The 71,209-nt window shown below is 42.0% G+C and overlaps 2 protein-coding genes across 2 annotated transcripts; one reads left to right on the forward strand and one right to left on the reverse strand.

Annotated features, from left to right (window-relative positions):
* Positions 1-10,399: 10,399 nt before the first annotated feature.
* On the reverse strand, positions 10,400-20,287 carry rasl11a (RAS-like, family 11, member A). The gene is made up of 8 exons (XM_015946380.3): positions 19,901-20,287; positions 16,344-16,400; positions 16,168-16,250; positions 13,519-13,559; positions 13,306-13,435; positions 13,045-13,120; positions 11,848-11,924; positions 10,400-10,778 (listed from the first exon to the last, which is right to left on the reverse strand). The coding sequence occupies exons 1-8, from the start codon at positions 20,055-20,057 to the stop codon at positions 10,632-10,634; spliced, it is 768 nt and encodes a 255-aa protein (XP_015801866.1). The 5' UTR covers positions 20,058-20,287; the 3' UTR covers positions 10,400-10,631.
* A 5,053-nt stretch (positions 20,288-25,340) lies between these two features.
* Positions 25,341-55,885, forward strand: usp12b (ubiquitin specific peptidase 12b). Its single transcript, XM_015946379.3, has 10 exons — positions 25,341-25,509; positions 36,324-36,404; positions 36,555-36,638; positions 39,823-39,952; positions 40,345-40,601; positions 41,898-41,974; positions 42,073-42,156; positions 50,637-50,834; positions 52,002-52,080; positions 55,557-55,885. The coding sequence occupies exons 1-10, from the start codon at positions 25,462-25,464 to the stop codon at positions 55,656-55,658; spliced, it is 1,140 nt and encodes a 379-aa protein (XP_015801865.1). The 5' UTR covers positions 25,341-25,461; the 3' UTR covers positions 55,659-55,885.
* The last annotated feature ends 15,324 nt before the right edge of the window (positions 55,886-71,209 follow it).

A 71,209-nucleotide genomic window follows, 5' to 3' on the forward strand; every position in this document is an offset into this window, starting at 1 on the left:
TAGAAAGTGAAAAATACCCCTCTCCATAAAGCTTAGTTTATCGTACAGTTATGAAATTTGGTATACTTGTAGTACTCAACAGTCCGCACAGAAAAGTCTCTTGCAACCATGGTCAATATCAAACAGGAAGTCGGCCATTTTGGAGTAAATTGGCCATTTTGACCCCGTTTTGGCGATTTCTAGGGTCTATATTTGGTTGAACAGTTTGGTCATTTTTCGCACCATCGTCTCAAAAATTGTGCGAGATCGAACAGAAGCGATGGACGATTCAAATGAGACAATAAAATTGAATTTTCGTAAATACTGAAGGGGCGGGGCCAGGCCTCAAAGTTCGAGCACTCGCCAAAAAAATTCAAATTGCTATAATTTCATAAATGAAAGAATTACAGTTAAAGTAACTTTCTATGGACAATCGGAATCTCCCCCCGAAGACAAATGAATGGTCGATTGATGATGTCACATAAGCCCCGCCCCCTCAGGACTTAAAAGGTCAAGTTTTACTGGGAAATTTTCAAAAATTGGCCCTTTCAAATAATCATCCCAAATTTGTAGCAGGTAACTGAAGACAAGTTGGGGTTGCTTGGCGTCACTTTATGGGAGTTTTCTGCAGAAGGCGGGGCTGTGGCGGCGCGGCGAAGTCAGGCGTACCGACGTGGCCTTACGTTTGCCTTCCATTTCGTCATTTCTAGAGATATCGCCACGACACTTCTTGGGAGTGATCCTAGTCCGGCCCCCAAAAGAATCTGATGTGAACATCTGGTGGGCGTGGCCTATTTTCTGAAATAGCGCCCCCTAGGACCATTAAAACTGTCAGCCCCAAGCCATGCTTTGACTGAGGAGTACGAGAATTGGTACACTAATGTGGTGTCTCAGGACCTACAAAAAAGTCTCTTGGAGCCAAGTGCAAAGTCGCACAGGAAGTCGGCCATTTTGGTCCAAGTACTCGATTTAGTGGTTTTCGCACACGTTGTTTGGAGAGTGATGCTCCATCACCCTTTTCACCAATCACCTTCAAACATCTGCTATACATTCTTAAGACATAGAAGAAAAAATTCAACCGTCGGATTTTAAATAAGTATAAAGGTGTGGGCGTGGCTATGCCTCAAACTTTGACTTGTCGCCACGCCACTCTTTTTTTCACAGCTCCCTATTGGACTCCTTTTACTCAATCACCAGCAATCACTGGCAAATAGCAGCAGACAAGTTGAGGTCACTTGGTCTATAGTACTGGCAGGTTTCGAATAAAGGCGGGGCTTTGGGAGCATGGCGAAATTTGCCATCATGCTATGGAAATACGTTTGTCTCTCATTTCTTCAATCATTGTGACATCGCCACACAATTTCTGATGAGTGATCCTACTCTGACCCATAATAGAAATGGACAGCTGAAGTTTGTGGGCGTGGCCTATTTTCTGAAATAACGCCCCCTAGGACCATTAAAACTGTCAGCCCCAAGCCATGCTTTCACTGAGGAACACGAAATTTGGCACACTAATGTGGTGTCTCAGGACCTACAAAAAAGTCTCTTGGAGCTAAGTGCAAAGTCGCACAGGAAGTCGGCCATTTTGGTCCAAGTACTCGATTTAGTGGTTTTCGCACACGTTGTTTGGAGAGTGTTGCACCATCGCCCTTTTCACCAATCACCTTCAAACTTCTGCTACATACTCTTAAGACAAAGGGGGAAAAATTCAACCATCGGATTTCAAATAAGTATAAAGGTGTGGGCGTGGCTAAGCCTCAAACTTTGACCTTTCGCCATTACATTCCTTGACTTAACAACTCCCATGTGCATGATCAGATCTATATCAAACTGTGTCTGTGTGATCATTGACCACATCTCAAGACAATGACAATGTGGACAGCTGACATCACCTAAGCCCCGCCCCCTGACTACAGGAAGTCGATTTTTTCATGGTGAAATGCCCATATTTGTCCCCTCTAATTTAGTGAACATGACACTAAGGTCATGCACTGTCTTCATGATGTTGTAATGACCATTCAGATCTGCTAGCTTTTCAGAAAGGGAGGGGATTTGATGCCATGGCGAATTCTGGCGTGACGCTGTGACCTTACATTTGACTGTAACTTCCACAAACAGCCTCCGATTTGCCCGAGACTGAACATCACATCACCAGTGTGGTAAAGATAGAGTATCTCCTAGTGGTGAGACGTGTAATGGTGGGCTCAGAGGGGATGCTGCGTCAGGGTGAGGTGTGGACGAGGAGGCCGTTCACGGTTTCTGGTGTCGGGGTGGTTGACTTTCTGCTCTGCCAGACGTGCCCTGGTGCCCCCGGCTGCCGGACAGGATGGAGAAGCGCGGAGCTGGGTTTGGAGAGGGTCGGGGATGGAGCGGAGGGGGTGCGGAAGGAGGGCGAGCAGCTTCGCTGCGAGGGCCGAACGACGCTGCTTGCAGCTTTAATTATTCTTTCTTTTTTTGTTATTCCGTGCCCCCTTTGAATGGCTTTTTGGGGACCTTAACATACCCCAAAACTCACAATATTTTGCAAACTTGTCAGGCCTGGTGAAAAATTTGATATTTTAAAGGTCCCAAAAAAATCGCAAAGAAAATGGCTGAACAGCGCCCCCTACAATGTGAAAAAAAACCCTCTCCATTAAGCTTAGTTTATCGTACAGTTATGAAATTTGGTACACTTGTAGTACTCAACAGTCCGCACAGAAACGTCTCTTGCAAGCATGGTCAATATCAAACAGGAAGTCGGCCATTTTGGGTTGAAATGGCGATTTTTAGCGGTTTTTGCAGTTTTTAGGGTCCGTTTCTGATTGGATTGCTCGATCATTTTTCGCACGATCGTCTCAAAAATTGTGTAAAAATGCTCAGAAGGGATGGGCAAACAAAATGAGATGAGGATTCTGAGTTTTCGTATATGTTGAAGGGGCGGGGCCAGGCCTTGAAGTTTGACTACTCGCCAATTTTTTTTTAATTGCTATAACTTCATAACTGAATAGAATAAAGTTACCAAACTTTCTGTGGTCATTCATCATCCACCCACAAAGTAATATGAATGGTTGGATGATGACATCACACAAGCCCCGCCCGCTCAGGACCAAAAAGGTCAAGTTTTACTGTGAAAGGTCCCAAATTGCCCCATTTCACTTAATCACCACAAATTTGTAGCTGGTAACTCAAGACAAGTGGGGGTTGCTTGGCGTCACTTTATGGGAGTTTTCGGCAGAGGGCGGGGCTGTGGCGGCGCGGCGAAGTCAGACGTACCGCCGTGGCCTTACGTTTGCCTCCCATTTCGTCATTTCTAAAGATATCGTCACGAAACTTTTTGTGTGTAATCCTAGTCCGGCCCCTCAAACAATCTGATGTCAACATCCGGTGGGCGTGGCCTATTTTCTGAAATAGCGCCCCCTAGGACCATTAAAACTGTCAGCCCCAAGCCATGCTTTGACTGAGGATTACGAAATTTGGTACACTAATGTGGTGTCTCAGGACCTACAAAAAAGTCTCTTGGAGCCTAGTGCAAAGTCGCACAGGAAGTCGGCCATTTTGGTCCAAGTACGCGATTTAGTGGTTTTCGCACACGTTGTTTGGAGAGTGATGCTCCGTCGCCCTTTTCACCATTCTCCTTCAAACTTCTGCTATGTACTCGTAAGACATAGGGAAAAAAATTCAAACGTCGGATTTTTCAAAAGTTGAAAGGTGTGGGCGTGGCTAAGCCTCAAACTTTGACCTGCCGCCACGCCACTCTTTTTTTCACAGCTCCCTACTGGACTCCTTTTACCCAATCACCAGGATTCTGTGGGAAACAGCAGTAGACAACTTGAGGTTACTTGGTCTCCAGTACTGGCAGGTTTTGAAAAAAGGCGGGGCTTTGGGAGCATGGCGAAAATCGCCATCACGCCATGGAAATACGTTTGCCTCTCATTTCTTCAGTTATCGTGATATCGCTCCGACACTTCTGGTGAGTGATCCTAGTCTGACCCCCAAGAGAAATAGACAGCTGAAGTTTGTGGGCGTGGCCTATTCTCTTAAATAGCGCCCCCTAGGACCATTTAAACTAATAGCCCCAAGCCAAGCTTTGACTGAGGATTGCGAAATTTGGTACACTAATGTGGTGTCTCAGGACCTACAAAAAAGTCTCTTGGAGCCAAGTGCAAAGTCGCACAGGAAGTCGGCCATTTTGGTCCAAGTACGCGATTTAGTGGTTTTCGCACACGTTGTTTGGAGAGTGATGCTCCGTCGCCCTTTTCACCAATCTCCTTCAAACTTCTGCTATATACTCTTAAGACATAGGGGAAAAAAATCAACCGTCGGATTTTTCAAAAGTTGAAAGGTGTGGGCGTGGCTAAGCCTCAAACTTTGACCTGTCGCCACGCCACTCTTTTTTTCACAGCTCCCTACTGGACTCCTTTTACCCAATCACCAGGATTCTGTGGGAAACAGCAGTAGACAACTTGAGGTTACTTAGTCTCCAGTACTGGCAGGTTTTGAAAAAAGGCGGGGCTTTGGGAGCATGGCGAAAATTGCCATCACGCCATGGAAATACGTTTGCCTCTCATTTCTTTAGTTATCGTGATATCGCTACGAAACTTCTGGTGAGTGATCCTAGTCTGACCCCCAAGAGAAATAGACAGCTGAAGTTTGTGGGCGTGGCCTATTCTCTTAAATAGCGCCCCCTAGGACCATTTAAACTAATAGCCCCAAGCCATGCTTTGACTGAGGATTACGAAATTTGGTACACTAATGTGGTGTCTCAGGACCTACAAAAAAGTCTCTTGGAGCCAAGGACAAAGTCGCACAGGAAGTCGGCCATTTTGGTCCAAGTACGCGATTTAGTGGTTTTCGCACACGTTGTTTGGAGAGTGATGCTCCGTCGCCCTTTTCACCAATCACTTTCAAACTTCTGCTGTATACTCTTACGACGTAGGGGAAAAAATTCAACCGTCGGATTTTTCAAAAGTTGAAAGGTGTGGGCGTGGCTAAGCCTCAAACTTTGACCTTTCGCCATTACTTTACTTGACTTAATAACTCCCATGTGCATGATCAGATCTTTTTCAAACTTTGTCTGTGTGATCATTGACCATATCTGTAAAAAATGACAATGTGGACAGCTGACATCACCTAAGCCCCGCCCCCTGACTACAGGAAGTCTATTTTTTATGCTGAAATACCCATATTTGTCCCCTCTAATTTAGTGAACATGACACTAAGGTCATACACTGTCTTCATGATGTTGTAATGACCATTCAGATCTGATAGCTTTCCAGAAAGGGAGGGGCTTTTATGCCATGGCGAATTCTGGCGTAACGCCGTAACCTTACAATTCAATTTAATGGTGAGCTCAGAGGGGATGCTGAGTCAGGGTGAGGTGCGGACTAGGAGGCCATTTGCGGATTCTGGCGTCGGGGTGGTTGACGATTCTGTTCTGCCAGACGTGCCCTGGTGCCCCGGGCTGCTGGCCAGGCCGGAGCGGCGCAGAGCTGCGAGGGCCGAACGACGCTGCTTGCAGCTTTAATTTACTTTATCTTTCTTTTTGCTTCCTCTGTGGAATTATTTTGTTAGTCCTCTCTTTGTGAATTGTAAAAATCCACTATACGATCACAATGACTGCTATTGAAGATAGAATAATTTGGTAATTCTCAGAGGTGCGAGGATCACTGCTGAGACTAAGAGCATGTTATGTCTCAGAGACCACTGATAACCCTTTGTTGTCTTCCATGATTGCAGATGGATGAATAAATTGACTGGTGCCACAGCTGAGCAGTCTCCAGCTTGATTCCTTTACGATTAAAATAAGTCACCAAAAACATAGGTCACATAAACCTAAAATGTTACTGAAATTTAGGTCAAAATTTTTAAAATATTTTTACTATAAATATCTGAGGGAAAAAGGGAACTAAACACAAATCTAATGCATATCATTGAGCCTTTTATAATATTTTGCCTTTAAAAAAGTGAGGCAGTTGAATGCACAGAGTATGCATGTGCTGGCGCATGGTCAGCTTGGTACCACCTCTGCCTCAATTTGAGCCAGGAAAAACCCTGTAGATTATATTTTTAAAGTGTCAGAGTAGCCATAGTCCTGAACTGGAACTTAGCACAAGGGCAATGTAGTAAGAAAACCGTCTGGATGAGCCTGAAGCGAAACACTCACAAATCCCAACATGTTGGAGCATAAAGTGTTTTGTGGACGGTAATGAGCAGACATTCCTTCAAACTGATGTGTTGGATGGATCAGCTGTTACAGGAAATATTATTTCAGTGCTTGGTGCTCAGGGAGGGTCAGACCTGATACTAAAAGCACACATTATGTTGGGTTGATTCTCCTTTCTTAAGTTTATGGATTTAAACTGAAGTGAAAATCTCACATTTCAAACACAATTGAAACTTCTGAATTCTTAAGGTTTCTGTGGTTTTGAGAACTGCTTGTAGATTTAAATCAGTGCACTCTTTACTTTAATCAGAAATAAGAACAACAACGCTGAATCTGGACTCTAATCATTCTCCTCTAATTCAGTGTTTTTATGTCTTGCTCTTTTTGGTGTTCAAGGGTCATAATACCATCCCAGACGTGACCTCAGCTTCCTGTCGCCTCCAGTGGATAACACAGAAACACACACCCACATGTATGTACACACAGCTGGTTTAAGTCATCCAGCTGTTGATGAAGTGCTTTCCCAAAGTGGCCAATGGAACCAAGAACACCCACATTTATCTTCACTTGGTGGTGCGTAAGCTGTTGATAAGCTAATCTCATTAATCTTAGCTGCCACGCCTGCTTTCTACTATAATAGCAATCTGCATCACATTAAAGCTGTGGATCAGTTCTTTTGAAGCAGGTTTCTGCTGAAAAGTTACAAGCAATTCGTTTTACCTGTAGATAGCACTGTCATGAGCCTTACCCCTTCTTTCCACGGGAGCCGTCAGCAGCACGTTACTGCAGCAGCACGTCACAGCTGCTGATAGGAACCGCTGTGGTCAACAGAACCTTTTCCACCGGAGCCGTCAGCAGCGCGAGTCGGCCGCGTCTCAGGAGCAGCATGTCGCGGCCTTTACGCGCCGGTTCTATTTTCTACGCGCGACGCCTCTGAAACGGGTCAAGTTCGACATTTTTGGGGAAGGAAAGACAGGAAATCGGATGCGAAACGGAACGAAGCTCCCGAGATTTTCAGAATAAAGAAACACACTGCCTTCCGGTTGCTTTACTTTTAAAAGAAGTTACTAACTGTGCGGCCCCGTGAGAAGTTATCACCTAGCTAGCGGTCTCCTTTGTTTTTCAGGTCCGTATTAGCGATTATAAAACGGACAAAACATAAAACACAAACCTTTTGGAGCCATGTTGTAATTTTCTCCTGCTTGTTGTTGTGTTTACTGACGAAGTCACTCGTGTGACTTCGTGCTCTGTCGGTGACAGCTGCTCCCCTGCTGCTTCGCGTCTCGTGGGAAGAGCCAAGCAGCAGTTTACGCGAGCCAGACGTGCTGCTGCAGTAACGTGCTGCTGACGGCTGCGGTGAAAAGAAGGGGTTAATCTGGACCAATGGAGATTAGTTCTGAGCAAATGGCTAGCCCTAACAAGGCCAAGAACAAAGTTCTTTAAAACATCTTCAATGTCCAAAATGTCATGGCAGTTTTATAAATATTTACACTACTGTTAATTTTACAGTGAATGCTTATGTAAAGATTTCTTTGAGTTTTTGCAGATGACATTGGCGAAGGAGCTAGCACTTTAGGGTTATCCTCAGTAGGGTTGCATCGTCGTGTTGCAGAGGACACCCTGAACGGGTTACCAGTTCATCACAGGGACACATAGAGACAAACAATCATTTATTCTCTCACCTGTAGCCTAGCATGCATGTTTTTGGTCTGTTGGATGAAACTGTGTAGCCAGAGAAAACCCACACCTGCACTGAAACATGCTAACTCTGCACAGAAAACCCAGAATCTGAACTTGCATCCTTCTTGCTACCAAGCTACAGCTGAGCCACCATACAGGTCTCCATTTTGTTCAATGGTAAACATTTCGTTCTCTCAATATACCACAGGCTCCTCAGAGAAAAGTCCTCCATGGTATTAACTAGCATGTAGCATGTGGCTATTCTCTTTGTTATGGCATGTGTTTACTTTTCCTGCTTTTGTTAATCTCCCACACGTTGCCCGTCGAAGCCTCTGCTGATGTTTTGAGGCAGTGGCTGGCGTTCATCAACGGTGTGTTTGCATTTAGGCGATATTTTAATCTCAGAGGTGTCAGACATAAAACTCCTCCATCTGGAAGACATTCAATAAGAACATGTCTTTTGTAAAAGGTCAGTCACACTCTCCGGTTCTTATAAAGTACCAGCCTTAGTTTATCTCATTGGTTAAAACATGAGAATATTTTCAGCCCGACCATTATTGATAAGGATCTCAGCCCTGCTGTGACCCAGGGGTTGCCTGTGCATTCAGAGCCAACAAGCAACATCTTTTTAAAACAAATATAATCAAGTATTTGTTAAGTGATTAATTGGTTAAAACACGTAAACCTTTTCAGCCCTAGACATCTGTTTATATGAAAATCACAAAAGGAATTGTAGCATCAATGTGTGTGAGCTCATCTGAGATCCCATTTGATATCAGCTCCACGCCACGCTTCCCACTGGCCTTCACCAAAAAAGGCAACACTTAGATGAGGTGAACTTTTATAAACGTGACCTCATGAATGTCATGTTAAGTCTTCATCTGTCATGTAAATGCCATCTGCAGTATCAGATAAATGGCTTTGAGGTAAAAGGGCAGACCTTTTTTTCTTTGTTCATCTGAGAACGTAGAGAACACAAAAGCCCATTGGCCCACAGGAAGTCAGGAACGCAAACTCCAGAGAAAAGACGAGAAACTTTGAGAACCCCCATATAACTACGCAAAACATGCTTGTACTATTTTATTATTTATTTATCTTGTGTTTCACCTAAAATTCTGAATAAAAGTAATAATAAAATGTAAAAAGTTCCCTTTTATGTGCAAGAAGTGGGCTTGATTCTCACAATAATGTAAACATGTTCTGTTGGCATTCGTCAGACTGTGACTTGGGCTCTGACATCGGCTGCTTCTTCCTGTGATGGAGCCCCACTGCTTTCAAAGGTCAAAGGTCAACAGGTTACGGGTTGGGGTCAGTGCACATTTATTTGTGTGTGCGTGCGTGTGTGTGTGTGTGTGTGTGTGTGTGTCTGTCAGTGACTCAAAATAGTGGTTCAGTGACCCAGAGAGAAACTCCAGATGCTGAGGAATTTGTCTTTAACTGGGAATTTTGTGTGTTTGAGTGAGTGCAGAGGTCATGAGAACAGCAGGAAACGCACACACACACACACACACACACACCACAAAACAAAACACACATAAACTCTTTTTAAATTCTCTCAGCAACTATCACAGAGAACACACTGTATTCGGTTAATTCCCACAGGTTTCTGAATCATTACATGGATAATTAACACGCAGCTACTTCCTAATCTTCCACATTGTGCGAAACATTTGCTTTTTAATAGCCGTTGAACAGAAATTGTAGCTATTGAGGAACTTTTATACATCTTCCAGACATTTTCTCAATATGTGTACTTGTACACGCGTACGTAATTAACAGTGGCCTAAGTACTGCTCTGATCCTAAGTATGCATCATGGCAAATACACTCTAAGTTCCTGGATGTGTTCTTGTTCCAAACATTGTATTGAGGATGCATCAGTGCATCCCTCTGTGAACTTGGGCTCGCTAGATATCCGATGATGCTTTGCATCACAGATTATTTTGCCTCAAACAGAAGGTGGCAGAGGACAAAGCTCATAAAAACACAAATTATTAGGTCTAAAAATGCTAATTAGCAAACCCGCTGTCAAAATAAAGCCAATGTTATCTTTTACATTTATTTCAGCTTTTTTTTTTTACCATATTATAAAGCAGCGCTTGTTGCCATGACGCAATAGCATTTCTTGTTCATTTCCAAACCTGTTTGTCTGTATTCATCGGATCATCTATAAATACCAGGAAGTTGTGCTCGGGTTATATTAGTGACAGGATTTCCTTCCTGGGGTCAAATGTTAGCTTGCTTTTTGGGGTCATTTCCTGTTTTTGGTTTAAAACACTTTGTCACCAGAAAGAACTGAAAAACAAATTCTTTATTTGGTTTTTGAAAAAAAAAAAAAAAAAAAAAAAACGAAATTCCCGAGTGCAGAATATTGTAAATTGTATAAAATCAAACATCTTTCAAGTTTATTTTGAAAAGCAAACAGAAAATGAGATGAGAAGCATATGGTTAAAGATGGAACTCATGAAACTACCGAGTTTAATTATAATTTTTGATGATTTATTTTAAAAAATGAGTAATTATCATGCTCTAAAAGCCAGACATGAACTGTTTTTGGCATGTGCATGTTGAGTTCTGTGCTGATAGGAGCTCCAGCTGACCGTGAGTCCTGCTCAGTTCAGGCTCCTCCTTTAGTCACACGTCCATCTGAGGACTCTTTGATCTCCTCAGAAAGCCTCGGCTGGCTTCATGAACAGCTCCAGAACCGAGAGGTCACTGCTCCTTGTTACCTCCTGCTGAGATTTCTCCTTCAACCCTTTCATTTCTGCAGAAGACTGCTCCTCTCTCGTCTCTGTCTCTTGAATGTGGACGTGTTTTGTCCCTAGTTGCAGTCAGATAGTCGTGGCGGACTTCCCTTTGGAGGAGAGGACTTGCCTGAACCTCCTCTTCAGCTCTTGCATGTTAGGAGATTTGGGTCTGGCCAGGTGGAGACCCCCTCTTCTTTTCTCTCCGTTTCCTCCTCCTAACGCCCGTATCACCTGGTGGACGGAGAGTTTTTAAATATGTATCAAAATATTTAAGTACATTCCTAAGAAACGGTTGCAATCTCACCCATTGTACTTTGCTTTTTGAATAGCCTCAGTTTGGAGAAATAGTGATTGGTTCTGTACAGATTGACAAGCTAATGGCTAGTCAAATTGAGACCAGTTACAAAGTGGATTTCTGTCATTTTGAAACAACTCACAGTGGTTCAGTCAAACTGAAGTGTTGTAAAAGCTAATAAATGAGTAACTAGTTACAGTTAATAGTTAACATATTCAAAAAGTATCTCAGTTACCTTAAGGTTACTTATACCAAAAAGTAATGCATTACTGTTAAAAGTAACCTTTTGGTTACATTTTTAAAAGAACATTCTTGAAAATGCTCCCGTGTATTCCACATCAACTAATTTCACTGCTGAATGAAATATAATATAAACTCAAACACAAAGTTACTTTTCAGCACTATTTCACTTGAGTCAGACCACCAAATGGTCCGATTGGAAATATTATCTGTGATCCTCTTTTGCAAACAAACTTGGGAACGTGCAAGACACGGGGACATGGCTGCCATGAAGCAGCCAGCAAAGTCAGGATCCTGTAAAACCATCTTCACATTGCCCTCTCCCAAATAAAAAATATTTCCAGGGTTAATATTTTTATGCTTTAAAACTGATGGTTGCTTTATTATGCATTCATATTGATAATATAAAACTAATATTTATCAGTGCAGGTGTTAAAATATGCTTGTGTTGACAAACCAGCTGCTGGGTTGGTGGGCTGAAAACAAGTTATCCAGATGTTCAGCACAGCTGTAGATTATGAAACTATTCTCCGTCTGGGCCAAAACTCTGACTTCATTAGAGAAAGAGTGGATGCTGGTTTCCCCTTAAGGCCATACATGTGGTAAATGTGGACTTTCTGTGCAGTTAAATTCACAAAGAACACAGAGTCCCCAATAGGACCAACAGATTAAAACACCCTGGTGGCTAAATAGGATGTGTTTTGTTCTCCTGAGCCCTCATCCATCAAACATTTCCGACCCACAGACAAAAAGATAAGGTCCCACCTCCTGACAGAGATGTATGAAGGCGGCATGGACTCCCTCGTGGTTCTCTCTAGCCGAGGCCTCAAAGTAAACTCCTCCTGTGATCAGAGACAAATTCAGATCAGGACCTCTCTCATTCTCCTGATAACACTTAGCATACCTCTCTCATTAGCAGGAAACACTTCATATTTCTTGTCTTTCTTTTTGTTTCTTAAATGTGGTTGTTTGTGATTAAAGGTTGTTGGTTTTATTTTATTTTTTTTCTAGTCCAGACTAAAAGGAAATTTTGAATCCAGTTTTAGAACGACAACGAGACAGGAAGTGAGGGGCTCGTTATCTCCTGTGAACCATGAACGTTTGCACAAATAGTTTGTGAGATTTTGTATTGGATAACGGAGAGTTTCAAAAAGCTAGCAGCAAAAAAAGCTGATTCAGAGGATGCCTCTTGGTTCATATCATTTAAAGTAGGAATTTATGAACAGCTGAAATCTCTCCCGAAGACTCTGTCCCTAAATATCTTTGAACAGCCTCAGTATTGAGAAACAGAGATCAGCTGTGACTGAACAAAGAACCTCTGCTGCTGCCGATGACCATAGAATTCTATTTAAATAAGGTTATGAAAAATTGTGGTGGTGCAAAAGTTCCTAAAACAGGGTTTTAGCAGATTATCAAAGCCCTTGAAAATGCTTGAATTTTATTGGGGTATCTTCAAGGTTTTGAAAGTGCTTGAATTTTTCACTCAATAACTTAAACATGCTTAAAGTGTTCATCTTCAAGAGACAATTATTTTAATTTAGCATATATGGTAATGTTCATGTGTGTTAACCGCTATCAATGTCAGGTGCTGGAAAACCTTGAAAACTCATATTGAAAGTGCTTGAATTTGACTTTGGTAAATTCAGAGGATCACTGATTAAATAATATGAAGAAGAACTGTGAATTTTTGAATATTTAAGTGTCAGACAGCAGAAACACTTTGGAACTGTCCACAACAGGCTAGCCATTAGCTCATTCCGCTAGTCAGAACTGATCTCTGTTTCTCTAAATTGAGGTTGTTCAGAGAGCTGTCTAAAAATGGTGAGGTTTGAGGTGTTTCCACAGAACCGTGCTTCAGAAAACTAAAGTTGGCCCATTTCCATTTTTAACTGGATTTGAGTTTAAAATTCAACACATCTGTCATATACTAAACAAAGAAGAAGAAGCAGGAGGGTTTCCCACCTAGCGAAGTAGCTAACGTCTCGCCTTCGTCAACAGGCACTTGCCTGGCTCGAAGCAGGTCACTCTTGTTTCCAACCTGCAGCAGATTACAGATTATAACACGGATTAGATTACAGGATTATAGTTAGTTGGGCTCCAGCCTACTCTGTAAACATTTATGCTACAACTTTAATGAGCTAAAAAAATGTCATTCTAAGAATGCTGACCTTTACATCATAAATTATTGCTGTTGTTACCGTTCATATAAATGAACTTACTGACCAGTATAACTGGTATGTTTCCAGAAGGGTGTATTCGTCTGATGTGCTGGTATAGAGGCTGGATTGTTCGGTAGCTACTGTTGTCTGTGATGGAGAAAACCAAAACATACCCGTCTGCCCAGTAGATTGATCTGGAATAAGCATTAATTAAAAAAAATTAATTAGCTAAAAACATTGATTTTAAAGACTGATACTCTTGTGGTTTCAGCCAGACCTGTTGATCTGCTCCTGGCAGTAGAGGCCTTCAGCATCATCCTACAAACACACAGAGATATGAACACTTACGGTATACCGGTGGTTTGTGACCAAAAACATACATGCTCGAACAGCCGTGTGTAATAACCAGTTTGACTGACTGTTTTTACAACGCGGGTTTCTGTGGAAAAGTTGTGAACAGTTAAAATTTTCACCTGTCGAAGGTTCTTTGAAGGGCCTCAGATTAGACAAAGAGCTCAGTTCAGACCAGACTGACATGCTAACGACTAGACTCAATGGGTATGCATCCTAAACATCAGACACGGATCGAAATTGTCAAGTTCAAAGTCGGGCCACAATGATGTCATTTTTTATTTCATTTTAAAAAATGCAAAAATAATTTTATGGGGATTTAATTTACACTATTCCAAAAGCCTAGAATAAGTATAGCAGTAAAAACCTTATACAAGTAGCTGGTCCACATTAGCAGCAGATACAGATTTCCACCTTTCTATAATCACTAGTGGGGGCTACATAAAGCCACTCAGAGGGCCACAAATGGCTCCCGGCCTCCCTTTGTCACTATGAACTAGGGGCGGTACAGACAGCTAGCCCACCTCTTTTCCTTCTTTTCTGTTATATTCCACCATAAACAATCAGAAAGGACAAAAAAATTGCAATACTATAATGCTTTTAGTTCCAGCAGAGTTGCTTTTAGTATCCAGTAATCTAATTTGGAACTAGCCCCAATGGGACTAGCTGTCAGCTTGTCAATCCAGCCAAAGCTAATCTCAGTTACTCCAAACTGAGGATCTTCAGAGACAATGCGTATTTTTACAGTTAATCCCTGGGAATATCAATCAAAATGTTGGTGAAAATGAATAAAATGATGTCCAGTCGTTGAAAAATATTTGCGGCTTCATAAAATATAACCATCACAATTGGGCCTTAAGTACATAGGACACGGGTCTAGCATCTTTGGAGGACACCATGTTTCCTTCTGACCAGTTTGGGGTCCTGTGCCCGTCGATGACGTCACACTAGGTGATTGGCTGGATGTACAACTTTTTCCATTTCCATTTCCATTTATTTGATAAAGCACATTTAAAAACAGCATGTGAGCTGACCAAAGTGCTGTACAGGGGTAAAAACATATAAGGTTAAAAGAATAATATAAAAGAATAAAACAGCTAGAGCATAGCACAGAGAACCAAACAAGAGAAGTAAATAAAATCAGTAAAAGAACAGTGTAAATAAACCTAGATAAAATAGCTAGGCAGTAAAAGCAAGGGAATAAAAGTAAGTCTTTAAAAAACCCCAGTGGAGGGGGAGAGTCTGATATTCAACCGGAGATCATTCCAGAGTTTCGGAGCGCAGACAGAAAAAGCTCGTTCACCACCGGTTTTGCAGCGTTGACGGGGAATCTGTAGTAGGTGTAGGTCACCTGAATGGAGAGTCCTGCCCGGCACATAAGGTGTGAGTAACTCGGATATGTAAGGTGGTGCTAAGGACTTATGAAAGTTACGTTACTACATTCAAAAACATTTAGGCAAGTAAGAAACACGAATTTAATAACAAGACTGCTTAACTCTTTCCAAAACCTATGTGAAAGAACAGAATCAAAAAAAGAGATGCAATATACTTTGGCTGAGCGGTATTGCCGTAGTGTGATGACGTCATCAGCAGGCGCAGGACCTCGAGCAGATCCAGAAACTACAGCGGCAAAAAACGACCATCAGCGTTGTATTCTCTCATGGAATTAACCGAAGGATCATCAAAGTCTGAGGAGTCTGAAGTGATTTAAAGCTGGGGTCCGTAGCCATCATCAAAGAAAGCAGAACGGGATTTTGAAATTTGAATGACTGTACCTCTCGTCCCTGCTCCCCCTTCAGAAAGGAGCTGAATGCTAGGCCTCAGACCATCTATGCGCAAACAAATACCCTTGAAGTGCTACTGGACGAGTATGTCCCTTCTCATACACACCTTATTCTAACTGTTGATTATCTCCTCAGGCTTCAGTGGGTTCTGCAGGAGCTGCTAAATACTCATTTTAATCAAATCTGCAGTGCCCAAGAGAGAAACAAATAACACCGACAGGAATCTGGCAATTGTGATGCTAGCACAACCCAGCTAATGTAACAAGATAGTCTGATTGGCGTTAGACCTTACACTAATCACTTAGCGCTAACACACACAAAAGACAAATCCCTTTTCATTTCCCTCCCTCTTCCATATAGATACAGACTAACATTAATGCAAGATAGATGGAGTTAGCATTCAAGCTAGGTTGGTGTGCTAAGCTAACTGTGCTTAACCCCGAAGTGAATGCTTGGAACTGGGGCGCATCCTTGTTGATTGACAGCTCAATTCACAAATCTATTTGTCAAATGCTATTGGCTTGTGTGAATGATTCATTATGCTGTAGAGGCCAAGGGAGGGAATTAGGAGAAATTCTAATTATAAATCATTAGTCTTATATCATAGCACAGGGTCAGATAGTCCATTTTTACACATTTAATCTATGTGCCCCAGCTTTAAAAAGCAGGAAGGATGAACTAACATGTCCTAAAAACAATTGAAGAAAAGGTGCTTTCGTCCATGAGAGACCAAAGAGGTGTGACCAAACCAGTTCAGAACCACAGCTAGTGACTCTGTGTCCATGGGTTACCTGAAGAGCCACACAGGGCGTGTCCTGAATCTGAAGCGACACTTCCTCCCCATCCAGAGTGACCTTTCTGGAGTAGAGCGCTCCTGTAGAGATGAACCAGTCAACAGTGTTTTGTTCCTTCCTGCAACAGCAAAGGTGTTTGCAGGAGAAAGATGCAGAAAACTGAAGAAACTCACCTGTGTTTGCTTCGTAATCCCCAATGAACCTCTTCGTCAGAAATCTGACAATCAAAGCTACAAAATATTAACAAAATTCTTAATCAGAGCTGGAAATGAGAAAAGTATCTATACATTTTTACAACCATTGAAAGGCTAGTGAATCTTAAATTCCTGCCCCAACGTTTGTGATTAATTATGAATTCTTCACTTATTTCCAGTCAGACATAATAAAGGCCACTTGTGATCTAGTTTACTCACTTTTGCTCTGTTGGCTCATGTGTTTAGTCTAACCAGTGTGACAATAGTTTATAATTCCAGCGATTAAACTAAAGCTTCAAAATGATTAAATAGTTTTGAAATCCTGGATGGAAGCTGTGGAGAGCTTTTTTGCATTCATTCCAACTGGCTTTCTTTGCTGAGGGGGACTGTCTCAATAACACGTCAGTCTGTTTATTTGGTTAGATAACTGGAATGATTGATAATTGAAGATTCAATTACATCATCTCAAATAACTTTTATGACCTCAACCTCTCTAACAGGATTAGTGCGTTCCTCAATAAACCCATCCTACACGTTCTTCTGGTGGAGGATCTGCAGGAAGTAAGGGCCAATTTTATATTGCTGTTATACAGCTTCATAATAAAATATATTGTTTCCTTGTATAATTAGCCAATGAATGAACTAAAAGAGCTACATGAAAAACTTCTAACTAATAACTGCATAGATAATATGAATAATCTGACAAATATAACACAAAACACCCTAACAATGGCTCTTTGAATCATCCATCCATCTATTTTCAGCCACTCATCCAGAGTCGGGTCGCGAGGGCAACAGCCTAAGCAGGGAGGCCCAGACTTCCTCTGCCCAGCCACATGGGCCAGCTCCTCAAGGGGAATCCCAAATTTCCCTGGCCAGTTGAGAGACATAGAAGAAGAAGAAGAAAGTATAATTTATATAGCGCCTCTCAAGATAAAAATCACGAGGCGCTTCACAAAAACAAAAAATGTAAAACCATAGTCTCTCCAGCGTGTCCTGGGTCTCCCTTTGGGTCTCCTTCCAGTTGGAAGTACACTGAAAACCTCACCAGGGAGGCATCCACGAAGTATCCTAACCAGGTGTCCAACCCACCTCAACTGGCTCCTCTTGATGTGGAGGAGCAGCAGATCTACTTTCAGCCCCTCCCGGATTACTGAGCTTTGTAGATCGACCGGTAAATCAAGAGCTTCACCTTCTGGCTCAACTCTCCCTTCCCACAACAAATCGGTACAACACCCGCAAAAAGCAGAGACCTGATCCCCAGGCCACCAATACAGATCCCCTCAACACCTTAGCTGCTCCTATAATTCCTGTCCATACAAGTTATGAACAGAATCGGCAGCCTTGGCAGAGTCCAACTCTCACCGGGAATGAGCCTGACTTACTGCCGGCAATGCTGACTAAGCTCTGGCACAGGTCATATAAGGACCTAACAGTCTGTAGCCCGTTTTACAAGCACACTGTGCTGGCAAATCAGCGTAATATTACTGCAACACTGTGTCTTATAAATGTGCCATGCCGGCATGGCTTTGCAGGAATTTTGCAGCATTTGTGCCAGCACACTTTGCATTAATATTACCGCAACGCCGGACATGTGAATGCAGATTGTACCTTGGTGCAACAGAGGTGTCATGGTCACGTGGGGAGTTACTTCCGAGCTCCGACCGGCGACTATATTGAAAATGAAAGTAAACACAGACCATCAGTTTGCTTGTGTAAGCAGAACCAACTGAGATGATAAACTGGAACAATGCAGTGCCCCAGGAGCTACTCTCTCCATTAGAGCTGGAGCTCAGATCACCAGATTGCATGGGGAGGACAGACATCTTTAAAAGTGGCTTGTCAAAAAAACTTCATGGGCGCAGCTTTGAACACAAAAACAAGCAGGTTATGTCCAAAACGGAAGTGCAGAGACCGCTCCTTACCCCCTTTATACCACTATTGTGTAATCTTTTGTAAAAAGGACATGATTGTGCCCAATTAGCACCATGGTCTGACCACTTCTTAACGACCTAAGACTCCCTGATGCCGCCACGGCATTGCGAAAAATTGATGGCACTGTTTTGTAAAAACGGCTTGTATCAAGGGGCCTGGGACTGTAGACTCCCAAAGTACACCCTACAGAGCCCCCTGAGGAATTGCGGTTGAAGGCCTTCTCTAAATCCACAAAACATGTGTAAATTGGTTGGGCGAACTCCCACACACCCTCCAGGTCCCCCCTAAGGGTATAGAACTGGTCCAGTGTTCCACAGTTAGGAAGAAAATCACATTGCTCCTCCTGAATCCAAGATTCAACAATCCGACAGATGCGCCTCTCCAGAATCCCTGAATAGACCTTACCAGGGAGGCTCAGGAGTCTGAACCCCCTGGAGTTGGAACACACCCTGTGACCCCCCTTTTTTAAACAGGGGGACCACCAATCTGGGCTGCAATTCCAGCGTAATGGCCCCTGATGTCCACACAATTACCACCTTTGTGAGCTCAGCCCTATACTGCCATAGATTCAAGAACCAATCCCAAAGACCTATGGCTCCACTTCCTCATTGGAATACGAGCCGGTGGGACTGAGGTCTTCAAAGTACTCTGCCCACCGACCCACCACATCTCAAGTGAAGGTCAGCAGCACACTATCCCCACCTTAAACAATTTTTGTAATGCTTTCCCTTCCTGGGATGCTGGATGGTGGACCAGAATCTCCATGAAGCCGTATGGAAGTCCTTTTCCATGGTCTCCTAAAACCACCCCGAAGCCCAGGTTTTTGCTTCAACCACCACCCTTGCCACTTCTTGAATTATTGCATAGATAAACTTGTAGAATTTCTTGTATACACATTATGTCTCATATTATAGAATCTTTATTATTCCACGAATGAGATATTTAAGTGTTACACAGCTCTCACTGCAAAATGACTAAAGAAGAAGGAGACACAACGTAGCCCTACATACAAAAGCATATATTCCCAATTATTTAAGATCTGGTGTTATACTGCTGCTTTTATCTGACCCTTTTTCACATTTTTTCTGTCTATGTGTCAGTTTAAAGCTTCTAAATTTTTAATTTACTAGAAGCACTGATAAATTTCTATCCATCCATCCATCTATCTATCTATCTATCTATCTATCTATCTATCTATCTATCTATCTATCTATCTATCTATCTATCTATCTATCTATCTATCTATCTATCTATCTATCTATCTAAATAATTTTGTAAATTTTGAAAATTTACTAATGCCTATCTTGATTAAGGTTTAATGTAGGCTTTATTTAATCTAGCATAAAAATGATCGGAAATAAAATTAAAACATGCATGGGTTTTGTCGCCCCCTGCCGTTTTTGATTGGTATTGTATTTATATGTTGGTTTAGTTTTTTTTTTAAATAAAAACGACACATTTTACTAATCGTTTGATCCTAATTTTACACGATATTTTTAACTATGGGATTTTTTTGTTTCAATAATAAACTGAGTCATATTTTCCCACTTTTAGCCCCTCACAACTTCTCAGTGACTCTCGGACTCCTTGCTGATCCATACCGGTCTTTCCTACGTTGCTGGCCCCCAGCACCACGATCTTCACCGTCTTGTTGGGGACGCAGTCCAGCAGAGGGTACTCCGGTATGGGCACCAGCAGAAAGTTACCCGACCCGCTGCTGTTCATGTTTCCCGATGAAGGGTCGCCAGTCAGCCGCATTTAGCGCTCCCCAGGCGGCTCCGCTTGATGTGGGAAATAACAAAACCCCGGTTCCAGAGTTATAAAAGGGTATTATTCCGTGTGACACTCCTGTAGTGATGAAGAACTAACTCCCAGAAAAACAAAGCGATTGCAAAAACGATTCTAAATTTCCATGTCTGGTCCAGTAATCCATATCCTGTTGGTTTGCCTTTACGCATATGAGATATTAAAATAATGGGGTTGTGGCGGTCCCGGGAGCCTCTGGCGGCAGACGTGGAGCAGAAAGACTGATGAGAGGGAGGGATGAGGACTTTGATCCGTCCCCTCTAAATATTCCCTCGGGATCAGGCTGAACTCAACTTCCTGGCATCCCGAATGCGTCCGTCATTCACAACATTACGTTTTATTAAAACATGAGTTCATGCCAGTTCACGTGCACTGATAATTCTGGTCGTGATGATGACAAAAACTTCTAATTTAGAGATTTTTTTTATCACGTTTAACTTTTGTATGGAAGCCCATTGGTGACGATGTTATCATAAAAATGTTCTTATTTTGTTTGATAAGCCATTTTTATGACTTGTTTTAAATTAGCATTGTTGAAAGTGATTATTTATACAGTAAAAAAAATCAGTTTATTTTTGTATGATTTTCTTCACTGCGATTATATAAACATTGAAAATGCTCCTAAACCACCTTAAGTTGCAAAACACAAAGGTATTTGTGACACATGTTACCTTAACACGTGACGTTTACAGTTTTTCTCAGTTGCGTTGGTGCATTTCTCACAGAAATGATCTCTGCACCACTACTAAGGCTCTTCTCAAAACAACTAGTGCAAACTGCAAAACATGGTGGATAACTTGCAAAAGTGATCTTCATCAAAAAGAAACGTCAGTCGTTCAAAATAAGCAGTCAATGCTTCAAAAGCAAGTCCCTTAATCAAAACAGATAATATATTCATCAGAAGCAAGAACTTATATCAATCAAAGTGTCAGGGCTGTCACAATTACAAGTCATTACACCAGCACCTTTGGTCACAAAATCAAATGGTTTGAACAAGTTCTCATTGTGACGGATTTCTTTGTAGGTGCTTCCCAATGACATGTCAAGTCTGGACAGCATGCACGGCATGTAGAAAACCATAAATTGTAAAGGAAAATCAAGACACTTCACATGCACTCTTGATAATATTTAGTAACTGAAACTGTTCACAGCATTGTGCAACTGGAGAAATACAGTAAAACAAACATTTTACAGCAAACATAAACTCACTTAGACAGTAAACCTTACTGCAGTAGCTGTGAAACAAACAAACAACTGAACAGACACTGCTGCATATCAATCATTGATATCTAGACGCTCCCGTCTGTCTGCCCACATATTTTCATCAACATCACAGGGAATGTCAGCTCTATCGATGCATCGGGGAAAGAATCTTCTGGAGTGTCGAATCCACCCTCTGCATGACTCTGCTGTGATGTCATCACAAGCTGCATCCATAGCTGCTAGCAGGACCATTTGGGTATGTGGATGCCTGTCATATACCTTCCACCTCCAGGAAGAGAAAATCTCCTCAATTGGATTTAGGAATGGAGTGAAAGGAGGAAGAAACTCCAAAAGCATCCTGTCGTGTGCTGCAAACCACTGCCTGACTACAGCAGAGTGATGGAAGCTAACATTATCCCAAACCACTACATACATTGTCCGATTGTCACCAGGACACACACCAATTTTCATTAGTGTGAGATAAGGTTCACCTGAGAAAAGTAATTTATGGAGATTTCCATGGAAACTCCTTAAAATAGGGTTTTCAAAATGGGTGTACAAAGTGTTTGACAAGATGTTCAACAATTTTGAGGGCAATGATGGCACAAGCAATGAAATGAAGCCTTGTACGGACAATGACCATTCAGCCCGTACAAGTATAAATAATTGTGACATTCATGATAAAAGCAAGGAAATAGTGATGAATAGCAAGTCAAAAGTGACCATTCTTTAGACTTTTGTACTTACTCAACTGCTTCATGTCCAAAGACACATGAAACCGCCACTAGGTTGTGCCAAAATGACTACATGTTGTGGAGGTTGAACTAACTGTTGTGAGAAATGCACCAAAGCAACTGAGAAAAACTGTAAAACATGTGTCAATGCTGTATACTAATAACAAATATGTCAAATGTGAAACACTTTTCACACATGTAACTCCAGCTTTCTACTTGACACATAACCTCGGCTTCACACTGGAAACATCTGCGGTGCGAAACGGCAGCGGGACAGTTTACTTGGGAACTTCAAATTGGTCCCTTTCACACCGGAAGAGTCTTGGCCGCGGTACGGCTTCCTCACTGTGCTCTTTGCTGGACTCGCAAGATTACAAGCTTTATGTCATCCGCCATTAAACCAAAAAGATGGAAAGCACCTTTGTTATTGCTAGCTGTTTGATGTCATATATGATGTTGTTTTTCTCCACTGCCAGGAATAAAGCCTTGAAAAACACACTGCTGCACTTCTGGAACGCTGCTGGGAGGAAATTATCCGTTGGGTTTTAGTTTCGTAGCTTATATATGAAACTGCATCGCTGTAGTACTTTTATTTAGATAATTATAACTGACTTTACACTGAAACCATGTGTGATTTCCTGCCTAATCCTAAATTATCTGCAAAAATTGACATGTTCCAGAAGTGGCTTGCAGCAAAAGATAGAACCGATCCTAGTTATTGTGGTGTGCCGCCTCCCCGCAGCTCGCCGCATCTCTGATCGCCGCGGCGCTAGTCTGCTGCGCGGGCTGCCGGCTTGTGGAGCTCTTGGATGGTAACCAATGTTTTCCACCCGGTTCTCCCCAGTGGCAGCTCTACGCATCTCTGATCGCAGCTGCGCTTGTCTGCGGGCTGCCGGCTTGTCGAGCTCTGGGATGGAAACCGATGTTTTCCACCCGGTTTTCCCCAGCGGCAGCTCTGCGCATCTCTGATCGCAGCAGCACTTGTCTGCTGCGCGGCTGCATGGCTTGTGAAGCTCTTGGGAGACCTCTGTTTTCCACTTGGTTTTACCCAGCGGTCAGCCCGGCGTATCTCTGACTCAGAAGCTCTGGTGCTGTGCACAGTTAACTCCTGTTGTAGCTAGGTTGCTACCTCCATTAGCTTAGCTCCCACCTCCGCGTTAGCTTTGGGTTAGCTTCAGGTTAGCTTGTAGCTAGTTCGACCGGGTGTCGTCAGTTGATCCCAGCCTTACAGCCCCACCCTCAGCTCCTCCGCTCTTCCCTTCTGTGGAATTGCCTGGGCTTGACGGAACCTGTGACACGGTCAAAATGGCGGTGGTGGCCACATCCCATTTTTCCTCAAAAACGTGTTATTGGAGTCTATGGAAACCCATTGTCCATATATGTATATGTTGATGGCTCCGAGGCAAGGTACAGATCTGGTGTTTCAACTGGTGCTGGGACACTGGTGAGTCACGTGTATCCCAGTATAAAAATACTGATGAAGTAACTTGTAAAGATGGAGCTATCTCATTAGAGTACTTGGATACACCATATTCACCAGTGTTTGTTTTATCACCCATTTGAATACTTTGCTCAGTAACATTCAATTGAGAAAGGGGGACGCCATAATATGTTTACTTGATGATTTCTCTTGTTTACAAGGAATATACCAGCTAAGGTGATGCTTTTACTTTATTTTTATTTTTATTTGAAAAAAATCGCCATTTATTTAAAATACAAACAAACAATTACAAGCATTTCAGTTCCGTAAATAGACAATGGTTTTATTGGTATTTAATGTTATTGTTTACCTGTAAACTGAAAGGTGTGCATGCTGTTTACGTCACCCTGCCATGCTCAAGCGCCGCCCGCCCGTCCTGATCTTGGACATAATGAATCGAACCAACCTATAAGACCAAGCGAGTTGTTCGCCGGCGACACTCCCTTTATAACCTCCCCGTTGGACGGCAGAAAACTATCAAGTCGAACAGGAAAAACACCAACAGTAACCGGAAACAGAAAAGTCATACTTCAGAATAAAACCAGTAGATAGATGATTAGATAGATAGATAGATAGATAGATAGATAGATAGATAGATAGATAGATAGATAGATAGATAGATAGATAGATAGATAGATAGATAGATAGATAGATAGATAGATAGATAGATAGATAGATAGATAGATAGATAGATAGATAGAATTTAGTTTTTGGTCCAAATACTTAGGGTGGGTGCAGTGGACAGTTGGTCAGCTTTCTTCCCACACCAAACCTTCCATCAGGAATCTTGGTGTGACCTTTGACCCAGCCCTCACCCTGGATTCTCATGTCAGTTGTCTTGTTTGCTCTTCCTTCTTCCATTCTGTCCCGCTCTGAACTTGAGACAGTTATCCACACCTACATTTCCTCACGCTTAGACTACTGCAACTCTCTTGTCACGTGTCTGAGCAGAACCTCCCTGAACCGTCTACAGGTGGTTCAGAATGCCTGTGCTCGGCTTCTGACCAAGTCCTCCAAACACACCCACATCACCCCGCTTCTCCTCCAGCTTCACTGGCTGCCAGTCAACTTCAGGGTTCATTTCAAGATCCTGGTTCTGGTCTATAGGGCCTGACATGGACAAGTGCCATCTTACTTTTGTGATCTTCTTAGTCCCTACACCCCCAGCAGGTCCCTGAGGTCCAGTGACCAAAGCCTACTGGTTGTGCAGCACCAGGCTAAAGACCAAAGGTGACAGATCATTTGCTGCTGTGGCCCCCAGACTCTGGAACTCTCTCCTCCTGAGCCTGAGATCAGTGGACTCAGTGGTCTCCTTTAAAATGCAGCTGAAAACTCATCTGTTTAAGCTGGCTTTTGTGAGTGACCTTCATCACAACTCTCTTCTTAGTCTGTTCTTTCTACCTATTCAGCCTTTCTACTGATCTACTGATGTCCCTCATTCCTATTGATTTTCTCTCTCCCTTTTCTTTAATTTTTAATCACATTTTGTTTTTTTTGTCATTTTAAACATATCTTTTAATAATTAAAAATATTATTTTTTAACATTATTTTTTGTGAAGCGCTTTGTGATTTTTGCTTTGAGAGGTGCTACATAAAAGACAATTTTCTTTCTTTCTTTTCTTTCCATTTGTTTTCTTGTTACATCTTATTTACTTTGTAAAATATAGTTTTTTAAACTTATTTCTTCCTTTTCAGTATTTGTTGTAGTTTTAATCCTAATCTTAACGATGCAGTTGTTTTGAGCTCAATGTTACAAAGCATTTTTTAATGAACCTAACCTTATTTTATTTTGAAAATCAAACCCGGATGTCATGTTCGTCTCGGTGACTTAGCGACACCGAAAGCTGCAGCAGCGGTCTCTCTGTGTCCCGGAACTCTGCAGCCGTAGCGGCTCTGATTATTTTACCATCGGGGTTTGGTCCGACATGGCGGGGAACGGATGGAAATACTGATGACAGTCCGAAAGTTCGCCTCGATTTGTACGATGGTAAGGAGATTAAAAAGCTGCGCGAGTCCTAGCTGATGCTGAGGTGTTTGCTAACCTCACAGAGCAGCATGATTTTAAATGAACACACAGCGTTTCCACAGAGTTATCCTGCCTTTTTTTGCTCTTGTTTGGTGAAAAAACGGAGTCGTGGATGCTCGAGCCAGGCGTGTGCGTGACATTTATTCAGCCGTTTGTGGTTTGTTTACGTGAGAAGGGCAGGAGTGACCATTGGTCACTAGCCTAGCCTGTTAGCTTGTCGAGTACAGTTTGGCTAAAGTTGTTTACTGCCATAAAAACAAACTTTTGTCCCTTTTTACCACATTTACTGATTTTCCTACAGAAAAATAAAAAAATAATGAACGTTAAAGGTGGAAATGTACACATTTGTTTCAGGATTCTGTAAATTTCTAGTTTTCCTGAGAATTTAGCCTAATACAGCCACACTTGTTGATTTATAGTATTTCTATGAGTTGTAATAGTTCTATAAATAAATAGTTTACAGTGACAGTGACATACGGTTAACTAACTCACTTTTTGCTTCAGTGGTTTTAAAACTTTACATTAGCTATTTCGTTTGTGTACTAAATTGTAATTAAATGGAAATTATTCATTTGAAGGCTTTTGTTGACAGTTAGTTTTTGCAAAAAGCAAATTTTTGCAGTGTTGGTACTTTCTGTTAAAGACCTGTGAAATTCACCCAAACATGCTTTTGATCAGATTATGGGGCAGCAAGCAGTAGCTCAACAGGTTGACCGGGTTGTCCAGTAATTAGAAGGTTGCAGGTTCAATCCCGGCTCCGGACAGATAATTCTGCTGTTGTGTTCTTGGGCAAGACACCGGCAGAAGCAGCGTTGCTTGTGGTCTTAGTGTGCCCCAGGGCAGCTGTGGCTACATCGTAGCTCATCACCATCAGTGCGTGAATGTGTGTGTGAATTGATGAATGATACACCGTAGTGCAGGGGTGGGGAACCCTGGTCCATCGAAGGCCACTATCCAGCATATTTTAGTTTCAACCATCGACATAAATATACTGGACATCTCCTTTCCATAGACTCCAATAACAACTTTTTGAGGAGAAATAGGAGGTGGCCACCACCGCCATTTTGACCGTGTCACAGGTTCCATCAAGCCCAGACAATTCCACAAAAGGGAAAAGAGGAGGAGCTGAGGGTGGGGCTGTAAGGTTGGGATCAAATGACGACACCCGGTCAAACTAGCTACAAGCTAACCTGAAGCTAACCCAAAGCTAACGCGGAGGTGGGAGCTAAGTTAACGGAGGTAGCAACCTAGCTACAACCGGAGTTAACTGTGCACAACACCAGAGCTTCTGAGTCAGAGGTACACCGGGCTGACCGCTGGGTAAAACTGCCACAAGCCGGCAGCCGCACAGCAGACAAGCGCCGCTGCGATCTGAGATGCGCAGAGCTGCCGCTGGAGAGAACCAGGTGGAAAGGTTTCCATCCCAGAGCTCCACAAGCCGGCAGCCCGCGCATCACACAAAAGCCGCGATCAGACAAAGATGCGCCGAGCTGCAGGGACAAACAGCCGGCATTCCGCGCAGCAAACAGAAGCCGCGAAGCCAGGGGAGAAACGGGTGGAAAACAGAGGTCTCCCGAGAGCTCCACAAGCCGATAGTTGGAACCCAGCTCCACTAACATGTTGTATTTCAACCCATTTTCTAAAGTGCAGCACTATGTTAAATGCACTGGGTTTTACCCTATTACATTTAAATTTCATGGTTAAACAGTACATGTTAAAATCTAAGCTCAGCTCGGCAGTGACCTAAAATACATAAATATAATTTTACTTACCGAAAAAAAATGAAGTGGAGACTCCTTGGATGCTCTATTAGTGCAATTAATGCCACAGCAAGTCATTTTGTCCAACAATTGCACAAATAATATCCAAAAAAGAATACACAAACACAGAGACTCAAAATCCCAGAGCAGTTTCCAAGCCAGACCGAGGCTCTACTGAGGCCTTTCCACGGAGCTAGCTCTGTGGTCACATGGGTCTGATGCTCATTAATTATACAGAATTTTAGGCTTTTATTACACTTAAACAGAAGAGTGAGAAAAAAATTCACCCCCCTCAGAGTTGTCACGAGTGTAAACTAGATCATTTAAACCAAAAACATGTTTTGGTACCAGGCTTGGTATTTTTAACATGGGAGTCAATGAGGATTTGCTGGCTTCTGACACCAGCCCCCAGTGGATGAGGGTGGAACTGCAATTTATTTCACTTTCGGGTTTGACTCAATTTTAGAGCCGCATTGTAGGGGCTTGGTTTCAACCCTGCTTCAACACACCTGATTTCAATCTGCAGGTGATTAACAGGCTCCTGCAGAGCTTGATGATCTGCTGAACAGGTGAATCAGAAGTGCTGGAGCAAAGACATGCAGGATACCGGCTCTCGAGGACCAGGGTTCCCCACTCCTGCTGTAGTGTAAAGCGCTTTGGAGGCCTTACTCTGAGAGGTGCTATACAAGTGTCGGTCATTTATCATTTATCATTTTGGAACAGATCTTGACCAATAACTGTCCACTCTCCATAAGCCAAGCTTAGAGTTAGTTTGCATTTATGGACCGTGGTGAAGTTAGCTTAAAGTTGGACGTTGGGAACGGTGGTTTGCTTAGGGATGATCAACAAATGTGTAGTCCTTTGTAAAAGAGTACAAAAAAAAATTTCAAAGCTTCCAGAATAATTGCCTAAATGACTCAAAATTACTTCTGAGTTGTGTTACTAAACTACATTTACAAGACACAACAGTTTTAACACATTTCACAGAATCTGATATTTTTTTATTATAATTTTTATTCAAAATGACGAGATTTTTTCAGTAGCTCCGAGGTAAATCAGTCTGAATACCTAAAACCATTCGTCAATGGTGTTACTTAGCCAGACCAATAAGACACAGCAGTTTGTTTTCACATTTTTCAAGATCTGATCTTTTTTATTAGGAATTTTATCAAAAAATTAAGTGATTTCTTCTAATAGCTCCTAAGTTAATTGATTTTAATACTCAAAACCATTTCTCTGTGGTTTTACTAAGCTAGATCAATGAGACACAGCAGTTTTTATCACATTTCACAGGATTTGATCTTTTATTAGGGTGTTCATTACAAATACAGTGATTTCTTTCAATAGCTCTTAGGTGAATTGACTTTAATACACAAGATAATTTCTCATTGGTGTTACCAAGCCAGACCAATGAGACACAGCAGTTTTTAACACCTTTCATACAATCTGCTCTTATTTTTCATGAAGAATTCTGTGATTTCTTTTAATACCTCTTAGGTTAATTGATTTTAGCACCCAAAACCATTTCTCAATGGTGTTACTAAACCGTGGGAAAAGTGTGTGTTTAACCTCCTCATTAGAAAAAGTGTGGCTGCTAAAACACCCACATCCACCATGGATGCGACGCCCATGCAAGCACCCCCAGCTAAACAAACAAACAAACAAACACACTACATTAAACTTGCTCTCGGTGTGTCTGTCATGCTGACAGAAGCAGACTAGCAAATAGCGTGACTCGGCTAAGAAGAAATGTGCCAGTAGACGTGACCAGAAATAACGCCACAGGTGATAGAACGCAAATAGACGGTTCTACGATCTCCAAGCTTTGGTTGATCGTCATCACTTTATAATCCTTAACGATCTTATATGTCAGATCGCACAGCCCTAACCTGTGATTTACTTTACTGGGAGCTGTTGAAGTCCATAATGTTTGTTTCCCTCTAACCTCGTCATACTCCCAACATTTTTGTGCAAATACACATTCATCAAACAGGTGTTTTTAATTGTTGTCCACCACTGTGTCCCTCACTTCTACACGACTCATGGTTTATTCTCCAACCCCTCGGAGTGCAGACTTAGAGGACAACTTAATTCCTACTAGGGCTGCACAATATAACGAAAAATTATCGTCATCGTGATAACTGGACATGCGATAGGCCCATCACAAAACACGGCAAAAACGGCGATAAATGTTTGGTTCAAACATTTCCATCCGTGTCATACATCAACTTTTTGTAAACCAGCTTTGTTTTTTACGCGGAAGTATTATTTGACCAATCAAATGTAGTCCTTCTGATATGCGGCCAATCAGATGGTCCCGTTCACGTAATACACCCGCCCCCTACTTAGACCCTTTTGGAAAGCAACACCCGAACAGAGTTTGCTGCGCCGTTCCCTTGTTCGTCATGCTGGCTCAGAGCAACGAACGCACTTTGTGCCGAGGTTTCTGCATTCAGCACTGCTTTCAAACAAGAACGTGACTCCGCTCGGTGTCGTTAATCATTTTTACCGGGCTGACTCCGACATGTGCCGGTGAACCAACCCACCGTTAGCCCCAGGCTCTGGTTAGCTTCCAGCTAAAAGGCTACAGCACTCTCCTCCCAGGCCCACCCTGCTAAAGAGGGCCTGGAAAAGTTCCCCCACACATCAAAGTGATTTTTCATTTATGAGCTTTTATAACCTTGTTAATCAGGATAGTTGATTTGCTGCTGCACATAAACTGTCAGTCAGAAGCTCTGCTAGCCGCTTATCTTAAGAGGAGCTAGTTCAATTTGTTAGCTTGTTATCAGAATCATAGTTGCAGTTTCATCATCTGAGCTGCTTTTTAAGATCTAGGTAAACTTGTTCAATTTGGGGTTAAAAACAAACGTTTTCACATATTTTCCATGTAGTTTTTTGCCAGTTCCTTATCTGAAAGGTAGACAATTGTTTTTCTCTTTCCCTCAGAAAATCTTAATATTCTCCTAGTTTGGCCCAGCACAGTTCACTTTCTAATTGCAGCAACAGCCTTATATCATAACCACATAAGTGGAGAAAATGTTCAGTAGCAATGAGACAATTTGCTGTTGCATTTAAGTGATGTTAACTATTATTTAACATTTAAACTTATTTTCAGATTTTTTTATTTATTCTAAAAACCCTGGTAAGGGATGTTTTTCTGTATTTGGAGCATCAGAAAAAGTTTTATGGTGGAGGTGATGTTTTAAAGTCACTGAGAAACTGCATGCATGCAGTTTGTTGTTTTGCTGCTAATACAGTAGCAGGTGCAGCTGCATATTATTTCTATAAAAATGTTATGTTGTAATGGAATTCATGCATTAGTTTTTGTTTGCTTTGAACCCAGAGCAGACGTCACACGCCAGACGACATCAACACTGCATACTTTAGTATTTGTTCATTTATCGTGAGTAATATCGATATCGCAATATTAAGCACTGTTATCGAATATCGCAGGTTTTCCTAATATCGTGCAGCCCTAATTCCTACAAAGGCGGTTTAGACGTCCTCTAAAATGACTGTCGTGCTCAATAAACACAATATCCCACCCCTAAAACAACCTCTCTGTCTCTCTCTACGGAAACTACGCATGGCGTACGTCCATGTCTCTTTAACAGTCTTCTGTGGGTGATGGGAGTTCAGGTCACTTTCATTTCTGTAACTTCAGAAAATAGATTCATTTCAGACTGAGCAGTCATTTTAAACCAGCAACGGCTGGATGAATTCTTAATGTGTGTGTGTGTTCTAAGCACCTTTTCCACACATTTGTTCCTCATTTCTGTTTTTATTCTTTCAGACATACAAATGTGTTTATTTCTAATTTATGCATGTGGTTTGTTTACAACGCCGCTCAGTTTGGAGGCCGTGTTGGTTGGATAAATAACCTGAACCAGGCAGCACCTGCTTGCCTTCTGTTGATGATCCTGTTGACTCTACACACTCTGCTGTGTGATGATGAGCATGAACAGTGCGCTTCCACTCATGCAGCTTTTTTTCAACCCCCTGAAGGGAATAGCTGTATCACCATCACTGTTGTCATCACAGCTCTTTGTTTCTGTCTCAGCCACTAAGCAAAACACCCATTTAACATTCAGAATTCTATAAATACTTGTGTTTTCAAAACCTCTTTCTTTCCAGAGGAGGAACGCCCAGAGACATATTTTAATTTTATAGCAGTTACTTTGTTGCTGATTAAACTTCAGTAACGATTAAGAGTCAGTATAGCATCAGTTCAAGTTGATTGTATAGAAAAAACAGGAAAATGGTTCAAGAACAACACACAGACACAGACTCTTTCATTAGCTTTCAAAAAAATGTAACTTTAGCTTCCGCTTTTATAGGGCTGGATCAGTACAATAGCATGTGTAGAAGATCTGTGTGCTTTAGTCTTTATCCTATATAGAATAATGAACCCACAGTGGGGAAATTCACTTGTTACAGCAGCACCAACACTTAAGAGAATAATTTAAAGAAAAATAGTAACCAAGGTACATATATATACACATTAGGCAGTAATCTAGTATTGTAACTTTTGACCACTAAAAACTTGGAATAAAAATTAAACTTGGGTTCCAGAACTATGCAGCATACCGTAAGAGACACAGGCACACTAACAAGTGGGAGGTACGTATATAAACTGTTGTAATTCCTACACCGTTCACCTGATTTGGATGTAAATACCCTCAAATAAAACCTGACAGTCTGCAGTTAAAGCACATCTTGTATGTTTCATTTGATATCCATTGTGGTGGTGTATAGAGCCAAAAATGTTAGCACTGTGTCGATGTCCCAATATTTATGGACCTGACTATATCACAATACACGGGAGACAATACAGTGTACCATGATATACCGCATTACATTCAATCAGACGTTTTTAGCTATTTTTTTTAGACTGAATTTATGGTAGGGAAATTCAGTAAACAGTCCAAACAGATACTTAACATGTTAAACTTGAGGTATCTGAACCATAATAGAGGAATTTACATTTCAGTGGTGGAAACAAAACCCATTGTACACTGCTGCCAACTAGCGGTCAACGTTTGAATTGCACTAAACAAAAAGAAAATACACAAATGTTTGCATGTAAAGTCTTCCAAAAATTAGATACATGGCTTTTGAATATTGATATAATATTGCTGGAAAAAATATCACAATATATTGCCATATTGATATTTTCTTACATCCCCATTCCCCAGTATCTTTCCCAGAGTATATCTTTACAAAATGATTTAAAGTAACTTGAAAAGGCTTTATGTTGACTCTCTGATGCAAAGTTACTGATTCCTCGATCACGTTCTAATTATTAAAGAAAATTTAGTTGATTCAGCTCTTTCTGAAAGAAGCTTTTGCCATTTACATTTCATAATCTCCTCCTCTCCTCAGTGACATCATGCTACAGACCACAGCTTTAACCCTCCCACTGTCCTAATGGGTGTGACCCCACGAGGAAAGTAGACCATTGAGCAGGGGTGATGGTTTATCCCTTGAGGTCCATATGGCAGGGGTGAGGTGGTGCTCACTCCTCACCCCTGCCACGTGGACCCAAGGGATAAACCATCAATCCTGCTCAATGGTCTACTTTCCTCGCAGGGTCACTCATAAAGACAGTGGGAAGGTCAAGGAGTAGGACTCATAATCCTGTTGTTTTCACCAACCTACTCCATTAAACTTCCATCCCATGAAACAGGAGTGAAAGAGCTTTTATTTCTACTGAAAACAACTTGCATGGTATCCAGTCATTCTAGTGACAACAACTTTAGGGAACTAGACCTTTAAACCCCTTTCAAAACCTCATGATGACACCTCTATCCTCTCCACCACCTTTCAGACTCAGCAAATCTCAAATTCTTCCTGTGACATCAGCTATGATGTTTTGCCAGCACACCCCTGTGACTACCTCAGATTGAGTCCTGATATATTCTGACCACATCATGATGTTGCAATGAGGTCAAAGCCTAGGGATGAAGCCAGTCCTGCTTCAAATCATCAGTGACGAAGAAATCATTGATATTTTTTGTCCACTATGACCTTGCTCAAACCCATAGTTGACATGTAACACTCCGTCATGCATGGAGCTTGTGCTGCAACAGTCTGAGTGATTCAAGTCACTCGATTACAAAAAGTCCCTGAGGCACACTGCTCAGTGATCGTGTGTTACAAGGGGACAGTTGTTAGCTATTTAGACCACATCAGTGTTGGTAACTTTATGAAAGTGATGAATGTGTTTTGGATTAAAATGGTAGGTGGGCCCAGTCAGTCCTTAAAATGAGACCAGTTGCATCAGTGACGTGCGGTGAGGTTCATGACTGGGGAGGCACTGTCTGCTCTGGAGTCAGACTTACAAATATATGGTCCTGAAATAAAAGCTTATATCGTATTTTTGACCTTGAATAATATATTTTCTAATTTTAAATAATTTTTATTATAATTTAATCAATGTCATGCTATTCAACAAAATACTAGCAAGAAAAGCAAAATAATATTTAATATTGGGGCACATTTGACTTAAAATGTATTCATTATTCGTGTTTATGAAGTCCATACACCTGACATGTCCATGATCACTCAGCTGTAAAAATCACCCTCTATTATCTCCTAATCTGACTGAAAATCCAGTTTAAATGAATCCTTCAGTTTTGAGCCGTAAATCTTGCATTTAGTCAGAGTAAATTCAAACTACCCTTACAGACCTGTTGGCTCCATACCCACGCCCTGTGTGCACGAGCAGTCAGTTTGCGCTGTCTATGGGGCTCAGCACTGCCCCTATCAGTGAGGCTGGGTACTGCCTGCCTCCCCAGTGCTTTTTTACTGCGTGTTTATAGCTGCCCAAAAAGACAAAATTTATCACACACATTCATTACTTTATATTAGTTTGTAGAACACCATCTTGTGCAGCACATGTGAAATACTTGTATGCCAGAGATATAAAGACAGACAGCAATGAATGAGCTTGTGCCCACTTCCTGTTTCAGTCACTGTGTGTAGAGGAGGTAGCTCTTCTCTCTGCCTCCAGAGGGCGCAACGCTGCACACACTTCCTACAGGGAGTTGGCGCATGCGCTCTGACTGAATCAGTTAGTGTGTGTGGGGTAGGGCTGCACAATATATCGAAAAATTATCTTCATCGCGATAACAGGACGTGCGATAGGCCCATCGCAGAGCACGTCAAAAACGGCGATAAATGTTTGGTTCAAGCATTTCCATCCGTGTCATACTTCACCTTTTTGTAAACCAGCTCTGTTTTTTATGCGGAAGTATTATTTGACCAATCTAATGTAGCCCTTCTGATATGCGGCCAATCAGATGGGTCCGTTCACGTAATACGCCCGCCCCCTACGTAGACCCTTACCCCAAAATTCCACTATCTCCACTCCGCCCCCGCTTTCCGCTGCCGCTCGCTTCCCTTGTTCGTCATGCTGGCTCAGATTAACGAACGCACTTTGTGCTGAGGTTTCTGGAATCGGCGCTGCTTTCAAACGTGAACGTGAGTCCGCTAGGTGTCGTTAAGCAGCTGATAATAACCGGGCTGACTCCGACACGTGCCGGTGAACCAACCCACCGTTAGCCCCAGGCTCCGGTTAGCTTCCAGCTAAAAGGCTACAGCACTCTCCTCCCAGTCCCACCCTGCTAAAGAGGGCCTGGAAAAGTTCCCCCACACATCAAAGTGATTTTTCATTTATGAGCTTTTATAACCTTGTTAATCAAGATAGTTGATTTGCTGCTGCACATAAACTGTCAGTCAGAAGCTCTGCTAGCCGCTTATCTTAAGAGGAGCTAGTTCAATTTGTTAGCTTGTTATCAGAATCATAGTTGCAGTTTATTCATCTGAGCTGCTTTTAACTTGTTCAATTTGGGGTTAAAAACAAACGTTTTCACATATTTTCCATGTAGTTTTTTTTGCCAGTTCCTCTTCTGAAAGGTAGACAATTGTTTTTCTCTTTCCCTCAGAAAATCTTAATATTCTCCTAGTTTGGCCCAGCACAGTTCACTTCCCAATTGCAGCAACAGCCTTATATCATAACCACATAAGTGGAGAAAATGTTCAGTAGCAATGAGACAATTTGCTGTTGCATTTAAGTGATGTAAACTATTATTTAACATTTAAACTTATTTTCTGATTTTTTTATTTATTCAAAAAACTCTGGTCAGGGATGTTTTTCTGTATTTGGAGCATCAGAAAAAGTTTTATGGTGGAGGTGATGTTTTAAAGTCACTGAGAAACTGCATGCATGCAGTTTGTTGTTTTGCTGCTAATACAGTAGCAGGTGCAGCTGCATATTTTTGCAATAAAAATGTTATGTTGTAATGGAATTCATGCATTAGTTTTTGTTTGCTTTGAACCCAGAGCAGACGTCACACGCCAGACGACATCAACACTGCGTACTTTAGTATTTGTTCATTTATCGTGAGTAATGCCAGTGACTTGATGCAATTTGCTGGGTTCCTTTTATAGGAAACATTATTTCTGATTGGCTTAATGAACTGACCTGAATTGGAATGTTTATTATGTGAAGTGCCTTGAGACGACTCTTGTCGTGATTTGGCGCTATATAAATAAACTTGAATTGAATTGAATATCGATATCGCAATATTAAGCACTGTTATGGAATATCGCAGGTTTTCCTAATATCGTGCAGCCCTAACATTTACTCATGCTAAATTATTTTTACCTGGTCTTTATTTTGCTTTCCTGAGAAAGATGCAAACTTCTTTAATCAGTGAAATCTTAAACATAAGCTTACAGCATAACCGCATAAAGATGTGTACAACCTCCTAGTGAGAATTACAACAGAAATAGTCAGAGTGCAGAGGAAGATGAGCCTTCTCAGCTGTATCAAACAGATGTGTTGGTGTTCCGACAGAGCCTAAATGCAACAGGAAAGGCAGGACAAGTGTTCTGATGCGTTGATGTTTGTCACATTTGTAAACGTTTTTGGTAGCCCACTATGGCTGGTTGAGTAAAAAACAAACGGCCTCCAGTAAAATGTAGATTTTGTTCTCTTTTCTTTTCCTCCAGGGCGCCAATGCCTCTGCCTTGGAAAAGGAGATTGGACCGGAGCAGTTTCCTGTTAACGAACACTACTTTGGATTGGTTAATGTAAGTGTCACTCACTCCACTTTACATGTGATTCGGTCCTGCATCTACCACGTGTTTACGGACAAAGTGACAAATAATCTGTGCATCTTCGTTTTCAACACAAACAAACATAAATCCACATCACGTCCATCTTATCTTGCTGTTCTCCAGTTTGGCAACACCTGCTACTGTAACTCGGTGCTGCAGGCTCTGTACTTCTGTCGGCCGTTCAGGGAGAAAGTGCTGGCATACAAGGTAAGTGTCCAGTAGACACTCAGATGCTTGACTTGTTTTAATTTTAGATGCTGAGCTTAGGTTTTATAAATGTTTTCTGTTGCATTTTAGACAGTCTTGCATTTTACCCTCTAAGCGCTGGAGCTGAAAGCAGACGCTCCTGAAATCTTGTTAATAATTCCTAATTTTCCAGGGAAAACAAAAGGCACTTGACTTAATCTGTAACCAGCTTCATTTAGATAACTAATCCAAGCTGATACTACTTTGTGATTGTTGAGTTTAGTCATTAAAATAAAGTAAGGCACTACTGGGATGCAGTTTGTTGGAGAACAGAATTTAGATACAATCCTGGAAGTTTTACAGACACATAATGATTAAGGTGACAGTGTGTATTTTTCCTGGTGATAGGGGGCAGTAGATACCTAAATCGTTGCAAGCAAGCTGTATTTTTGTGTTGGAGTAAGACCTTACCAACGGATACTCATAAGGTTTAAAAAAAAAAACCAGGGAGTGCAGACTTCAGCAAAATAACAAGCACATCAGACTCCCTTTCATCACTGGCAACAAATGAAGAGGTAAATATGTAAAACAACATTTAAGAATGACAAAAGTTTTGTAAATGTTGGTTACAAATCAGTAAATGCATTTTGTCCTCAAGGGCTCCCACAGAAGGAAATATGGCGTCTAAATTGACGAGGCCCAGAGACTTTGACCCGCTCCTGTGTGTTTTAGACCTGATGTTTATGGTTATTTTATTAAGCCGCCAATATTTTTCAACAACTATGCTTCATTTCATTCATTTTCAACATTTTGATGGATATTTCCAGAAATGAATGGTAAAAACTACACATTGTCTCTTTAATACTAGTGCACTGATATGAAATATTTGGGCCGATACCGATATTAATATCACTGTTATGGTTGTTAACCGATATTTGCTGATACCGGTAAACTGACATTAATGCATCTAAAATCAGCAGATTTTATGTAGAATGAAAATTATTAAAGCTAAATTTATGTTGTTATTCACACACACCACACACATTTACGCTTCTAATATGATTACAATCACTGTCACGTCACAAATACACACCACCCCCCTCACCCTCTGAAACAGAAAAAACAAATGGAAACAAGGTGGAAAAAATATTGGTTGTTTAAATCGGCCCAGTTTCATTTATCCAACTGATACTGATATGTTAAAAAATTATTTACATTGACCGATACCGATATTAGGGTTGTCACGGTGTGAAAATGTAACCTCACGGTTATTGTGACCAAAATTATCACAGTTTTCGGTATTATCGCGGTATTTTTTTTTAAACGTGTTACATTTTCAGACAACTAAATAAACCCTGTATGTCAGGAAAATATTGTCCTCAGTTTGTGTCTAAATTTAGCCTAAAATGTGTTATTTTGTAATTATGTTGTTTATTTGTTTACATTTTTCCCCTTTAGTCTTTAAAATACCAATATTTGCATCAAAACTTCTTATTTTTTGTCTGTTTGATGTAATCATTTAAAAAATATTAGATCAGATGATACTCAGTACTCGAGTAGCCTTCTAATCAGATACTTTTTTACCCTTACTTGAGTAATAAACCCTATATCAGGAAAATATTGTCCTCGGTTTGTGTCCTTCCAGTGAGCTTTGCAGATGTGGGAAAATGTCATCAGGCAGTAATCATTGTTAAATTCATAATTATTCTCGGAGAGAGACCAACTCTTATCTGCCCCTGGGAGCCCCGTAATGCATAGCGTCATTTCAACATGGGGGTGTCCGCGACACGGTTTATATGCAGGTGGCGGCGCTGCGGCTGCTTTATATAGTTACTCGTTGCATTCTCCCTCAACCCAAATCCTCGGATCACGCATTTTAGCTAAAACGCTAACGTTAGCTTGCCTTGTGTTGACTGTAGAGTTGTGGGTGATGGTCACGCAGATGTGTCATGAGATTTGAAGCGTCGCTGCCTTTCACAGACACTTTTTCTGCACGTGCTGCAAACAGGATAGCCGTCTTCTATCAACTGTCCCTCGGCATTCTTCACATATCCAAAAGATGCCCGTACTTCCCACTTTGTCTTCTTTGAGGGACAATAAATGTCCTGAGCACTGCCGTCTCCTCCTTTGGCCATTATTTCAGCTTTAGCTTTAAGAAAGTTTTGGTTGTAAACAACAAAGTGCGCATGTGCCGCCGGCAACTTCAGCAGATGATACGGTGGCTGGTAAGGGTCACCGCGCCTACACCGCAGCCGCGGTAAACCCACCGAGATAATATAGTTTTTTTAAAAAACAAGACGTTCATTATTTTTGTCAACTTTTTTACCGGGGTTTACCGCTACACCGGTTACCATGACAACCCTAACCGATATATTGTGCATCCCTTAATAATACGAAATAAAAAATGGGGAAAATTCAGAATTTGACATCGCTTGGCCTTTCCATCGTACAAGTAAGCGTTGCATAATGTCTGTGAATCTTAGTACGCAGCGGTTAGCCGCCGTTATAGTGGACAGTTGTTTTTCGACCGGCTGCATTAAATCTCGTTTTGGACATGTCCCAGAAGCGAGATGCGTCGCTCCGCTCAGTTTATGTTTATGCTTCCAGAACATATCAAGTTAAACAGTTGAGACATGAAGTGAAGTCATGGGAGCAGTGTAACTTCCTGTTGCTTAACTTGTAGGAAAAGTACGTAATTACCTGTGAAACCTCATACCCGACGTAAACAGATCAAAAAATAAACCACAGACCTTTACATCCATGCTGCCATCTTTCTCCTTGGTTGCTAATGTGCGAACAGCTGAAATGTCGCGTGATCTTGTAATTCTCAAGTAATTCCTTTACATCCCGAGGCCTGCTGAGTGGAACACCTTCGCTACCGTTTTGTGTCTGATAAGCTCCCGGTGGGAGGGGAGCTCGTGGGTACACCGTGCCTGTCATGTTACGTGTTGCTTACGCCTCCAGTGGAAGGCCGAGTTAGCAGGCTCGACTACAACTCAAGTTCAACATACTTCACTGGCCGGGCCAAAAACTCTACCAAGATGGTTATTAAGATGCTAGTTTTGTTGTTAGGGCTTTCATACTGGAGCGTTTCATCTTGGATAAGCAGAATAAAAGAGGAACTGACTTGGACTACAAACAAAACATCTGATCGGTTGCTATCGTCTTTATTGGGCGATTGAGTGGACCTCCTTCTTCTCTCCAGGTCCAGCCTCGGCGGAAAGAGTCCCTCCTCACCTGCCTGGCGGATCTGTTCAACAGCATCGCCACGCAGAAGAAGAAAGTCGGAGTCATTCCTCCAAAGAAGTTCATCTCACGGCTGAGAAAGGAAAACGGTAGGGTCTTTGAATTTTGAATAAATTCAGGAATGTTCATGGAACAGCTCAGCAAGTACGTGCAGCTGCTGTCAGACCACGAGGCTTCCTGAAAAACATCCTCTCAAGCACCAAACATTCAGCAGACTGACACTTCTCTTTCATCGGTTACTCATTTAAACCAACTTCCTTTTGCTGCTGAGCAACACAGCTGAGATGCTGATGGGGACACTGACGGGGCAGAGAGCTGAGAAAAGAGATGTTAATCACACAGTAGCTGGGTTACGGTGTGGAAATGAAATTCAGGAGGCACTTAGTAGAACTGGCACCATTTCTTGTTGCCAGTGTGATTTTTTTTTTTACATTCCTGCTCTTACATATCCTGCATTTCCTCTCCTTTTTAACCTTCACAGAGTTGTTTGATAACTACATGCAGCAGGACGCCCACGAATTCCTCAACTACCTCCTCAACACCATCGCAGACCTTCTCCAGGAGGAGAAGAGCCAGGAGAGGCAGCAGAATGGAAAACTCGTACTGAATGGAAGCGGAGGAGGAAGTGAGGTGGGAGGAAGTGAAGGGGAAGGAGGGAAGGAAACACAGCAGACCTGGGTCCATGAGATCTTCCAAGGAACGCTGACCAATGAGACGCGCTGCCTTAATTGTGAAGCTGTGAGTGGCTCAGTGGTGATTTGTCTTCTCTGCTGCCCAAGTGGACCGGGTCTGTCATGCCTCAACCCGTATACGTGCCTAGTTCATTGTTTTATGCACTAGAAGCAGTGTTCAAGCCGATGGCCCCCACCATGAGCAGAACACCACTGTAGCTTCTTCTGGGGAGAACAACACTTAAGCCCTTTTCAGATAGACATTCTGGAATATGTGCGGACAATTCAATCCGGTTTTTAACCGGAACTGTGTTTTCAGACACACCACTTTTGTACCGGAACTTGTTCTTTCGGCTGCCTTCACACAGCAGGGAAAAGTTCCAGATGTCTGGGGGGGGGGTCGGTCGGACTTATGTTAAGCATAATTCTGCGCACACGAAGATGCATAAGAGACCAGGATGATGAAGCTCAATGGTTAAAAGGAATCACGGAAGCGGTGTGAAGCGCTCCATCGCACGTCTAGACGGTACCGTAGGAGGCGAGCTGCCATGGTTCGACGCATGCTACAGCAGCGAGCTACCTAGGTGCGCACAGCGTCCCCCGGTCCCCTCCTCCCTGTCCGGAACTCTACCTCACCAGTCTGAAGCAGCCACCTTGTCCGTAACAAGTCAGGACCTGTTACTAGGGGCGTCGTCCGGTTAAATTACGGAAAAGGTTATCCGGTTGTTTGTATTCAGACACAAAGGTCTTACGGACAGAGTCCGGAACATTTCCGTTTTTCATGGCCTGTCTGAAGGGGGCTCAAGAGGAAAAAATAAAGTTAACAGCTGAAATGGCAGGAAATAATAGTTAAAGAGCAAATTGTAGAAGAAAGTAGTCGAGTGTAGAAAGTGGTCAGTATGTCCTCCAGCAGTCTAAGCCTATAGCAGCATAACTACAGAGATTACAGAAAGCCAGCGGTCGAGTCGCATTGCTGTTAACCAGCCAGAGGAGAGATGTCCAAATATCAGGAAATTAGACTTCAAATCCTGTCGTCTGACGCTCAGCTTTGATGTGGCTCACTTCTAGTTCCTCAAACAGGTGCGCTGGAGCTTTTTTTCCTCAGAGTATGACTTACAAAGCATTCATTCTTTCTAGAGACTACTGAAAATGTATTCAGATATGAGTAAAGTACCACTTTCAATAAAAAAAATGCCTGAAACATTTCAACTTGGGCAAAGTTTTGTTATTTAACAGATTTTATTTACTGTGATTCAGATGGGCTTGATGAATCAACAGAACATTTTCTTTTCAACAAGTTCAGTAATCTACAGAATATTTTTTCAAGAATCCACATGACCTGTTTGTGTCTGATGTCTTCTAGGTGAGCAGTAAGGACGAGGACTTCCTGGATCTGTCAGTGGACGTGGAGCAGAACACGTCCATCACTCACTGTCTCAGGTACTCGACGGTTTATTCATCACACCTGGAGAAAAAGTAAATCAGATTATTTTCTTCCTAAGAAAAGCATGTAAATGGTTATTATTATTTTTTTACAGAGGCTTCAGCAACACAGAGACGCTATGCAGTGAATACAAATATTACTGTGAGCAGTGTCGCAGCAAACAGGAGGCCCAGAAAAGGTGGGTGAGATGATAAAACCCATAGGATCTGCTTTAGGAATTTGCATATCAGTTACGGGGTAGGTTTTTCTTTCCTGAGTGTGAAATTTGTCACTTTTGTGGGACAAAGTTTAAATTAATGTAAGCTAATGTGTAGCTGTAGTTTTAGACCTGCTAACGTAGAAAGCAGTGCTTCTTCATACACAACATGTGTCTTCCTTCTGATGCATCTGGAAAAGGCATCTCCGTGCTCTGTGCATACGTCACACATCAGGTTTCAGTGAGAGAAACGGACCTCTGAAATGAAATGTAGAAACGGTTTTTAAACCTGACATTAAAACTGAACACTGCTGAGCACAATGCAGACACCTCACCCTCACTACTGAAACAATGCTGTACATTAATGCCACTGTTTTGCACATACCAACCACTGTATATTTCATATCTCTTATTTTATTGTTTACTTTATTCATTTGTTAAATATGTATGTACGCATTATACACACACTCACATGCACACACGTAGAAAAATAAAAATAAAATACTTAGCACACACATTTAGGAATGTATATACCTTACATACTATATATATTATTACTTAGATTAGCCATTTTTATATTTGCTTGTTTTTACGTTATTGTATTTTGCACAACTGTTGCTGTGAAACTCGCACACAAGAATTTCACTCGCATGTACTGTACCAGTGTCCCTGCACATGTGACGTGACAATAAAAGTGATTTGATTTGATTTAAAAAAATAATACTTTAACACAACTAAACTAGAAATGGAAAACCCTATAAAAACCACTCAGAAATTTAAGTCCACATCTTCTTCTTGATCATGTTTGGGTTAGGGTCAGCGTCCTTCATAGGAATTCATACAGGTGTAGCCATTTTGGACACATTTTGAAAATAACGTTTTGTTCCATCTCATTCTAGCTCTTGAGCCAAGGTGCTCCTCTAGTGGCAGGCTACAGTATATCTTTTAAGTCCCACCCCCTTCCAAGAGTCCTTTCCAGGCGAATATATTGGCCATCGTCACATTTTGGACTGACGAATATTGCTTGGAGAATTTTTGTACATTGCTCAATCTGACTTGATATCAAATCTCTTAGACAGGATTGGGCAGACCTGGTCTATAGCAACACAAATGGTAAACATTTGGCAGGACTAAAGCAGATGGTGTATAATCAGGATATGCAGTGTGGCCGTAGGAACGGATGACCACGCTGCAGCTCTGTGCTGTATGATGGTGTTTCACATGGTACGACATAGCAATGGTATTATCAGAAGACCGGGCCTGCCTGAGCCCATCATAGCTCAGCTAAGCGTGGATGTTGTTTACATGCAGAACAATTTGGTCTTCCATCTGCATTTTCTGGGTACCTTAGTCCAGTTTGCTTTAAACTGAACTAAGATGTTTACACGTTTAAAAAGTCCAACTGAAAGCGGTTTTAGCAAATCTACAAAACCAAGCTAGGTTTGAATGCAAACACGGCCACAGAACACTCACCCCTCCCCTTGGGTATCTTCACTGAGATTCTTCCACCAGGAATCCACATTTCCAGAGGGAACGAGATAGCACTAAACACCAGTCATCATCTTCTAGGTCAGGGGTGGGCAGTTATTTTTTCCATGGGGCCACATGAGAACTAGAAAATATTGTGGAGGGCCAGGCCAAAAGGCTGAAGTCAATTATGCATAATATTAATGGTATTTCTTTATAAAAAGCAGTAAATACCATTGTTTTTTCAAGCTGGTAAGAGTAGACTATATGTTATAAATGAGCAAAAAGGAAAAGGTGAGGTTGGCTTACAAAAATGTGATTTATTCAAATTTCCCAAGGCAATGGTAAACAAAGTGTGCACATTTGGTTTTTGTTAAACATTTGTGACTTATATTAGTTAACAGTTTCAGTCACATTCACTCCAAAACACATTTTGAGTTTCAAATATTGTTGGAAAGAGGTTCTTAGCATTCTACAGACCAAGGGCGTCAGTTTGTTTTCAGAATTGCTGGGGACAATAACCATACACTTGAGTGGGGTTTAAAAATTGCTGGGGACAATAAAGTAGGCTAGCACAGGGGTCGGCGGCTCTGTAGCCGCATGCGGCTCTTCCATCCATCTGATGCGGCTCTCTGTGCTTATAAAATAATGAATGAATATTTAAATAAAAAGCTTTATATTTTACTGCATTAATTTTACATCTGTATGCTAATTCCAAATGTAAAGATTGTCTGCGTAAACCTGAACAGTTCCGACCCGGTCTTACTGTGAGACCGGGTTGACGCGTCACGCTTGTGCGTAATCATAGGCGCTTCCTGAGCTGGAGGATGTCAGATTCTGGGATTCTCCTCAGACGGCTCCTGGATGCGTCGCCACATTGGAGACAGGAACAAGCACTATTCAGCCAAAGTTTCATAATCAGGGAACATTTTCTAAGTGACAAGTCTCTCTGAGAGACCGGGTTTGGAAAACTCTCGCTTCAGTGGGAGGAACCTTCCCACATGCGCTCTGGTTCTGAGAGCCTGGATTTGTATTCTGAACAGTCTAAACGTGTTTTAAAAAGAAACGTATGACAAAAGTGGTACCTGCTCAGTAAAACCACCAACAGGGTGAAAAATATCAAAATATTGTAGGCAGAGACGGGCTACAACTTCTGGATCATCTTTATATAAATCGTTTTATGATTATCTTCTTATGAAAGATAACTTTGACGTACACGAGCGACCAGGCGCGTTGCAAGATTTTCAAAAGTGTGGGGGATGTCTGTGCCTAAAATAATTTGATGTTATTCATCTTGTTAGTTTAATTTCCATAATAGCGGAGCAGGTGCGAATTTTAGACGCGTCACACATGTCTCCGTTTTTAACATGTTTAAACTGTTCAGAATCCAAATCCAGGCTCTGTCTCGTTAGATTGGTGTAACTAAAGTTTGTACTGAATGAAACTTAACATTAAACCATGTTGAAAAGAAAAGGATCCGATTAAATCGTTTTCCCCTCATTTTACAGTCGGTACAGCGCAGTGTGCATGGCTCTGGGGTTAATCAAGTTTAGTTGTTTCTCTTTGCAACAATCTTCACAAGAAGGCAAAACAGTTAAATGGCAGGTTACAGATATTTCCATTTGAATGTATTTTGATGGATAAACTCAAGGATGCTGGCTGTTTTGAAAGAATTACCCCGACGCACACTGATGCGCATGGATGAGCTTGGAAAAATGTTCTTTTTATGAAATTATTAAACTTTGGCTGAACAGCGCTTGTTCCCGTCTCTAATATGGAGACGCATGACGCATCCAGTCTGAGGCAGAACAGCCTCTTCAGCTCAGAGAGCACCTGTAGAGACATTTGATTACACACAAAGTTTATGTGGAGCAGAAGCGGTCGGGCCATGGCAGGTGAAACGTTCCTAGCCTACATGAAGTGTAACATTAATATGTTACTGGACACGCTGGTCTGGTTGGTTAGACCAGTGTTTGAAGTGGAAAACACACACACACACACACACACACACACACACACACACACACACACACACACACACACACACACACACACCAATTAAAATAATGCTGATAGCGTGGACTAGAAGACAGGTGATGGTTTTATTTAAATGATGATCAGGCTGCTGTAAAATGTAATCTCCATCCACATTCAGACAGAATGATCCTCTATTCTATTTGCTCTGCTCTTCTCTGGGCTGATGTAGCTGACGGTGCGCGCGCGCCTAACGGCTGTGGTGCACATTTTACACATTTGGAGAGATGGGCTGGATGCTTTGCGTTTACTGGAAGATGGTCCACTTAACGCACGGGTGTAGACTACATATTACAGACTTTGTACAGCTAATGTCAAGATGTAAAATGATGAATTCAGTCGAGCTCTTCCGTCCCTCCCTCTCCTGCTCTCCTGGAAACCCGACATTGGCTGTCAGAAGTGGGAGGTGAAGAAGGAGATGAGGCAAACAGAGTGAGTGCGACATAAAGAAACCAGACTGGTGTGGAGGTGAGCAAAACAGCTGGAAAGGTGTGGGTGTTGAACCCCCCACGGGTGCGACGCCCATGCGAGCGACCGGTACCTGCTGCTGTCACCTGGTTGTGAGCAGCTCTCTGCTGTCTGAGGGTAGGCTCCGCCCACAACGCCGCGGCTGCTGCGGTGTTTTCTTTACTGTGGGAAATGGGTAATAATGGCTCTTTGATGGGAACAGGTTGCCGACCCCTGGTATAAGATCTGAGCTGGTAAAACAAAAATCCTCATCAGCAGGCTTTTTTGAAAGTGGGGGGGACACAGCTGCCAATCACAATTTTTGCCGGGGACATGTCCCCGGCGTCCCCGGTTAAAATGACGCCTATGCTACAGACACACAGTATTGTCTGTAAAATAAAATCACTGAACTGTGATCTTGAGAAAGAGGTTTAAAAAAAAGTGTCCCAGTTCACTGCTAGTTGCCTACATTTGTGGTCCAAACACCTTATTTTGTGTTTTTAAGCGATTTTTTTCTTATTCAGTGAGAGAAATCTAGTCCCTGCTGGGCTTTAACGAGTGCATCAAAGTCAGGTTGAATGTCTGAGGTGGAGATGCGAAGCACAGCTGACAAATGATCATCATTGAGAGAGGATCTTTACCTGGATTTTGTAAACTTCATCATTGAAAATGTTTGTTCACAAATGTAGGTAGAGCCGAAGAAAACCAACATCTTCTGAGCATGTCTCCTCAGGTTTGGAAAGTCCTCCTTAAGAGAAGAGTAGAAATCCAGCAGAGATCCTGAATCTCTGCTTTCAAGTCCCAAACCCTCTGCAGCACTTTCCCCAGGCTGAGCCATCTGACAGCTGTGTGGAGTCCTCCAAAAGAGCCACAAACTGTCTGTGATTTATTGCCCGTGCCCTGATGAAGTTTATTATTTTAGTAACAACATCAGTAACATGGTTGATTTTTAGCACTGACTTGCACAACACATGTTGGTGTATAATTCAATGCAAAAACACCTATTTTTGATCTGCATCGATTTATGTCACTTTATCTTGCATGCGTTTCTAAAGTCTGACATTTTTCCCTGTAAGATTTGGACAACCGTCTGTTGTGACACCTGACAGTCTCTCCCATTTCAATCCCAGAGTGTCCGTGCACGCATTTACCTCTGTAAAAAGATCACTCCCTGTCGTTGTCCCTTTCATCGGCTGCATTGCTGCCCGCTCCTCTGTGAGCTCCGTTATCCCCCGGACAAATACGAGCAGCTGGGCTGTGTCCCGGACATCACAGCTCCCGTCTAATGAGAAAAAGTCAAAACTTGCCACTTCACGTTGCAGCTGAAGCTCCAGGTTCCCCGCAATGTCCTCGATCCTCCTGGTCACGGTTCGCCTAGACAGCGGGATTTGCTCAAATGCGCCTTTTTTTCAGGGCATATTAGTGCGGCAGAGTCCACCATGCACTCTTTGACAAACTCTCCCTCTGAAAACGGCTTGCTGTTTTTAGCTATTTTGTGGGATATCACAAAGCTGGTCCTGGTTGCTGCATCCCTGGATGTGTGAAGCTTAGTAAAACAGCCTTGCTGCTTTTGCAACTTTGCTAGCAAAGCTTCGGATGTCCGTGCCCTCTCAGCATCAGATGAGTTCTTGTATTTTTCCGAGTGTTTCTTGTCGTAATGCCGACTCAAATTGTAGTCCTTAAACACGGCAATCTCCTCCCCGCAAACCAAACACACGGCTTTACCTCCGGCTTCATTAAAAAAAATACTTGGCAGTCCAATTTTTGTTGAAAATCCTGCATTCGGCATCTTTCTTTCTTTACTTTTTTTTAAATTTTTTTGCATGAGCGGACATTTCTCGGGCTACAATCACCATGTCAACCGCGGGCACTTGTTGCTATACGTATTGCGTCATTGTGCACGTAAAAAACAACTTCAAAATAAAAGCAATGCAGCCTTAGCCCATGCATGAGGTAAAATGAGAAAATACATTTATTTTGTAATTTCCAATTAACCTTACGCGGGCCGGTCAAAGTCAACCAAAGGGCCGTATGTGGCCCGCGGGCCGTAAAATGCCCAGGTCTGTTCTAGGTCTAAACATCATTTTGATGTACGTGACTTCAAATTGTGTTTTTCTTTTTGGGACTCTGGTAGTTTGTTCGAAAGTTGAAGTGGTAGCAGCCGGCTGTTCCTCCTCCTCTGACGTTGTTGAGGCATGAACCTCTCACACCTGTGGTGTTCTGCTGATAAATACACAAGTGTGTAGTGAGTGGAGGACCCAGGGAAGTGCAGAAGTGCAGCGGTTTGGCAAGACCAACAACTGGATGGTCCAGTAGTTGCTTTCGGTCCAAACCGTGTTATTGGCAGAGGTTTCTAGACAAAAGTGAGAGAACCACTTTATGCATAATTTTTTAATGTTTTTATCGCTCCACAATATAGTTATAGCTATGCTATGTTTTACATTGTCGAGAGACATGAACAAAAATGTTTGAAGCTAATAAGTTTCCCAAAGCTGCTGCTGCTATCGCGTTAAGCGGACAAAGGAAATGACTTGGTTTTCTCACACTGCATGTAAACACAGAAAAGAGCGTTTGCCTTCTGTACCTCTACCGACTTCCATAACAATCGTTTTTTTTATTTTTGTCGTTGCTTAATTATTGAATTCTGATGCTGCAGGTTAGTCATCTGAGCTCCCACACAGTTTCTGCAGACCTGTGGGAGTGGCTGTCTGTATCTACAAGTAGCTGACATCGACAGCAGCAGCACGGCCATTTCTTTAAGCGAACAAATATGGTCACAGTTTGTTCCATTAGTGGTTACCCCTGAAACATCTACTCATGTCACCATAGCAACAGGTCAGGGTCTTCCTGTAACATTCTGAGAATTTAGTCATGGCTGTAGGTCCGGTTAGAGGAAACTGATAAATTGCACGGTGGTCTGCCAGAGTTGCTGTGTTTTCTCATTGTGTGGACGTTTTTAGCACTCTGTGGTTAAAGAGCAGTAGAAACTGTCAGCTCACGCGGGCTGCTGCTTGTACTTTTTCTACATAACAACCACCATTTTTCTGCTCCTGGTGGTAGGAGGTGACATCCTTTAAATGTAAAAGGGAGCTACGCTGTCAGTGGTGGCTTCACATCATGTTGACAATGTATACCTTAATAAGGAAAAGACGTCACTGATTTGGCTAAAAAAAGAGAAATATAAATTATTAAAATCAAACAGCCCTTAATGTTCATGATTGTTAAACAGTACTGTTATTAAAATAGCTCTGTGAGTACTGTGGTGGTTAGAAAAATCTACAAACTTCCTAATTTTGTGACTTTGTTTAATTCCAGTTGTGCATTCATGTAGTTTCTGGTTTTGTGTTTAATAGGGCTGAACGATTTTAGCTAAAAGTTCAATCTTGCTGTTGAAAACGGACTATAAAGTAGGGATGCAACGATACCCCTTTTTCCAAACCGATACGATACCGTTACTTGGATCTGAGTACTCGCCGATACCGATTACAGATACCGATACGTCTACCACACAAAAAAATGCAATGATTTGGAATACAGATTTTATTTTCTTCTCTGCTTTCAACAGGAAAAGACTGTGAGGTAGATAAAAAGTAAAATATATGAATGGAAATCATCACAAAATAAAATATTAGGTGAACAGAAATGACAAGTTACAGTGAAGCCATTTTCAAGCAACTGTATTGGTATCGGTTCCTGGTATCGGTTAACTTTTACCGATACTGGAATCGGTATCGGTGCATCCCTACTATAAAGGTAGAGAGGCAAGTGACGATGTGTTTGCCTGTGTTGGTGTTTTTAGCTGAATATCTCATTAAAGAAACCTTTAGAAAGTTCTGTCACTTTTGCTGTCTGCCTAGTTCAAGATGGCCGACACAGCTAATCAGTATTAGCAAACACAAAGTGGCTACAATGCAGCACATACTTAGCCTGGCCTGCCAGACTCTGTTTAATTCTGCACAGAGAAATAGATTTTTTGATTTAAGGTCTTATTCTCCCGTGTTTTCAGTAAATTTGCTGTTTTCAGAAGAATTAAAGATCAGGAAGAAGCAGGATTACGAGTTTTACTCATTATTGTTCATGAAATACAAACGTCTCACCTCTGATTGGCTAACTGCAACGCACTCTTGTTCACTCTTTTTTTTCTTGGGTGGAAAATGCAACATTGATGTTTAATCTTCACAAACCCCAATGTGTTCCACCATATTGTGGAGTTACTAATGGTTAGCTTCTACTAGCCGAAACGCCATACTTTCTCAGTAGAAAATGATTTTAGTTTAAAACGCTGACATGAAATGTGGTGGCTGTTGCAAACAGGATATCTGCACTAAACTCGAGTTTCCTGGTTTCAGCACGCTCTATAAGTTTTGGTATCTTGGCCATTATAATCTACATCAGGTGTGTGCTTTCAGAGAAGTCATGGACCAGTAGACGCTAGGTTAATCAGTTTCAGTTTTTTGTGTGTGAGTGTGAATTGATGCAAATATCCAGGTTTTTTTTTCTCCGCATCTCCCCAGGATGAGGGTCAAGAAGCTGCCCATGATCCTTGCTCTCCACCTGAAGCGCTTCAAATACATGGACCAACTGCACCGCTACACCAAACTCTCCTATCGTGTAGTTTTTCCTCTGGAGCTCCGCCTTTTCAACACGTCAGGGGACGCCACCAACACCGACCGCATGTATGACCTGGTTGCCGTCGTCGTACACTGTGGCAGGTGGGTGGCTCTTTTTCATGTAGACCATGGGTCTCCAACCGTGGTCCTAGACGACCAGTATCCTGCATGATCTAGTTATCTCCCTGCTCCTGCACCCCTGATTCAGCGGGTGAATCACCTGTTCAACTAACACAAAGACCAGGGGTCTCATTTATAAAACCTTGTGTAGAATCCTTACTAAAACTGTAGTTAAGCTCACAAAAAAAATGTACTTACACCAAGTAAGTTCCTGACCTATAAAACATGGAGTACGCACAGCTGCACGCAATCTCCGCTTTATAAATCAGAAACTACCTAGAAACGTGCTCAGCTGTTTCTGGATAACATCCCGCCCTCACCACGCCCACTTTCTGCCATAAATGGTCAATGTAAAGTGCTTTGTGGATCTCATGCATATACATCAGCCGTCTCGTTGCAGCAGTCCACCATTAACGATGGCGACCGCAGATAAAGGTGGTGGGGGTGTCTTCTTCTGTGTGAAAATGAAGCGGTACAAGTGATAATGCGGCAGGATTTCGTAATTGTATCCTTCTCAGCAGCAGCACTGCAGGTGCTCTCCATGTCCAACATGTGCGTAAGCCAGGTCCTTAGTCAACTTAAAGTTGCGCACATTTTTCCGCTAAATTTTCTTTTATAAATCCCAAAGTTTGCTTGGAAAGTGGCTTACGCAGTTTTCCGACCCCGTTTTGTGCGTAAGCAAGCTTGATAAATGAGGCCCCTGGTGTGTTGGAGCAGGGACAGAAGGAAAACATGCCAGATAAAAGCCTTCAATGGCCTGGGTTGGAGACCCATGATGCAGACCCTTGTTCAGACAGAAACATGGGTGTTGGCTGTAGAGCATTGGTTTGTTTGTGTCTGTATCAGACTTGTAGATGTTCTATGGATGTTCTATGGTTCTTATGGATTCTGTAGATTATTTATGCATAATCAGTAGGAAACACCAACCAACAGTCATCTTCTGTTGTCAGAAGATGACTGACAGCTCGTTTTACCACATGGTTTTGTTTTATCTTAGATTTACATGAAAGTACCAGGCACTCTATTTTCTCACCCCTAGAACTATAATGTAGTCTGTGTGTGTTTCTTTCTCTCCATTTCAACACTTTTACTCCTTACTTGTCATACTGACACAGGCACATACTACTGTCTGTCCTTTTTACGTTGCAGTGGGCCCAACCGTGGACACTACATCACTATTGTCAAAAGCCACGGCTTCTGGCTGCTGTTTGATGACGACATCGTAGAGGTGAGAAACCATCCTATATTTAAGTAGCTGAACAAAAATATTTGTATTTGATAGGAAGGATGTTGTTAATAGGCTCCGAGACTCTTGTTTAATCCTAATTTAACATAAACCTAAAATTAACTCCCTTCTGAGTTAGATTCTCCTGTCAGGAGAAAACTAAATGACAGAACTCAGAAAAAAATCTGAAAGGAGAGTCCTATTTAGCTCTTTTATTTTCTGGTCGCCACATTGCTGTTACATTATCGTTTAAATGCTACTATTTATCATCTTTGTTGCTCATGAATCAGCCAAGGGCAGTCGGGTCAGCCTGACCTGGACAGCACTTTGAAAATGAAAAGTAAAAGATATTGTTTCACTATGTCAGTAAACCCAATCCTTCAGCCTCTCCTTTTTTATTGTCCTACTAAAAAGTATGAATTCCCTGAAAGATTTTAGAATATTTACTTACAGATGGGCTTCTAATTTATATTTTTATCTGGTTATTAGTTCTTGGGAGTTTTTGTTTGGACATAGGAAGAATTCTTTTTTGTGTTCCTATATGTTTTCTAGGGAGGTTATTTGTTCACTAATGGTCGACGGGAGGTTTAGGTTTATTTCCAGACATGACCAAAGCCCAGAGTTAGTTGTTAATTCTTGATCCAATCCTGTCTTTCACCATGAAGTTATTGATTCTCTCCCCATCATTTGTTTGCATTAAAAGAAACCCTGTTTGCACCACAGCTGACTGGATACAAGATCTTTCTTGGGTAACAAATAAGGGATGTAGGAAAACATTGATGCACCGAAATGTCACGATGTTATCATACTGAATCTATATTTGAAAGCAGTTTATTATTGATTTATGTTTTTAATTGAGAACTTACATGCAAATATTTACAGTATTTTTTGTGTGGTGCAATTCAAACATCTTCCTGTCTTAATTCTGTCGGAACAGCGAGATCTCGGGATATCACGGCACGGGTCATCCAATTAAATCCAGTGTTAAAATTTCAAATGTCGTTGTGCATTTAGTATCACAGTAAATCGTATCGTTTCCCCTTTATTGCTATAAATATCCTATTGCAGAATTGTTGTCACGACACAAGATTTAAACCTAAAGCAACTATTGGGACAGTAATCTCCTGTTGTCAGTAAATCAGCTTTGGGAGGATATTCCAACAAACCTGCACAAACTCAACCTATTAAACACGCCTGCAACGTGTTTTCGGATCACAAATACATCTGTGTAAAGCAACGATTGGAAAGCACCAAAAATACTGCAGAGAACCCATGTTTTTTCTTTAAGGAAGAACGTACAGTATACATCGTACCACTCCAGTTTTTGCTTTTCCTCAACTCAACTTTATTTATAAATCGCGCCTTACAGGCAAGAAGATGCCACCAAGGCGCTACACTGATCAAATAAAAACATAAAACACTAAGTCCAGAAAATAAAACATTGCATCACACAATACAGATAAAACTACAGTGAGTAAAATCGCTATAAGTAAAACAATAAAACTAGTTAGAAAGGTTAAAAGACAGGTCATAAAAATATGTTTTTAGCCTTGCCTTAAAAACCGCAACAGAGGTGGAGGCCCTTATGCTCAGAGGAATCTTATTCCAAAGCTTAGGACCTGCCACAGCAAAAGCCCTATCACCATGCATGAAGAGGAGCATGAAGTTCTCCGAGCGGAGTGACCGTGAAGGGGTGTATGGTTGAAGTAGTGACACCAAGTAAGGAGGGGCTAAACCATTTAACGTTTTAAAAACTAGTAAAAGTATTTTAAAATGAATCCTAACATCAACGGGCAGCCAGTGAAGCTCAGCCAGGACAGGAGTTATGTGATCAAACTTGCGCCTGCCCTCTAAAAATCTGGCAGCAGCATTCTGCACCATTTGCAACCTGGCTATTGAGCCCTTGCTCACACCAAATGAGCAACTGTTTTCCTTTGAAACCTGAGCGGCACCCTCCCTGTGGTTGAACGTGGAGGGATGTTGCTGATGTTAGAAGCTGATCCCACCACCAGCTCTGTAGTTTTCCTCTACACAGACAGTCCCGCTCACACATCTGGCCTGTAGGATTCTGCTGAATCTGCAGGGCAGAAACACCAACTTATCATTTTAACAAGATGTGGAGATTCACCCAGCCTCCCTCCCCACCTCAGTGTTTTTGATATATGTTTATATTTCATCCTGTCTAGGACTAGAGAGAATCTATCTTTAGCAGGAAAGCTTGATGTATCCAGTTTGGGTCTTTGTTGCTGGAACTGAAACAGTTCCTTTTAAAAGCTGCAGCCTCTTTCTTCCACCGACAGCCCAGCAGTCTGTAACAGATGTCAGGATATTTACCTCTTACTGCCAAAAAGTGCAGCTTGATTATAGATGAACAGCAGTAGTCTTTTCAAAGCCACATGGGATTTTTTGTTTTGAGGAAAGAGGGGATGAGAAGATTTCTTGCTATGCACTGGTTTATGATACAGGGGCTCACAGCAAGGCATAAACTCCAGGTTAGACATTCATCTGTGTTCCCATTAATCACCCTGCTATAAACCCCAGCTGTAAAGACCTTTATACTGGTCTGATGATACAAATCGTCATGAATCCAGCTGCTTTAAAAAGGGATGGATCAGGTATAATTCTGTTGGGCTCTGTGATAGGTTAATGGTTAGTTAGGCTCCAGATACCTTTGGAGTAACCTCGGTTCTGAGAAATCTGTTTTGATCAGATTAATGTGCTAGCCAAAGCCAAAGATGATTACCAGCTTCGTAAAACAACTTGGATAACAATTATTTTACAAATTAAAACTGTTTTTTAGCCTCTCATCATGTTCATTCTAGGGGTGTACCGGTTGCAGTTTTTGGCCGATCACTGATCTTGAGAAAAACCTCACTTACCGATACCGATTTTGTATGAACTAAAATCAGATTACGTCAATGGTTCAATTTCTTTTTATGGAGAAAACCAACATGAGTACTCATGAAACAATACCAGTTTCCACTGGACCTGAGGTCATGTTCTCAAATACAAATGAACATATTTAGCATTACTGTTTGAACTACTAAATCATATTTGTTCCTTTAGACTTTTATTTTTCTAATGTTGAAAACTAAACTTTTGTACCTGTTTTGACACACTTGTCCAAAAAATATTTGCTTTAACACTAACTAGGGGTGCACCGATAGCGGTATTTGGCCGATCACCGATCTTGGAAAAAACCTGAGATCTGTGCCGATAGATCGGTGCACCCCTAGGTCATTCAGTGTGTTTTTGTTTTTCCCAATTATGTAATTGTTGTGACACGTTTTCTACTCTGTATGAATCAGAAAAAGGGGTTGTTTTATGAGTCTCTATATCAGATGAAACTTTGTTGAGAAAAATTGACGGGGTCTGAATACTTCCCTTACCCACTTTAAATGCTGTTTTATTTGAAGGACCAGAACACGTGGATCTGAAAAGTTCAGGAAACCTCTTAAATGTTTGTTCTTTTCATGCAGAAAATTGACGCCCAGGCCATCGAAGAGTTCTACGGTCTGACGTCGGATATTTCCAAGAACTCCGAGTCTGGATACATCCTGTTCTACCAGTCCAGAGACTAAAGCAGACAGATGTCGCAACAGACTGTCAACCCAACCGTGGCTGCGTTCAGTACGCCCAGCCTTCATCACCTGTAGGGCGGAGCTTTATACTGGGGCACCATTTTGGACAGGTAGAGACGCGCGTGGGTTGCATGGCAGCCTCCTGGATTTCAAATCCTTTGAGTCCACACTGAAACAAGCACCTTAACTATAAAACACTGACCTATTCTGCAACACCCGCTTTGCACTGTGGCATCAGGAAAGAGGACTGGGGCATCGCTGTACGCTCAGCGATGAAGGTAACGTCTGACGAGAGCCGTGAACCATGACAGACGAGACGCGTACGGCAGCTGGTGTCAGAAGATCCTGGTGTTATCGCTGACCTCGGTAGATCTTTTCCTAATTTACAGCAACGATTAAAGCTTTTCTTACCTTTAACACCATTCACGTGTTCACCCTTCATAAATCTTATGTTTATGTTTATTTATTTAGCAGACGCTTTTATCCAAAGCGACTTACAGTTTATAACCTATAGGGCATGTTGTGATCTGTGGGGGAATCCGGCGTACCCGGAGGAAACCCACGCATGCATGGGGAGAACACGCAACTCCACGCAGAAAGGCCGCTGCCGAGTTTTGAACCTGCGACCTTCGTGCTGCGAGGCAACAGTGCTAACCACTGCGCCACCATGCACCCAACAGCACTCGTCACCACTGACATCGCCTTTAGAGGTCGGAGCGTTTGAATGTGCACCCTGAGCACGTGCAGAGCGGTAGATCGGTGTTCGTATTTCACCGTTTGGTGTTAGGGGTTACAGTGTTAAAGTCAGAGCGTGGAATGAGTCCGATCGGTCTGATCTCAGGCCGATGGGCACAGCGGCGTGTTAGTAACGGATGATATAAAATAAACAGTGAATCTTTATTTCAAAAATAAAAATGAAGGAAACTGACCAACAATTCTTTTTGCTTTATCGCCCAAGTTTTACAATGTTTTAGTTGAAGCCACCAGATCATATAAAGTGAAGTGAAGTTGAAGTGCTTCTGATCAGCCGTACCTGGTGGCGTGCATAAGGAAACACTCCAGACACTGAACTGGATCAAGAACAAGTCTGACAACAGAATAAGCTAACTCTTTTTTTTTTTGTGGTTTTGAACTCAGATGTGTACAACCTAGTCCAAAGAGCAAACGCACATGTTGATTTCTTATTCCTAACACCCAGACGGTCTGTTGGATCCTGTCAGATTTTAGCTTCAAGTGTTTCTCCGGCAGCTGCAGCTCTGGAACCCGATCAGATCTTTTCTGTAACGTGTTTTTCTCACTTCAGAATTATAAACAGCAGCTCTGGCTGAGGCTGAGCGATGCTAACAGTCTGCTTTTGTGATGATGCCACTCACTCTTCTCAGTTTATCTTAAAATCTTCTTAAGCTCCAAATACAAACATTTAGTGACGTTAAATTTCACGGCTTCTCAGTTGTAGTTCAGTTATTTTCCTTGTTTTTTATGAGGATTTGCTTTCATATCAGCTGGTAAACTCTGTGTGCGGGTTTACCATCAGGACAAATGGTCAGCAGGTCACAGAGGTCATAAATGTGATGTGTGGTGACCTCTGTTACACTATTAGTTAGGTGTTGATACCCAGGATGTTAATCAAACCCCCACATCAATGGTCACTGTTGTTGTTTTCGTTGTGCACAAGTTAAGAAGTGCAACATTTAACTGGAAAATCACTTTGCTACAATGTCAGAGATTCTCGTGTTAAATAACAAAAATCACCTCCGAATATCAGAATCATAGGGAACACTTTACAATAAGTGTCCCTTTATTAGCCTTAATTAGTGCATTATTAAGCAATAATAAACAAAGGGTCCCTTTATTAACATTTATGATAATGTTAACTATTAACTCATTCACTGCCAGCGTTTCTCACCGTTTTTACTGTTTTTTTAGGAGTCACAGAACGTTGCGCGCTAGGATGATGTCAACACCAAAACCACCAAAACAAAGCAGAGACTCACCTCTTACAACTGAAAGAATCCGCGTGTTTCGAGCGTTATCTGTTCTTTCATAATCCGTTGTTGAATTGTGATCGGCAGAAGTTTTTCCGGTTCATGCCTCCCTTTTTTTACAGCAGCGACCAAAACGATCTCCTAACACATGGATGTTCTGCTTCCTGATCACGTGACGTGTGACGTATGCAAACGAAGATCGGCTTTAGAGCTTAGATGTTTGTTCTCATAGTGTGGGGGCTCGTTCTGACGCCCACACAGTAAAAAAATGCAATTGACAGTGAACATTTGGATTTAAAACGATGACATTTGTCGTCAATGGCAGTGAATGAGTTAATAAAGTAATGGTAATAAAGGGACATTTATTGTTGAGTGTTAGCGAAACATCTGTGTTGATTATCAAAAATAAGGGATGTCCGTTCAGAGCTAGCTCCAAGTTTGAAAGCCAATATCTGTCCAACGTGAAAAATAACGAGGGAAATGTGCTCCAATAGCTAAGATTAGTTTGTTCCAACCATCCATTACAACTAACATCTCTAATCTAAAATGCACATATTTAGAAAAACTAAAACATCTTCTTAAAGTCTCTGATTTTCGTCTCCTCATTTTTCACTGGTCTCCAAATCCTAAGAGTCCCGCGTTACTGCGTCCAACTTTAGTTTTAATAAAATCTTGGTTATTTGAAAGTTCTCAACATTTGTGACAAATAGATGAAAAAGTGCCAGAAATACAAGATTATTTAGGTGGGTTCAGACAGCTTGTGACTAAATTGCAACAAGAACTTCATGAAATTGTCTCTAATGCATGCAGTTGAGTTTCGACACATACAAAAGTAACATATTTTTAAACACTAGTCACAATGTGATAAATGCCAACAGAATATGATTTGATTTGAAAGTTTGTGTTTCCAACAAGTTGTCAGTAGTGGCAGAGAAGTGAGATTAAACCATTTTATCAGGATTTTCTGTCATCCAGGGATTCCTAGAAATTTAGAAAAATCGTAGCAGAACTTTTTAATTGTCTAATCTGAGGAGCTTGCTCTCTCCTAACAGAAAACTGCAGAGTAACAAGCTTTTAAACTGTAACCAGAGCTTCGACAAAGGGGCAATATGTAAGAATTATACCGTGAAATAATCACAGAACAGTCTCATGTATTAATCATGTTGGAGGGAAGGTTGGAGGGTTTTCAGTTTTCTCTTTTCAAAAAAATAATAAAGAGGGACATAGCTCAGTGGCCTAGAGGTATGAGTGTCCGCCCTGGGAGATCAGGGTTCAAGTCTCGGTCGGATCATACCAAAGACTTTGACAAAATGGGACCCAACGCCTCCCTGCATGACGCTCAGCATTAAGGGGTTGGATTGGGCGGTTAAACCACCAAATGGTTCCCGAGCGCGGCTGTGTCTGCAGCTCACCACTCCCCCAGGAGATGGGTCAAATACGGAGAACAAAACTAATGAGATTTTAAGTTCAGTGTACTTTGTGAGGTTGTGCAGGTAAAAAACTCAAGAGTTGTTTAAAGAACCAAAGCCAGTAAACAGGAGCGACCCAGAAATTATTTCTTGTACCCCTAAGAACCCATGCCGTCCTTTAGTTTTACTCTAAAATCAAGTGAAGCGGGCTAGAGTCTAATGTTGAGCTCACAATGCAAACGATGAACTAGAAGCACATAGTCGGCTCTCAATCTACTTTTTCATTGACCAACGACTCGATATTACAGTGAAAATGTATGGGAAGTGAATTATGACTCAAGTGTGGCGTTTTACTTCCTTTAAGGGGTCATTCAGAACTATAAGCTAACAAGAAGATGGGAAACAACTACACTTCCTCCAAGACTGGATAAATATTACTGTAATAAGTGTAGTAAGTGCTCCCTACCAAAAAAATACACCCAGGAGTGCTATCACCAGCTGTGTGTGTCTCGTCTTCACTAGTTATCTAGAATCTTCTAGTGCTGATCTCTAGCTGGCAACAGTCATGAAACTCACCGAACAGGAGTGAGAAAGGGACTTGTTGCTTAGGAAAATAGACTGCAGTAAGGAAATTTGACCACACATAATCAGTCTTACTTCATTTTTACACATTGTACCTTAAATGCAAGCTAGTTTAGAAACCACTCATTTGATTCTCCCCTCTGAAAATATTTAGTGTAGAGTATTTTGGGAACATAGAAGGTGTAGACAGCCACTGAAGTGTCTGGGGTTTTAGATTCAGAACCACAAACCTCCTCAACTAACATGAAACCGGGTAAAATTTCTTACGTTTAAACACAAAGTGAGCCAAGGACTGTGCTCGCATTAATGAAGCTCTTACTGTATCTTAACGGGTTGACCTGTAATCCCTTATGAACCAAATGAATACTAGGATTTGTGGGTTTTTCACTGCCGTACTTGAACACATTTGTTGTTTTTCATTTTTTACTGAACTTCTTTTAACACTGCCAAACTTACGAGACTCCACCCGCTAGGGCCGTTCCTGATTAACCAACAAGCTCACCTCTGTAGGCTACTTCTTCCAACCTATGGGAAGTAAATGAAAAGCTGCTGCCTTCACTGTGTGCACGGTGATTGTGTAGCACGGCAGACGAGTGTTCGGAAAAAGGATCGTCTGAACACTGATAGTACAACAAAATGAAAACGGCTACATTTTCTCTTTTAGGCGTAAATCCAACACAACACTAGCTCCTCTCCTGCTCTCTGTCACTCCACTTTAAGGAAGTTCAATAAGGTTGAACGTGCTTTGGAAAGTTTTTGTTCTCAGCAAATTGTTAGAAAGAACCCAGGAAGACTTGAAATAGAATCAGTGGACTTGTTTTCATACAAGTGAAGTTTATATTTTAGGGTTTTTATTAATGATTAATTCTTAAAAAGTCACACAAAGGAGAAAACGGCTAACGTTTTCAAAACAATGTTGTTTTTGATTGTTTTTATTTAAACCATAATGTATTTAACATTATTCTGAATGTTTGTTTTTAACGCTCGGCCTGTTTTTGATATATTTGACTAAATGGCACCAGCCTACCATTTCTGTGTAGTCTGGGTTTCTTTTCACCTTTGTTTTGATTTAAACTTGGGTGTGTGTAATGAAGTATGTTGATGTGTACATATATACAGATATTTACAGATTATTATTAATATTGGGATATAACTAAGTGCTTGCTTGAAATAAACAGCAGACCGACATCAGACGTGGTGATCTGTTAGGTTTCAAGCGTTCACCGGCTGCTTGGAGAGTGACGCAGTGCAGAAACATCTGTTACTGTGATGAATGTGTTTTTAAGAAAAACCCTGCTCTCGAGTACATAAAAAATTTTGGAAAAAAAAAACTGCTGGTGTTTCTGTTTTTTTGGTGAAAATAAAAATTTTATTTGATGTTTGTTTATTTATTTGCTTCTCTGCATCAAAACTATTGGAGTGAGGTGGCTCGGGCACTTGATTAGGGTGTCTCCTGGTCACCTCGCTCTGGACGTTTTCCAGGCATGTCCCATTTGGAGGAGACCCCCAGGAAGACCCAGAACTTGCTGAAGGGATTGTTTATCCTTTGGGCTGGGAATTCTTCGGGATCAGCCAGAGGGAGCTGGGGAGAGGGATCTGTTACCCCGGTGACCTCACCTTGGATAAAATGAAGATCACAGATAAATGGATGGATTTCTTTATTTGTTTTTAAAATTAACACTAAAAAGCATGGATTTAGATTTGAGTATTTTTTAGAGTTTGATGGAAAATAGAATATGGAAATGCACTTGTGTTTCAAGACTTTCATCTATTTTCAACACCAGGTTGATTATAGTTCAAATCAGCAAAACAGTTTTATATTTATAATGAGCATAGTTACTGATGATATCAAATGAAAACCTGACAGTGGCCAGAACAAAAGCATTACTCCTAGAAAAGTTTCACCATAGGACATGTTGGTCTAAGGCGTGTCCTTTAAAGGGAGATTTCACCCAAAATTGAAATTTTGTCTGTATATTTCCCAGAGTTAAGTGGGGAAACACAATGTTTAACCAGCTCAGTCATTCTCCTGACCCAGCTGGACTCCTTTAGCTTTAGTTTAGCAGAAAACACAATAAGTGAATGGATCTAACTAGCATTGTGAGTAAAACGTCCTTAAAGTCTCAGTAGTGATCCCAGTTCTGCTTGGTGACCTGATCAGACTTATAGTGAAAATAATTAGTGACATAAATGAATCACAGGTGCCATTTTACTCTTGGAACTACTTTTTAAAACTAGATGTATTGAAACTAAAATGTGTGTTTTAACCAAGTTGTGAACATGGTTGTTGCTGTGAAGGTGGCATTATTAACATGGGAGTCGCTGAGAATTTGCTCGTTTCTGGTGCCAGCCCCTAGCGGTTGAGAGTGGAACTGCATTTTTTTGTCACTTCCATATTGGCATCAGGTTTGAGGTCCCCTGGATCTCCCTTGGTCCCAGCCCACTTCAACATTGGCAATATATCAACATTGGTCACTGTAATGCTATCCGCACAATACTAGCCTGAGCTACTGCTAGTAGCTCTTGTTGCACAAGAAGAAAAAAATGAATGTCGGAGCATAAGTAACATCCCAGGATCTACTAGGAATATCCAGACTATGAATAAATTCTTGATAGAGCCGCAGCTTGCCCAATAAGTTATCTAGATACAGAGTTACTTGCAGCAGGCAGTGTCATAGAACCTTCTGGGTAAATCGTCCAATCAGCATACAGCTCATTAAAATTCACTTCCTGTCTGGTTGGGTGAGGGCTTTATTATGGGGTTGCATCTTTAATGGACAAACCTTCTGCGCAGACACTTGTAGGTTTCCAAAAAGCTGAATTTTAAGCCCTTGTAGTTCCCACCACCGCCATCATGACCACGTCACATACCGCGCCACTCCTGTCACACCCACGTCATTAAGCTCGAATCATCTCAGATCGTCTTGAACTTGACAATCAGTTCACTGTACTCAACTGTTCTCCACATTTATCAGATCTCATTAAAAGCATGACTGGCACTGACCAAAATGCATGTTGAGAAGACACCAAGCGTCCTTTGGACAGATGAGACACAAGTGGAGCTCAGTCATCATCTGCATGTTCTCAGAAGCAGAAAAGAACCCTGAGACAGCTGATGCAGCAGAAGTGGGTCAAGTCTTGATGATGAGTATAACTAAATATTGCTTCCTCTTTTTTTTCTTTCTCAAACCGACTTCTGGTTTCACACCTAGAGAATAGATCTGATTGGTCATTGACCATGTTGTGGGTTTGTGTGTGTTCTACAAACTGCTGTCTGAAGTACACTCTGAGTCTGTCTCTGTTCCAGTCTGTGGGTTAGGGGGGATTTTCTCCTCTTCACATACAGACATAATGCTGGGAGCACATGAAAACCTGGTTCATGTGTATCTGTTAAAGTGGAAAAATGACACAAATGTGTTTAACAAAGTGGAGCTCTATAACTGGCATTTTCTGATAACTTTTCAAATATTTTCTGCTGCTTTTCTGGCTTAAAATTTTCCACTAAAGCACATTAAGATCAAACAGTGACCAGTTTCAATAGAGTTAAAGCAAAAATAACCCATGGGTGATAAGATATCATACTGAATATAATCTGGCAGAAACTCAAAAAAGCCATTACTGTTCACTTTTACAGGGTGGTTAGAAATCCCTCAGAGACGCGGCCTGCTGACTCAAACCTAAAGGAAGTGTAGTCATTTACTGTTTTCTCTACAAGTGAGACTTAAAGCAGTAGCTTGTAACATACGGGTAAGGTCAGATTAACTACATTCATAAGGCTTTTTATTTAGCGGAGAGGGAGTTCTTATGAAGAAAAAGGGTTAGGGTTACATGTGTCTAAAAACATCCTTCGATTAACCTAAATAGATTTTGAAGTGAATTTTCTTTTACTCTAGATGATTTTTATTGGCTGCTAAAAGTGTGTTTTTTCAGTACATTTAACTAAATCTCTCATGTTTTACTGGACATTTCTCTGAAAAATAGCAGATTGCATGAACAAAAATAAGTTTTACAGGAGTTGGCTTTGATGGTGAGGGTGGAAGCCAGTCAGACCTGGCAGGCGTATTGTAAGGGTCTGCTGGGAGAGTCTGGCAGAGTCTCCTGTAAGAATAAGCTTCAATTCCCACCTCCAACAGAAATTCAGACACGTCTCGGAGGAGGTGGGGGACATTGGGTCTGAGTGGACCATGCTTCGTGCTTCTATTGTTTACGCAATGCCGACCAGAGCTATGGCTGCAGGATTGTTGTGCCTGTTGTGGCAGCTACTTCCGAACCCACGCTGTCAAGATGAAGAAAGAGTTCTAGGGTCTTTTTGGCTTGTGGGACTTCAGAGGCAGCTGATAGGTACCAGCAGTCCAAGCAAAATGCGGCTCGGGTGGTTGAAGAGGCAAAAACCCGGGCATGGGAGGAGTGTTAGGTGAGACCATGGAGTAAGGTCCGCCATCCGCCGTCTTGGGAGGGGAAATCAGTGCACTACAAACACTATTTACAGTGGTGATGGTGTGCTGCTGACCTCGATTCGAGATGTTGTGGATCCTTCTAGTGAAGAAGCAAAGTCTAGGGACTTTGGGTTGGGCTCTCCAATCTCTGGGGCTGAGGTAATCAAAAAAGCCTTGGTGGCAAGGCTCTGAGGGTGGGTGAGATCCGCCCGGATGTTGTGGGGCTGTGGTTGACACGGCTCAAGAAAAACACAAGGATATTGGGTGGCAGTTCCACTGGATTGGCAGACTGGGATGGTGGTCACCCTGTTTAAAAAGGGGGACAGCAGGTTGTGGGATCACACTCCTGAGCCTCCCTAAGGCCTTTTCAGGAGTTCTGGAGAGGAGGTTCCATAGGATTGTCGAACCTTGGATTCAGGAGGAACAACATGGTTTTCATCCTGGCCATGGAACACTTGACCAGCTCTATAGCCTTAGGGGGGTCCTGGAGGCTGTGTGGGAGGTACTCCGACCAATCTACATGTGTTTTGTGGATTTGGAAAAGGCGTTTGACCGCGTCCCTCTGGTGGTCCAATGGGGTCCTATGGAGCCCTATGGGGGATACTCTGGGAGTATGGAGTACCAGCTCCTCTGACATATGCTATTAGGTTCCTATATGACCGATGTCAGAGCTTGGTTCGCATTGCTGGCAGTAAGTCAAGCTCATTTCCTGTCAGAGTTGGAGTCTGCCAAGGCTGCCCTTTGTCACCAATTCTGTTCATAATTTGTATGGACAGGATTTCTAGGTGCAGCCCAGGTATTGAGGGGATCTGATTTGGTGGCCTCCTGAGGATCGAGTCTTTGCTTTTTGCAGATGATGTGGTCCTGTTGGCTTCATCAGAACTTGATCTCCAGCTCTCGCTGGAGCAGTTCACAGCCAAGTGTGAAGCAGCTGGAAGGAGAATCAGCTCATCTAAATCTGAGACCATGATCTTGAGTTGAAAAAGGATAGAATACCTTCTCTGGGTCAGAGAAGGTCCTCCCTCAAGTGGAGGAGTTAAAGTATGAAAGGTCTTGTCCCTTGGGTCTCCTACCGGTTGGACGTGCCCGGAAAACAAGATCAATATACAGAATGGTGTTGCCAGATTGGTGCTGCATTTGCAGTGATGCAGGTGTTGTACTGATCTGTTGAAGTGAAGAGAGAGCTGAGACGGAAGACAAAGCTCTCGATTCACCGATCAATCTACGTTCCAACCCTCATCTATGGTCATGAGCTTTGGGTGGTGACTGAAAGAACGGGACTGCACATACAAGCTTCCAAAATATGTTTTCTCCGCAGGGTGGCTGGGTCTCCCTTAGAGATAGGGTGAGAAGCCTGGTCATCCGAGTGGGGCTCGGAGTAGATCCACTGCTCCTCCACATCAAGAGGAGCCAGTTGAGGTGGCTCAGACACCTGGCTAGGATGCCTCCTGGACATTTCTCTGGTGAGGTTTTCCGGGCAAGTCCAACTGGTAGGTGACCCATGAGAAGACCAAGAACACACTGGAGGGACTATGTCTCTCGGCTGGCCAGGGAACACCTTGAGGTTCACCCAGAGGAGCTGGCCCAAGTGGCTGGAGAGAGAGAAGTCAGGGCCTCTCTGCTTAGGTTGCTGCCCCCTTGACCCGACCTTAGATAAGCAAATGAAAATTAACAAATGGATGGATGGAGGACAAAAAGCCAATGACCAAATGTGTGGATGCTCATGTCTTAGGAGGCTAATGCAGAGCGGATGTCAAACCATCCAAGCAGTTTCTGCTTCTTTTTTATCAGTAAGTAAAATTTTATTTCTGTACTTTGTTTTGCTGGTTGAATGGGGGATATTCTGTGTCATTTAGGCTTAACTAACATTTACTGTGAGTGGATGGAACTAGATGTGATGTATGAAGCTATGTGTGAAAGCGATGTTAGTCAGAACTTCCGTGTCTAGGAGAGCTGAGTTCTGGATGTAAAAGAATTTGGTTGCGCTAAGAAGCTATGAAGTTGATTATTATCAAAAGCACATCAGACGCTATCTGTGTGACTACTTCACCCATTCTGGAGACCCTCTTGGCGGATCCGAAGGTCAGAGGTCGGATGACCTCTGGCACCGAAGAGCTGTAGAATAACGTGGCACCGACTCTTCAGTCCAGAGATGTCTCGGGTCACGACAGATGGATGGAACCACGCGTCTGGGACTCTAAGGAGTCCAAACAGTATCAGCTTGTTCTGCAGGAACTGTTTGTTGTATCAGCTTCGCAGGTGCAAAAAGATTTTGACGACGTGTCAAAAGCTTTGATGGTTAAAGAGGTTTTGCTTCAGATGGCCGGTCTGAAGCTTTTCTCTAGAACTGAGAGATCACCTGAGAGTAACCTGGTTTTAATGTTCTCATGTTATGATTTGAGTAGCCAACCAGAGGCTGACAAGTTTGAGGAATATTACAAAGAGTCTCAGAAACACGCCTTCTTTGATACCAGAGGCTCTGATCTGGGGTAAAGGCTATCTATGTGTCACACGTTTAACTTAACCGTACTTTGTTCTTGTGTGAGTGCAAATGGTTATGACCTCGTCATATCAACATGATGAAACACATTTCAATCACTGTAATCATAACATTCATTTCAAACTTCAATCATTGAAGCACAGATTAATGAAAGCATTTCATTATATTATAATTATTATAAGTAGCAATAAACAAACGTTTATTTAAAGATTATTTAACTTATACGTTTTAAAAGTTCTTATTTAATTTAAGAAATCATTCTTTGATTTTGCAACTAATCCGAGCTGTGAGTGTTCCTTATTTAAAGGCATGAAGAACCCTGTAGGACGATAAGGTAAGCTTGAACCTTGAGGAGGGAACATTATTGTTGGCAATTCGTTATCCGTGTTCAGAGCTGCAGAGAGGCTCTGAGCTCCAGCTGATGGGATGAAGGCAGGCCGATTTAAAGGGAACACATGCAGTCTCGTGTCTCCATTTTGACGAGATGTTGAATGATCAAACAGTACCTAAAAACTGACCATTGCTGGACGTTACAGAGTAACTGCCATGAACATCCGTCCTTACTCTTCAGGCCAAATGACCTTGTCGAACGTGGTGTTCCTAAACTTCACAGTGGGAGACATGTCCGTGAGCCATCCAGTGTTTGTAGCTGACGTCGAAGCTTTTCCTTTCCTGTTGGGGGAGCACCTGCTCCGACGCTTTAAGGCTGTCATTTCATTCGGTGATTGGACACTCCGAACTCGGCTGACTCAACCGACGCCCATGGCGCCTCTTGAGGACCTCATTCCCTTTTTAGGTGTTGTTAATTACAACGGCGCCGCCAGTCTGACCAGTCGATCCAGTACCTCTGAGGCCAGTGAGATCCACAGTGTCTGTGTCATCTCTGCAGCAGGACCACTTCACCCTGTGGTGGGGAAACCACCTACCCTAGGGGGAGATGGTGGTTGCAGTGACACACCACCTGAGACTGCACCCTGCGGTGGGAACACCAACTGCCGGGGGTGGGGGGGTGTTGATGTTGGCACTTAGACTCCGGCTGAAGCCCTGCACCTTGCGGTGGGGACTCCACCTGCTGAAGGACGGGCTGATGACATCACTGATCCTACTGCACTACAGCTGGCGCTGGTGACCTCTAGCCCTGAGGTTGAAGACTCACCTACCAAAGGGTAGGTTGAATGGCGCCCTGTACCACTACTGGCTGACCCTGATCTCTCTGACTGCACCTGCGCGTCGACCGAGGGCCCTCCAGAGCGCTCACCTGCGCCGAACCCTTGCAAGGCCGCGCCAGTCTACAGTCTAAAACGTTCTTGGTTTCCATTTCCAGGTCTGACAAAATATGTTTTGTTAGTTGCGTGCATCGGTCTGATGTCGACCGCGGCTGAGATTCATTCTCAGCCTCCTCTTATGCCTCTGTACGAACCTGGGCCCTCTTCGGGTATCACGCTCCGAGACCGCCCAGGTCTGTTAATGACTAACTATCGTCTGTTCACACAAAAGAGTTTTGTTAAATTCGACCCCGCTATGGCGTGTACTGATAAAATGACAAATACCTTCGGCAACCTTTCGGAAACTGGATCCCCCTGGACTAGTACCCTGATGCAGCACTCCGAAGCTGACGTCCATCACATACTAGTCCAGGCGCTTAAATTCACGGTTTCGAACAGTGATCTTTCCAGTACCAGCATTAGACCAAAGTGTTTCCTAGAAGGATTTTTCTCAGTAGCTAATACAATTGGCTCTCTTTTAAATTTCGGATTCTCCTCAGTCAACTGGATCGAGATTAACACAGTTCATCGACACGTTGATGAGCTTAACAGAGAATACCTGGCTCTGCGTAAGCAGGTACTGCTGCAATGGCGGGCTTTGAGACAGCTGGGCACGTCTGAACAACAGACTTTGGTGGTACTCAACACTCATAGCGACATTTTGCATAAAATAACTTCTGCTGTGAATGAATTACGTTCTTTTGGGAATGTTGATTTTGCTGATACACAGATGCTGACCACTTGCCTATCTGACTATGGTCGGGACATGAGCGCCTCGATTGACACCCTCCTCATGGGGAGAATTCCTCTGTACCTCGTGTCTCTGGCCATGGTCCGGTCTGCAATAGCTCGAGTGACATTGAAGGACCCGATGGCCCTTCAGACTCACTTGGCTTTCTCGCTGGGCAGTGCTATCCCGTTAAGTGTCAATACAGATGCTAGAGAGCTAGCTTTCATCATCAACTTACCTACTGATCTCCAGATGACATCTTTAGACTAAAAAATGTGGTAAATGTAGGTAACTGGGTTGATGACACTCATGTCAAGTTACATACGCCTCCTGTCATCGCGTTCCATGAGGACACGCCACATGTCCGTTTGGTTTCCTTATCTGCACGTGTGTTCACTCACACGTGGCCTACACTTCTTGTGTCCAAGCACACTTTTTCTGCGTGGCGGTGCCACTGGTGTGTGTGGCATGGATGAGTTGTCGGGTGATTCTAAATGTCCTGTGACTGTGACTCCACGTTCGCATGTTGTTCAAATGGGATGAAGGCAGGCTGATTTAAAGGGAACACATGCAGTCTCTTGTCTCCATTTTGACCAGATGTTGAATGGTCAAACTGTACCTAAAAACTGACCATTGCTGGACGTTACAATGCAAAACCCCTCCAGCATCTATTGGAAGCTATTGAAGGTTCCTGCCTGTGTGCCGAGTGTGAGATCATCTTCCACTGGAAGTTTTTTTTTATTCGTGACTCACATTATAGCTTGATTTTCAGCCAAAAAAGCAGGACCTTAACCCCCAAAAAAATCCTCCAAACAGTGACTCAGCAAGTTTATTTCTCTGCACGACCGAAAAAGAAACAGCAAACGTGAAAGGCAGGTTGATATGTAATTCTCTGTAAGCTGTTAGGGGGTACATAATGGAGGAGCACTCTAATGGGTTTCACAATGACATAAAAAATGACAAGAATTTTTTTATCTAAAACAAATTAAAAAAATTACAATATAATACATTCATCTGCTCAGGTGAAGGAAAACTGTACAATTTCTGTTCATTTATAAGAAAAATGGACAACATAATAAGAACAGTTCTTTTAAATAAATTCAGAGTGTCCACATCGATGCTAGCTTTGGCACTTTTCCTGTTCCACTAGTATAGTGTCTGTATTTTTGAGCAGGAAATTGGGATCCAGAACACATGGTCTGGTAAATGCTGCACTCTTTTGATGAAAAGTCTCTGCTCAACCTTTCCTAGCTGTAACGCCCTGATAAATGGGTGTTTGTGTATCTACATGTTAATATGTCAGGAGTTTTTAGGATTTGTTTGTGAAGCAAATAGAGGTTGAACGATGGTTAAAGTGTAAGAAAGTTGCAATTAGACTGCCAAACACAACCTGACTATCAATACAATATATTGCAAATTCGTCAAATGAAAAAATTTTGTCAGATTTTTCTAATTTTTGTTGTGATTAGTAGTCACCAGTCATTACCAATTCTTACTAATAACTACAAATAGTCACCAATAGTTACCAATGGTTACCAAGAATTACCATTAATCACCAGTAGTTACCAATGGTTACCAATAACCACCAAGAGTCACCAATAGTTACCAATGTTACCAAGAATTACCAATAATCACCAGCAGTTACCAATGGTTACTAATAACTACCAATAGTCACCAGTAGTTATCAATGGTTACCAATAATTACCAATAATCACCAGTAGTTACCAATGATTACAAATGAATATCAGTAGTCACCAGTAGTTACAAATGGTTACCAATAATGACCAATAATCACCAATAGTTACCGGTGATTATTAATAAATATCAATAGTCACCGATAGTTACCAACGGTTACTAATAACTACCAATAATTAGCAATGGTTACCAAATATTACCAATAGTTACCAATATTCACCAGTAGTTACCAATGAATGCTAATAACTACCAATAGTTACCAGTATTTACCAATGATTACCAATAGTCACCAATTGTCATACATAGTTACTACTGGTTACTAATAACTACCAATAGTCACCAATAGTTACCAGTGTTTACCGATGATTACATTAGTAAGAATTAATTCCACAGTGAGTAAAACATTAAAGCCATACAATCTGTCATCATTTATCAAGATACGCGTTTAACAATTAGATATTTTTTGTTCTTTAGTAATGTTTTTATTTAAATTTTCAATTTTTAAATGACAAATTGTTCACAAATATTCTTTGCTTTTCTGACAGAGTTTTTCCTCATTCCAAATAGATAGGTGAATTCAAAAATGCACATTCTGACTCGCAGAACCTAAATTGAGAAGGATTCGAGATGAGTTGGAGACAACTTCCCACAAAAGCTAATAATTTTTTGCGAAAATTTTTATGTAAATAATTTGAACTATATTTCAAAAACACCAGTGCCACAAGAGCGAGGCCTTGACACTAATAAAAGAACACAGAGAACCCTCACAAATGTTTCAAGATGTTTTTGAAACACTCCCGAGTGAGTTCTGTTTCTGTGTGGATACTGAAATCACCCATAACATTATCTTTAGGACTTGCTGTTTTTACTTGAAAACTAAGGGGCTACATTTACGGATTTGTTGGGTTGTCTGATATTATCGAATGATATTGGCATTAGAATGTAATAA

The sequence above is a fragment of the Nothobranchius furzeri genome, chromosome 2 (genome assembly GCF_043380555.1).
Source record: "Nothobranchius furzeri strain GRZ-AD chromosome 2, NfurGRZ-RIMD1, whole genome shotgun sequence".
In the NCBI taxonomy this organism is placed as follows: Eukaryota; Metazoa; Chordata; class Actinopteri; order Cyprinodontiformes; family Nothobranchiidae; genus Nothobranchius; species Nothobranchius furzeri.

Excerpts from the sequence above, each read along its gene's own strand:
- rasl11a (XM_015946380.3), bottom strand. The coding sequence starts at position 20,057 with ATGCGGCTGACTGGCGACCCTTCATCGGGAAACATGAACAGCAGCGGG. Across the intron at positions 16,401-19,900 it reads CAGCAACGTAGGAAAGACCG|CTTTGATTGTCAGATTTCTG; the intron begins GTATGGATCAGC and ends AATATTTTGTAG. Across the intron at positions 11,925-13,044 it reads GACGTTAGCTACTTCGCTAG|GAGGAGTTTACTTTGAGGCC; the intron begins GTGGGAAACCCT and ends CTCTGATCACAG.
- usp12b (XM_015946379.3), top strand. The coding sequence starts at position 25,462 with ATGGAAATACTGATGACAGTCCGAAAGTTCGCCTCGATTTGTACGATG. Across the intron at positions 36,405-36,554 it reads ACTACTTTGGATTGGTTAAT|TTTGGCAACACCTGCTACTG; the intron begins GTAAGTGTCACT and ends GCTGTTCTCCAG. Across the intron at positions 52,081-55,556 it reads TTGATGACGACATCGTAGAG|AAAATTGACGCCCAGGCCAT; the intron begins GTGAGAAACCAT and ends CTTTTCATGCAG.